The sequence below is a fragment of the Scardinius erythrophthalmus genome (assembly GCF_964197995.2).
Source record: "Scardinius erythrophthalmus genome assembly, chromosome: 17".
Taxonomy (NCBI): Eukaryota; Metazoa; Chordata; class Actinopteri; order Cypriniformes; family Leuciscidae; genus Scardinius; species Scardinius erythrophthalmus.
The window spans coordinates 20,369,611-20,440,167 of record NC_138237.1 but is presented as its reverse complement, the minus strand read 5'-3'; the positions used below and the strand labels follow the sequence as shown (position 1 = coordinate 20,440,167).

At 37.8% G+C, this 70,557-nt stretch overlaps 6 protein-coding genes across 8 annotated transcripts in view; 3 read left to right on the top strand and 3 right to left on the bottom strand.

The window, feature by feature from the left end:
• Positions 1 to 5,804, top strand: part of tlcd1 (TLC domain containing 1) — a 6,483-nt gene extending 679 nt beyond the window's left edge. The window contains exons 2-4 of the mRNA XM_081391160.1: positions 830 to 912; positions 2,750 to 2,832; positions 4,434 to 5,804. Of these exons, the coding sequence (XP_081247286.1) occupies positions 830 to 912; positions 2,750 to 2,832; positions 4,434 to 4,817 (550 nt within the window). The 3' untranslated portion in view covers positions 4,818 to 5,804. The remainder of the gene's footprint in view (positions 1 to 829; positions 913 to 2,749; positions 2,833 to 4,433) is intronic.
• Positions 5,805 to 6,365: 561 nt separating this feature from the next.
• rpl23a (ribosomal protein L23a) lies at positions 6,366 to 8,521 on the bottom strand. The gene is made up of 5 exons (XM_081391161.1): positions 8,480 to 8,521; positions 7,606 to 7,786; positions 7,151 to 7,327; positions 6,630 to 6,699; positions 6,366 to 6,427 (listed from the first exon to the last, which is right to left on the bottom strand). The coding sequence occupies exons 1-5, from the start codon at positions 8,502 to 8,504 to the stop codon at positions 6,413 to 6,415; spliced, it is 468 nt and encodes a 155-aa protein (XP_081247287.1). The 5' UTR covers positions 8,505 to 8,521; the 3' UTR covers positions 6,366 to 6,412.
• A 100-nt stretch (positions 8,522 to 8,621) lies between these two features.
• On the top strand, positions 8,622 to 13,482 carry rab34b (RAB34, member RAS oncogene family b). 2 transcript variants are annotated; one of them, XM_081391158.1, is made up of 11 exons: positions 8,622 to 8,876; positions 8,952 to 9,059; positions 9,329 to 9,411; positions 9,656 to 9,721; positions 9,877 to 9,978; positions 10,059 to 10,123; positions 10,883 to 10,934; positions 11,023 to 11,104; positions 11,291 to 11,381; positions 12,426 to 12,533; positions 13,031 to 13,482. In XM_081391158.1, the coding sequence occupies exons 2-11, from the start codon at positions 9,003 to 9,005 to the stop codon at positions 13,087 to 13,089; spliced, it is 765 nt and encodes a 254-aa protein (XP_081247284.1). In that variant the 5' UTR covers positions 8,622 to 8,876; positions 8,952 to 9,002; the 3' UTR covers positions 13,090 to 13,482. The 2 variants fall into 2 exon arrangements, with proteins under 2 accessions (XP_081247284.1, XP_081247285.1); XM_081391159.1 differs by having other exon boundaries at positions 8,649 to 8,876; positions 8,996 to 9,059.
• A 232-nt stretch (positions 13,483 to 13,714) lies between these two features.
• On the bottom strand, positions 13,715 to 31,347 carry supt6h (SPT6 homolog, histone chaperone and transcription elongation factor). Of its 2 annotated transcripts, none has more exons than XM_081391573.1 (37): positions 31,192 to 31,347; positions 30,342 to 30,452; positions 30,078 to 30,242; positions 28,561 to 28,634; positions 28,267 to 28,447; positions 28,086 to 28,167; positions 27,700 to 27,955; positions 27,510 to 27,611; positions 27,308 to 27,421; positions 26,033 to 26,122; positions 25,792 to 25,934; positions 25,566 to 25,714; positions 25,374 to 25,484; positions 24,972 to 25,101; positions 24,676 to 24,826; positions 24,166 to 24,320; positions 23,849 to 24,041; positions 23,610 to 23,749; positions 23,301 to 23,418; positions 23,115 to 23,191; positions 22,893 to 23,028; positions 22,657 to 22,794; positions 20,531 to 20,698; positions 20,301 to 20,428; positions 19,234 to 19,441; positions 18,916 to 19,063; positions 18,628 to 18,770; positions 18,388 to 18,528; positions 18,075 to 18,270; positions 17,752 to 17,990; positions 16,995 to 17,108; positions 16,757 to 16,881; positions 16,566 to 16,678; positions 16,409 to 16,483; positions 16,126 to 16,304; positions 15,832 to 16,028; positions 13,715 to 15,113 (listed from the first exon to the last, which is right to left on the bottom strand). In XM_081391573.1, exons 2-37 carry the CDS (start codon positions 30,439 to 30,441, stop codon positions 14,924 to 14,926), a joined length of 5,169 nt encoding a protein of 1,722 aa, XP_081247699.1. In that variant the 5' UTR covers positions 30,442 to 30,452; positions 31,192 to 31,347; the 3' UTR covers positions 13,715 to 14,923. The 2 variants fall into 2 exon arrangements, with proteins under 2 accessions (XP_081247699.1, XP_081247700.1); XM_081391574.1 differs by having other exon boundaries at positions 30,078 to 30,239; positions 31,192 to 31,315.
• Positions 31,348 to 31,362: 15 nt separating this feature from the next.
• sdf2 (stromal cell-derived factor 2) lies at positions 31,363 to 34,727 on the top strand. The gene is made up of 3 exons (XM_081391572.1): positions 31,363 to 31,806; positions 32,422 to 32,618; positions 32,706 to 34,727. Exons 1-3 carry the CDS (start codon positions 31,632 to 31,634, stop codon positions 33,000 to 33,002), a joined length of 669 nt encoding a protein of 222 aa, XP_081247698.1. The 5' UTR covers positions 31,363 to 31,631; the 3' UTR covers positions 33,003 to 34,727.
• A 4,247-nt stretch (positions 34,728 to 38,974) lies between these two features.
• On the bottom strand, positions 38,975 to 70,306 carry caln2 (calneuron 2). Its single transcript, XM_081390682.1, has 6 exons — positions 69,711 to 70,306; positions 63,847 to 63,968; positions 60,028 to 60,171; positions 57,021 to 57,133; positions 41,567 to 41,723; positions 38,975 to 40,188 (listed from the first exon to the last, which is right to left on the bottom strand). The coding sequence occupies exons 2-6, from the start codon at positions 63,959 to 63,961 to the stop codon at positions 40,061 to 40,063; spliced, it is 657 nt and encodes a 218-aa protein (XP_081246808.1). The 5' UTR covers positions 63,962 to 63,968; positions 69,711 to 70,306; the 3' UTR covers positions 38,975 to 40,060.
• Between the last annotated feature and the right edge of the window lie 251 nt (positions 70,307 to 70,557).

Here is a 70,557-nt window from a genome sequence, read left to right as displayed (position 1 = left end):
AAGACAACACATCTTCACTTTCAATATATATATATATTGATATATTCTTCAAAACAAGTTTTATTATTTAGAATCTAGAATTTTGAACAATTTAATGAATTTTTTTTTTATATCTAATTGTCGTAGTACGTTTAGTGTATTTTAAGGATGTTTAAATATTTTTACAAGGCAAAATATTGAATAAGACGCGGCACAGGTTCAGCACAGTACATACAGAATCAAAGCATATATTGTTAGACATTTTTGTCTAGTTTGTACTAATAGCACTGTGTAAGAATAAACATAAGTTTTTAAATGTTTATGAACAGCACTTAACCTTTAGTTACAGATCTTTCGGTTTAGAAACAGGAAGAACCTGCTGGACCGGCATGGATTGAGAGAATGAGTGACTGACAATAATGGTGTTGAAATTTTGTACAGAGTATGAATCACTTCATACCACAACCCAAGCAAGAGTTTCTATTAGCAATGGATTTTTTCACTCTTTTTTATGATGTTTTATTAACAATGTTCAGGAGAAACAAGTTCAAATGATCTATCCAATCATATACGTACATAGCCGACTCACCTATGTTCCTCGACAGTTTTTTGCATCCCTCTGCCATTCCGACTCCTCTCTATTGGCTGGTTCCTATCCCAGCCAGGGAAACGGGGGAGTACTCTGGGTTCGAGCCAAATTCTGAGCTCGGGGCCCTCCCCTCGGAGAGCACGCCACATACTCTTTTACTCTATCTGATTATATGTGTGAACTCATGTGAACTGTGTCTGTTACTGAGCACATGTCTGTTGTATCTTGATCCTGCATGAATCTGTGTGTGTGTGCCGACAGTATTATTCAGCATCCTGTGATGGTGCATGAAATCCACTCAACCTACACCCCTTCAGCCTACATGCTAGTCATCGTCTCATCTGGTCAGTAAACACGTCATCATATCAGGAACACATGGCACTAACATACAGTAAAATGCAGCTCACATCTTATTTATGTGATGCTCATGTTCTCCTGTGTGTTCAAGCATATAGAAATTATGTCCTGCCTCTGATCTAATGAGAAGAGTTTAAGCTGTTCTGCGACTCATGTCTTTGGAATAATGGTGTAAAAAATTATGAACACCTTAAAGCTGTGCATATATACAGTCTACAGTGTATATTATATATACTGTACATGAATGTGAGAATAGATGTGTATGTATGCATATATTATACATAACCATTCAAACATTTGGGGTCAGGTTTTTGTTTTTTTGTTTTTTTTTGAAAGACATATCTCATGTTCACCAACGCTATTTCAGTAAGCCACAAACAGTAATATTGTGAAATATGTGACCCTGGATCACAAAATCAGTCACAAGTCGCACGTGTATATTGTTGCAATAGCTAGCCAACAATACATATGGATCAAAATTTTCGATTTTTCTATTATGCCAAAAATCATTAGGATATTAAGTAAAGATTATGTTCCAAGAAGATATTTCGTAAATTTCCTACCGTAAATATATAAAACATTTATTTTTGTGAGTGAATGCAGCACAATCTCGAACATATATGGACAACTTTAAAGGAGATTTTCTCCATGTTTCGATTTTTTTGTACCCTCAGATTCCAGATTTTCAAATATTTGTATCTCGGCCAAATATTGTCCTATCCTAACAAACCATATCAATGGAAAGCTTATATATTCAGCTTTAATGTATGAATCTCAATTTTAAAAAAATTACCCATGCGACTGGTTTTGTGGTCCTGGGTCACATATTAAAAATAATGTATTCCTGTGATGGCAAAGCTGAATTTTCAGCATCATTACTCCAGTCTTCAGTGTCACATGATCCTTCAGAAATCATTCTAATATGCTGATTTGGTGCTCAAGAAACATTTTATATATTTACAGTTAATGATTAATATTTTTGTGGAAACTGTGAAACAACCCCCCCCCCCCCCATATTTTTTAGTGAATAGAAAGTTTAAAAGAACAGGTCTTTACTAACACTGTTGATCTGTTTGATGTATCCTTGCTGAATCAAAGTATTATAAAACGGTTAGTTCCGGTCCTTGATTCTGATTGGTTGAGCCGCGTTCGAACCCGTTGTAAATTACTTAACATACAAACATATTACACAACAAACATACCTGTGACCGCATTACATTAGTATTAGGCTACTGTGCAACTGCCGTTTGTGATTCTTTGTTTCTGCACGTGTTTCTTGGCAACCTCTTTGGAACTACATTGCTTGGCGGAGGAATACATGTGTAACCTTTACAGTCTATGGTTATAACGCTAATTTTTTGTTGCTGGTGTTTATATTATGAATAAAATAAATATTAAAATGAATATTTTTTATGGAGTTACCGTTTTATAGAAGCATAAATATATATTTTTATAAAAGCCGCTCCGCGTCGTGCCTAACAATCCCCCTTAGCTGTTCTAAATTCACTGTAAATCACGGCTTCAAGGGGCTTAACGTGATTGCTTTAATTTCTTTCAAACTGACCCCAAACTTTTATTAATTAAAATATAATTATAGTCAAAGAAATGTTTTGTACAGACAATGTTGAAAGGACTGAAACCCCAGAGATTTATCTGAGAATAGAAACTGCCAAACGTTGACACTGATTGAGGGACACTACAGTGAACCTGATTCACACAAATTGTACAATTCAATTGAAATGTAAAATGGAGCCCTCTTACAACAAGAAAAAAAAATATTTTAAGGGTTTTGTCAATTAATTCGGCATTCATCTCTTTCAACAGGGTACTTCATTCAGGATGCTGGTGACATTATTTTTAGTGGGTACGCAAAAGCATCTTGGGAGTTTTTACTTCACCACGTTATGGTAAGTCAATACAGCGGTACAATACAAGGCCATGAAAAATGTTTTAAAGGAACACTCCGCCGTTTTTTTAAATAGGGCTTATTCACCTTCTTTCCTACATTTAGATAGGTGGGCAAATGCATTTTTGTCTCAGTGCATGCATTGTTTTAGTTTAACAGGCTAGCTTAGCTTAGCATAATGAATGGAATCCTTTGTTGCCAGCTAGCATGTCCTGAGTAAAAGTAATATATATATATATATATATATATATATATATATATATATATATATATATATATATATATATATATATATATATAGTTACAAATAGCGATGCAGATTAACACTAGGCAATTTCCTAGGCAGATATTGACTTGGGACTATATTAGGGGGAAGCACAGGCAAAGCACTGCTACTTGGGCGCAGAGATATCACGCCCAAGTAGCAGTGCTTCGCCTGTGCTTCCCCCTAATATAGTCCTTAATACATGTCAATATCTGCCTAGGAAATCGCCTAGTGTTAATCTGCATCGCTATTTGTACTCGTTGTGAATACGCAGGCCACAAGAAGTAATTAGGTGTTTATTTTTTATTTTTTTTATATTACTTTTACTCAGGACATGCTAGCTGGCAACAAAGGATTCCATTCATTATGCTAAGCTCAGCTAGCGCCGACCCTGTCAAACTAAAACAATGCATGCACTGAGACAAAAATGCATTTGCCCACCTATCTAAATGTAGGAAAGAAAGTGAATAAGCCCTATTTCAAAAAACGGTGGAGTGTTCCTTTAAGTGCTATAGGCAAAGTTATAAAAAGTCTATTATTTAGACCCGGATAATCTCACAACTTGTTCCAGATGAGAAACTTGAGATTCAGAACAAAGCAGAGTTATTGATTTTGAACACAGATTAGAGGGGGCTCAAACTTAATCCTGAAGTTGTGTGTGTGTGTACAGACACAATGATTGATTACACATCATTCCCAGTATACTCCAAGGAAATTGGCCTTTTGTACTTTGAACATACATTATTGTGTGTGGGTTTCTTTTACTTTTCGTACTTGATTCCTTATTTGGCAAGGCCTCATCCTGAAGAAATAAATCCATGCAATTGTAGCAAGTTGAAACAATCCTGCCAGAAAGACACCATAAGCAACAAATAAGAGTTTAAAACACTTTGAAAGTGTTACTCAGTTATTACTGAGATTGGCTTAATTCATACATGTAGCTATATATTTACTACAGCAAACTAGGTTGAAAGACACTACAGGCAAAAACATTGTTTTTCATGTACTTGTACATTTTGGCCTAATGGCTTTCCACAACGTGTTGTTTCAGACTAGGGGAATAGAAAACACCTAAAATACACTCCCTCTACATAAATACCACAAAATACTACATTAAATACATTCCCTCATATATATATATGGCTTTATCCAATGTTCAGATTTCTGTTGTGGAAATATATTCAAATGAGTATTTAATTCGATAATTGCATATTTAAACATTTCCATTAACGTATAAAATGTTTACAATTCTTAATGTAATCAAGCAACTGGGGAAATCTATTAGTTTGATTTTTACCCCTATTCACCTGGGGTGTCTCTTGTATCTTTTCCTGTAGGTGATCTGGTGTTTCCTGTACGCCGTGTTCACACATCAGTATGTGGCGGGTGCAGTGGTGGCTTTATTTGTGGAGGTGAACAGCGTGTTCCTGCACACACGTTTACTGCTCAAACTGGCCAAGGTGGCCCAAAACTCTTTCATCTACACCGTCAACAAACTGTTGAATGTGGTGACCTACGTGACCTTCCGGCTTGGAGCACAGTTTTACCTCACCTGGTACCTCATATATCACTTCTCGTCGTTGGATCATGCTCTCTACTTCCTGATGACCATGATGCTCATGAACATTATGATTCTCATCTATTTCTACCGCCTCCTCCGAACAGACTTCTTCAACAAGAGGCGTCCTCACAACAGCGCTCCTAAATTTGCTGAGGACTAAACTAACAGATGCTGATGTCTATCGGTCCATAAACCAAAGGCTGCATTCAACATTTATCCATAGGATATCTGTACTGAACAGACAGACCTCACCAGACACAGTCTGTGGCCAATCAGGGACATTTAAAACATGTTAGAATAAAACATATATTTAGAATAAAAAATGTTTAAAACACTCAATAAACACATTTAAACTCAAGATTCATGGTAGCCAATTGTTAAAGTATCTGTTAAAAAATGGGTTTTACACTGCAAAATGTGATTATCTTAGCATTTTTGCCTTTTCCAGTACAAATATTGCAAAAGAAGCATTTCCTTGAGAAACAAAATGACGTTAAGACAAGTCTGATATTTTCTTACAAAATAAAATAAAATTTGTGTTTAAGCAAAAAACAAGAAAAAAATTCTGCCAATGGGTTAAGAAAAATAAACTTTTCTTTCCCCACTGCCAGATTTTTTTCAGAAAACAGGACTATATTATATATGAATATATAATGTAATAAGCTTGATTTATGATTGTTGAGATGTTTATACTGGGAAACTAAACAATACTAAGAAAATAAATTTTTGTACTGTATCCAAGGCAAGGGTCATTCAATTCAAACTGGCTAATTCAAATCATTTGTCGTTTAACAGTTTAAAGCATTTTCCCAAAATGGTAGCTGTAGCTGCCAGATTCTAATCTGAAGTAATACTGACATCAAGCTTTGCACCCAAATGCAGAAATTTAAACCAGCTTTTTAAATTCCTTCTGAGAGAGCACTGAAGGGGAATTCAACCTTCAAAGAAATTGATAAAATGACAAAGTATTTTTCCTATTAAATTATGTATTAGGCATGAAGCGCTCTCAGCAAACACGGCAAACTCAGTTCTGCAGAAATCGCAATAATGGAGCACCATTTCATATTTCTCTGAACACATGGTGGTAGGAATGTTCATTCAGTCAAATAATAGATATTCATTTTTTTCTATCAAGAATTTAACATGCAAAAACAAAATGTTGAAAATGCTTTACATTAAAACAGAATAGCGAACCTTTCCCAGGCTGTTATGAATATATTTAAGAAAATGCAAATAAATGTTCAACAATAAAAGAGTTTGGAATGGGACAGCGAATTACTATTTGCAAAAATCATTTGAGTTTGCATTTCATATTTAATTCAGGAGTTAACCATTTTCAGGCTTGTTGCATTGAAATAACTGAAATATTTTGTAACCTCTCCATTTCTCCTCACATCAAGGAAAACTTAAGGTAAGTCACTGTGCCATTTTTAATTTCCCCCCTAAAGATCAACCTAAAAACATTGCCCTGCACTCAATAGGCTGCACTAATAATTCTGAACCTAACTGGGTAGGATGAATCGAACAGTAATTCTGGCATTTAATACATCTTGAATGATTAAATTATAGCAGATTAACCTGCTGATGCTCTATCTTACATAAACGGACATTTTTGGGTAAAAAAAAAAAAAAAAAAGGAAACCTATTCTCAAACCACAGATTCTAATCTCGTTTTAAATGCAAACAAATGAAGCCACGACAACAAAAATAGTTTTTACAAACATTTATTCTTCTGTACATCTGCCCAAGAGCACTTTAGATGATGCCGATCTGTAAGAAAAGATGACAATCAGCACAGTTCAGAGCACAAACATTTCACAAAAGAAAGACGACAAAGCATCAGTGGTTCCTTTGAATGCATCAGAATCATTCAGGCAAAAACAAAGTTTACATCATTTGCTAAGACTGACAGTCTAGCTACATGAAACTGACAATACATCTATTGTTTGATACACCACATTTACAAATTCACCTTGTTTGCAACATCCAAAGCATCGTAATCTGGCGCAAGACGAACGTATGCCTTCTTTTCGCCATCAGGCCTGCAGGGAGCAATAAAGCATTTAGAACATTTCATCGCATCTTCACAAATCTGACAATGCTCTTCCTGTGCATCAGAGGTTCCTTTGATAACATCAAATTTCAGAGTAATGATTATCTTTACATCATTGCACAGCAGGGCTTCTCCCACAATGGCTATCATTCTAGCAGACTTCATTGGCCAGAAAAGCATTGATTTAAAACAGTGGTTCTCAAACTTTTTGACTCAAAGCCCCTCTCTATTAGCAACACTATTCAAAGGCTTTCAGATATTGGCTATTTCCTGCATTTCTGCTGTAAGTGACCAAACTCTTTCATTTTTTAAAACTTTATGCCCAGAAATTGGGAGCATTGTTATTTTAACCCCTGGTTTCACAGCCTTGGAAGTTCACAGAGGTCCCCGGACCCCTGATTGAGAACCACTGCTTTAAAAGACTTGAAAAACAAACCTACCTGATCAGTGTGTTGACTTTAGCCACATCGATGTCGTACAGTTTCTTGACGGCGTGTTTAATCTGATGCTTGTTAGCTTTGACGTCAACAATGAACACCAGAGTGTTGTTGTCCTCAATCTTCTTCATGGCGGACTCGGTGGTCAGGGGGAACTTGATGATGGCATAATGGTCGAGCCTGGCAGAATGAGAGAGATGTCAAACTCATGCAAACTCTGCACTGTATTTATGCTTTAATTTCAACTTTTTCAATGTTGAAATGAGGATGCATCAGTGTTTTAAAAATTTGTAATCACATAATTTCATGCTTTGATCGCAATTCCCATCATTTGCATCCTAAAACATCTGGTTTTAAGACAATCTGACATTCGTCAACTATAATTCAACACAGTAAAGTAACAAATGCACTCTGGACTTAAGGGAGTCACAAAGCAGAAAATAGCTTGCAGGTCTCACTTGTTTCTGCGTGGAGCGCTCTTCCTAGGGTACTTAGGCTGCCTCCTCAGACGCAGGGTCTTGGGCCGGCGGAAGGTTGGGGTGGTCCTGATCTTCTTCTTCCTCTGGCTGTGGACACCCTTCAGCACAGCTTTCTTGGCTTTAAGGGCCTTGGACTTGGCCTCAGTCTTGGCCGGGACAGCTGTAGAAAGAATTACAAATTATGACCATACAATATTACCAAAGCAGTCAATATGAAGCACCTTAAATTAGTACAATATTCCAACCTGCGTTCACATCCCTTATAAACATTACATTACTTTATTATTAAAGGTAATGGTCTTTCAGAGTCACATCAGTATAACGTTAACGTTACATGAATAAAGGTAGCAGCTATAAAATGCATCAATACATAAAATTGCTGATATTTAACAATGATTTCGTGTTCGAGGCTGAGTGAATGACTCTTTAAATCACTAAACTGGCTGATAATGACTAAGTAATGGATGTATATGGGTAGCCACGTGTGTTTACTAGCTAACGATGACAAGCTAATGAGATGTCATACTTGTGTTTTACTCCGTTCAATTCAAATGGTAGGTAAATAACCAGTTTATGCCAACTGGATAATAGTTTTAACACGCGGCCAGTCAGACAAAATGACGCACTGAGAGCGCATGCAACTCAATTATGTTAGCTTGCTAACCGCCAACCCGACTAAGGACGTCTCACTCCGGCACTTATTGAATTAAAACCAATGTTATTTCACTCCATTCGCCCAATAAAACCACTAGACACAAACATAACTATTTCAACTACATCTAGGCGAAAATGTAGATGTATATATAAGAATAAACTTTATTTTTATAATGTAAAACCTATAAAACGAACGCACCTTCCTTCTTCGCCTTCGGGGCCATGTTGGGAAAGGAAGAACGAGAAGGGTTTCCTTCAGTATATCACAGGGGTTCGCGTTATCAGATGCAGTCATCGCGAGAACACCGCTAGGCATTATGGGTTCTGTAGTTCAAATGTTCACTGTAAATATCGAGCGCCGCCACAGCATACAGGGGTGCTTGTGTTGAGCACAGTCACGCAGTAAAACTTTAATAGGACTAGCCAGCCTACTTGTTTATATATTTCATGCATTTGCCGCAAAATAACCTAATAGCTTACAAAATAATAGTTGCCTTAACAACAAAAATGTGTCGACTAAATAATAGCCTAATGCGAATTTAGAAAAGTCTAAAATAGGCTACTTGTAGAATGTAAAAAAAGCCTTCTGCCTTTAGGTAAGTTGTAATAATTTTTTTATTTTATTTGTATTTATTAATATGTTTATGTTTTATGTTTGTTTATCCCACTAGTCACAGGACAGAATGGTTCAGTGTTTGTATTGGTGTTGTTAAAGCTCTCACATGATGAGCTCTCTACCCCCTGTGAAAGGAGACAGGATCATCTGTGAACTCCCTTTGGTAACACTTTCTGTATTTTTAGTTAGTTTTAAATGTTGTCTCAATGCACATACTTTCACATCTTTATACTTCTCCCTAGTTTTCTCTCTCTCCGAATTACACCACTTAACAAGTAGAGGATTATTGTGTTGAATTACACACAGAGTGTAATTCTATTAACCAGACTCAACTGGACCAGATTATTATGTAAAACGATATTTTTTGCTGTTTTGTTTTGTTTACATTTTTAAAGCCTAACCTAACTAATTTATATCGGTTTATTTATTCAGTACTTTACAAGGGACGCTGCAGTGCACACCAAAGATGGCTTTAATATTACTGTTAGAGAGGCATGTCAAGGACAGAAATCAGGGTAAGTTACTCTTTTTCTCTTTCACACACACATGCAATTATGTTTTGCTATTATGGTGGAGGCTTTCCATTAACCCAGTTGTTTTGATATATTCCATTAACATTTATTAAGCCCCTTTCCCCACAATGTAGGCAAAACCTCACACACAAATCCTCTAGATTGGTTTAGATTGTATATGTGATACAAATGCGTAGTGCAGCATGAATGAACATTATTTTATTGTAAATGTTCACTATATTTTCAGACTGAATGTAGCCAAGGTCATTGTAGTTGGTGATGTAGCAGTTGGGAAGACCTGTTTAATAAATAGGTAAGAGCCTGTAATGTTAATTTTCTATTCTCTATTCAGATCTCATAGTGCTTTTACTGATACATTTAAATTTTACTAAATGAATCCCAATAGTGCGTAAAAATAAATGACAAACAGCTTGATTAACTATGATTATTAATATTTCTGACCTGAAGATTCTGCAAAGACACGTTTGACAAGACGTACAAGGCGACTATTGGAGTGGATTTTGAGATGGAGAGATTTGAGGTCCTCGGGGTGCCCTTCAGTTTGCAGTTGTGAGTTTTGTGTTTTTTATAGGTTTAACAGTCATTCGTATGGTTGCGTCATTCGATCATGGACCTCTTTCCCTTTGCAGGTGGGACACAGCAGGTCAAGAAAGATTTAGATGTATTGCATCCACATACTACAGAGGAGCTCAAGGTAATAAAACAGACTATATTAAAGGGGTGGTATAGTGCCCTTTTCACAAGATCTTAAATAAATCTTTGATGTCCCCAGAGTGTGTATGTGAAGTTTCAGCTCAAAATACCCCACAGATATTTTTATATAGCATGTTAAAATGGTCACTTTTTGAGGGTGAGCAAAAACGCACCGTTTTTGTGTCTGTCCCTTTAAAAGCAAATGAGCTGCTGCTCCCGGCACAGAGGGCGGGGCTTCAACAGCTTGTGTCCTTTTACCTCACACAGACATGCACTGAAAATTTCAAAAACTTTTAGCCTTTTATGTTCAAACCGGAGTCGGACAAAGATGGGGAGACTCTAGAAGAAGTGGCAATATGTAGACAACATTTCTGAATGGTTAGTTGATGAATTTAGGTAGCTTATGTGTAGTTATCTTCTAGTCATTGATTAGCATATTCGGTCATGAATCATGATAATCTATAAGTCGCGTTCCCGGGGGCGGGGTTTATGTAAATGTTAGGGTTGGTGATGTCACTAACCCGGGAGGAATGTCGTGTGGTCCCTACCAGCCGTTTGTTGTAGTCCTTAAAAAATTTTTTTAAGCAAATATCTCCCTTTGCTTTTAACTTTTAGCGTCGTATCTTTGCAGATGTTGTTTATGTTCAGACAGCAACATTACACACTAACTAAAGTTAGAAAAGTGAAATCATAATCAACCCCCCCTTTAAGTATGCGCTTGCTGTGGATTGTGCAAAAACCATTTGTCTTTTGTTTCCAGCCATCATCGTTGTGTTTGACCTGAGCAATTATAACTCTTTGGATAATGCGAGGTACAGTATGATCACTTATTTGGTTTGAAACACATGTCTAATTAGTCATGAATCATGTCTGTTTTCTCTCACCTGTCTGTTTATTCAGAGAGTGGCTTGAAGATGCCATGAGAGACAATGACCCTTCTAGTGTTCTCCTCTTCCTCGTGGGAACCAAGAAGGATCTTAGTGTGAGTTATCAAATGATCACCTGTAAGATATTAAATAGCCATGGCCACACTGCGACTTTCACACGATGTTGGCATAGAGGGGTCTCATTAACCTTTTAAAGAAAAACTGGATGTGGATGCATGAAATTGTACTGATAATCCCAAAATAGTGTTCCCTTGAGTCTAGGTGAGTATTTCTCTCCATAGCACCCAGATCAGTTGGCCCAAATGGAGCAAGAGGCTGTTAGACTCTCTGAAGAGATCAGAGCAGAATATTGGGCCGTCTCTGCCCTGTCAGGTACAGTAAAGTGTTAAAGACTTTTAACAGCAGGGGTTTTGAATGCCATCAAACTAGTTGGTATGTCTGAGCTGATGGCAGAAATATGTGAGGTTGCAATACTATCTAGATGAAGTGTTGTAATAAATGCAATAATCTCACTAAACATCTTTGTCTGTATAAAACCACCACTGCAGTGCTCAATCCAAGAGAGGATTTGTAGCACCATAACCTACTGAATATATTATCATATCACTTATTATGTTTTCTGTTTTAATATATTTTAAAATGTACTTTATTCCTGTGATGGCAAAGCTGCATTTTTACTCCAGTCTTTTCTCATTACATCATTATTCCAGTCTTCAGTGTCTTCAGAAATCATTCTAATATGCTGAATTGCTGCTCTAGAAACATTTCTGATTATTATCAAAAAAAATTATATATATATATATATATATATGTAATATTTTTGGGAAATCGTGTTCCCTACCATTCAAAGGTTTGAGTTAGATTTTTTTTGTATGTATGTGTGTAAAATAAATGAATACCTTTATTCAGCAAGGATGCATTAAATTGTTCAAAAGTAACAGTAACAACATTTATGATGTTGTAATATAACATTTCTGTTTCAAATAAATGCTTTATTTTTATTTACAGTATATAAGATTTTTTTTTATCATGGTTTCCAGCAAAACTGTAATCGTCATTGATAATAACAAGGACCATTATTAATAACTGAGCACCAATAATTGATAATTGAGCAGCAAATCAGCATATTAGAATGATTTCTGAAGGATCATGTGACACTGAAGACTGGAGTATTGATGCTGAAAATTCAGCTTTGCCATCACAGGAATATGGCATTATACATTTATTTATATATTTATTATATTATACACAAATTTTAAATTATAATAATATTTCACAATATTGCTGTTTTTAATGTATTTTGATCAAATAAATGCAGTCTTGGTGAACATAAGAGATTTCTTTTTCTTTCAACAATTCCAAATGATTCCATACTTTTGATGACATCAGATGTATAATTTCTGTCGTCCTCCATAGGGGAAAGTGTGAGAGACTTCTTCCTCCGGGTTGCATCACTTACGTTTGAGGCGACTGTATTATCTGAGCTGGAGAGGAACAATTCTAGACAAGTTGGCGATATTGTCAGTAAGTTCTTTTTCAATAAAGTCCAAGTAATGTATCACAAATGTCTTAAAATGCTTTCCCCCCTCCCAAAAAAAGAAAATTCTGTCAGCATTTACTCACCCCAGGCCTCATGTCATTCCAAACATTTATGACTTTTTTCTGATATATATTTCTGAGATGATATTTTGAATAATGTTGGTAACCAAACAATTTCGGTTCCCATTGACTTCCATTTTATTTTTTGACCATATAATGGACTTCAATTGGAACCAAAACTGTTTGCTTGCCAACATTCTTCAAAATATGATCTATTATTTTCCCCAGAAGTGAGAAAGTCATACATGTTTGTTTGGAAAGGCTGAGGGTTAATAATGGCAGAATTTTCATTTTTTGAGTGGACTATTCCTTGAACAACTTTAACATTCACCCTTTGGGCTTATTTCAAACATTTTAGTATAAGAAAATATTTGGTCCATGGTCATATTGTCTTAGTTGGAAATATTTTGTTCACTCCACAGAAATTTCTAATAATTGTGATGGAAATTTTAAGAAGAGGCAATCAAACTGCTGTCATTGACTGAACATATGCAACATGTTTCAATGGATCCGATCAAATGGGAATTGAAGTGATCCTTGAATACAGAATGCAGTGTAGTTAAGAGGTCACTAAACGCCCTCCTGGTGGTTCTGAATGGATTTTTGTGTAAATGCAGCCCTTGTTTTCATTGCATCATGCGTTTCTTTGGCTAATATGATACATATGCCAAGACTCATGACCACAGGCTCTGCTGCCGTCTGCTCGGACACAAGACTCCCACTGTGAGCTAAATGGAAGGATTGTTGGACGTAAATGGAGAAGTATCGCTCAAGCAAAAATTGCGAAGCAAAAATGAGCAACTCGACAAACATGTATACAGTGTTGTATTCTGTTCTGAAGTGTTGATTCATGAGACAATAAAGGCTAACATTTAAAAAAAGCATTATTTTAAGTATGGATTTTGTCAAAATAAATGAGAAATTGTTGGTAGTCTCTTAAGCATCAGAGGCATTAAAATTCCAACAAATGTCACATGGAAAAGGGAATAACGCCACCTCTTAAAATCACAGATGCCTGAAATGAATTAAGTTCTGAAGCTTGAATACAAACACTCAAACCTCTTCTTTACTAACTGAAATAAGTATAGACGGATAAGAAACCGACTACTTAAATAAAAACACTTGAATCAGAAGTTTAATTTTGACAACTTTATCAAAGAAAGAAATGAAATTGATGTCAGCAGTGGAATTACACTGAACAGAACAGACACATGGAGCTCACTTCCTGACCTAAAGGCATTGTGCAGCCTCGGTGCTAAAAGAACACATGATCAGGTCAGACACTCTTCCCAGAGCTCGGAAGATTCACTAAATGGGTTGTGGGGGTTGGGAAGTCATAATACGAATAACTGTTTGGTGTGTGAAAATATCGTCACAGTATAAGGAGCCTGTTCATAAAGTTCTCTTTGCTTAAATGTCACACTTTTTGTCTATAGTGATACATAGGATTGTACATAAAGGAAAGAAGACAAAGCAAACAGCATGTGTGCAAACACCTTCAGGAGGTCTGGCCAGCAAAGATGCATTTACATACACACAAACAGCATCCAAACTGAAAAAGCTCAATACCTTATAGCACAATAGTTCAGTTTACTTGTGTAAGCACATTATTAGCAGTGACATCTGGTTTTGTAGCTTCAAAAATGAACAGCAAAATTAATGGGTTCAACAAACCTTAAAAACATCATTTTTCAAAGTTTAGAATTTAAAATGCATACGTTTTGATCACTGTAATGGTCCACAAAAACATGGCATTTACAAGATGTCTTTTGAAGTCACATACTTCATTTTAGAGTAGCTAAACAGCTTTACAAATCTCTTGAGTGCTTTATTCTCAGAGTTTTGGGTAACAGCTCAACAGAACACAGATTTTAAATCATTACAGTGCTCTGGTTCATACTGAAACAGGGTTTTATTTAGATGTTTAAGCCAGATACAAAAAGAAAAGCTCTCTGAGTGGGCCTGAACTAATGATCTTACGATGAATTGAATACCAACTCCCATGGGCACAATCATGCAGCGTCTCATGCTTTAAGCCTTTCCTTTTAAATTTAGTTAAAAAACAAAATGAAAAAGGGGGTGCATTCTGCACACACTTAAAGAAAAGAAAACCCTTGTGACAAACTTATATTGTAGGTCCATTTTCTAAATCTGTTTGTCATCATGTTTCAAGTGTTTGTCATTGTATCAGTAGCTCTGAATGACTCAAAGAAATACTTCTAGCAGCGAAAGAGCAAGACGTAGGGTGAGAGATGGGACGTGGATGGATTGGGTTTTATATTTAGATGTCTGAGCACCCTCCTCCTCCTCTCCTCCTATCGGTCCATCTCGTCCAAGAGGGGAGTGGCGTCTCCGGCGATGGACATGGGTGTGCTTTCGATCATGGGACTGGGCGAAGGTCGGGGTGTCATGCGGGGTGTCTTTTGCTTTCGCCGCTCAGCTTCTTTCTCCTGCAGCCACTGTTCAGCCATCTTACCCCAATCCACGGCAGTGTGGGAACTTGTCCTGCAGGGAACACAGATGAGTTTTACTACATCGTACCCCATATTAATTTAATTACACACAAAAAAAGAAGTGAAAAAAAAATCTTGTGAAATGCCCATTGTCAATTGCATAGCAATGTATGAAGCGCTTCTCACACAGAAGTCTCTTTCAAACCAAGCAGCTTTCTATTGGTCAGCACAGCAAATTGACGTGACAAACTTAAACATTAAACATGTGGATTCCTATTGAAATTAAATTTCCAATGCGTAAAAAATGTCACAGGCTTAAAGAAATGCAAATTCATACTCTGAAAGTAGATGGTGCTTATGGAAATGCAGAAATATAGTTAATCTGGTACACAAAGCATTGCGTAACTTTGATTCAAAACGGAAGTCAAACAATATTTACGCTTTCAAATGCCATTCGGTTTTTTGTATTTGATATGGTGTTTATCAAACCACATCAAATACATGAGTGCGGAGACAAGAGAGCCGGTTCCAGATTCTTTCTCTGTCATTCACTATCACTTAACCAAATACTCATGAGCGCCACAAACTTCTAGTTGCAAGTAACAGCTCTGGTCATGCGACAAAACCTGAATCTTATTGGTTGGCCAATTTTCTTTAAAGTGCGATGGAAGAGAGATTGGAACACCTCTCCATAAAAGAAACTTTGTGTGAGAAACTTGAGCGATGTGGCTAACAAGGTTCTGTGTATTGAAGAAAGCAGTAGCACTCACTTGGGCTGTGGCGTCCGCACTCTGGATGACGAGGACGATGGAGTGGAGGACGAATGCTGATGGTGTCCGTGTGAGGACTGTGGTGTACTGCTGGGATACTGGGGCGTGGTCATGGCCTGCTGTTGGCCAGGTGTGGTGTAAGAGTAGCTGGGCGTCATCAAGGGTGTGGCCATTGGCTGCTGGGGCGTTGCGAATACCTTGAAAATATGGAAAGGCAGGGATAGAATATTAAATATTAGCATGCTCTGTTTTGACACAGTAGGATAAAGAAGCAAATAGGTGCAGGTCTCGTACATAAGCGCTGCTGCTGCCGCCTCCTCCTGCACTGCTGCCGCCACTGTAACCATACTGACTGGAGGCCCACTGGGCCGGCGTTGTGTTGGGATTCTGGCCCTGCCCTGTAACCGCCGCTATGGCGTTGAACATCTGGGATGTCATGTTTCGTGGAAGAGCGTTGACGGCTCGAGTCAAGTCTGAGAGTGAGGGGACAGGTGTGCGTTTTAAAATACATTCATGAGAAGAATCATTTGAGAAGCTTCAGATGTTTTCAGGTGAGAAGTCAGCATGTCTGACATACCTGCAATGTTAATGTTGGCAGGTGTGGCGTTCACTGATGCTGGTGTTCGCGTTCTGCTGCTGGTTGGTGTAACACCTTTAGAAAGACAACAACGCTGCATTAAAAGGAATAATAATGATGCTAGGCCAGAGCTGGGGTTTACATAGAGAATCCTAACCTGGCACAGGATCCTGGTAGTGGTCCTTGAACCAGCGGAAGAGACCATTGACCGTAGAGAATACCTGAGACCGATACCTAAAGCCATCTGGAGTGATGGTTACATATTCTATCCTGCAAAACAAAAGCAAAGCGCTATTAAAAAAAATTGACGTGTCTAGTGCTCTGTTCTGGTTGGGTAGTGAGCGTTACCTCGGCTTCCCTCTAGGCTGGTAACCCAGGAGAAATTTGCCCGGTAGGTCTCTACAAGCTGAAACGTAGTAGGGGATGAATGTCGGCTTCTCTTTCTTGGACCTTATGAGAAGCTCCTCCATTTTCTGTACAAACGCAAATAAACAACTCCTCATCTACAATTTGCAGAGGCCATTTCATAGTATATATCTAGATGAAGAGAACAGAAAAATGGTAGTTCCTCAGAATTATAACATACCTTCCTATCACCTCCATTGCAGTCGTGAAAGTACTTGTGGCCGAGCAGATCTCGTGCAAACGCAGCCATGGGCTGGACATATCTGGCTGTTATTTCATCCAGATCCTCAAATTCCTGCAGATAACCACGACTACCATTAGATTTCAGATATACTGCATGAACGAATTGTGCTTCTCCACTATAGTTCAAAAGTTCGGGGTCAAGATAAAAAAAAAAAAAAAAGTTTGCTCTTATTTAGCAAGAATGCAGAATAATTATCAAAAGTGGCAGTAATGACGTTTATAATATTACAAATGTTTTCTGTTCTTTTGAACTTTCAATGTATCAAATAATTCTGAAACCAATGTATCAGTTTCCACAAAAAAAGTTACTCTTTCACATCTTCCTGAGCTTGAACAGACATATATACACAAAATTATTCACATCGAGTAATATCGTAAACATAGTCGATTATGTCATAAATTAATATAAATACATGATAAATAAAATGCATGTTTAACAGTGTATTGGATCCATGCAACTCTTAAAGTGACAGCAGCATAATAATCCTGCTGCTGTCTGTTTTTATATTTTAATCAAACAACAGACAGGGAGAAAAAAAAAAACCTCACTGCTCTTGACTGAATAACTTTAATAAGGGTTAATCTATATTTATACAGATATTATACATTTGTTTACTATTTCTGCACCTGAAAATCTAGTTTAGACCCCAAACCTTTCAATGGTGATGTATGTGCAAGATGTAGCAACAGCTCACCTCATTGTTGATCCAGAGAGTATGTCCAAGGCTGAAGGCATTCTCTTTGCCCTCCTCACGCACATCCACATGCTGATAGATCCCATCAGCCACCTTCCACGTGACCGTCAGGTGGTTCTCCCCTTTACTGCTGGGTCGAATAACTACGTCACCCTGGTCCATGGATTCCATCATCTTCTCCGCTTGTTTGAAGTTGATGTTGTGGAAGGACGGGTGAGCGATCACACGCTTAATGTAAGCTAGTGAAAAGAAAACGAAAATCATACCTGCATCACTTGAAAATATGGTAAATGCTCTCAAAAAGAGGTTGTGTCAATACTGACTGGTTCTCTGCTGTTTCTTCTTAAGCTCCTCTTCCTGTTTGACATCATCTGTCTCAGCATCAAAGTCATAGTAGGTGTCTTTGGGAAGCTTCCATTCATTGTTCTTGTCGCTCAGATCAGATGTTCTACAAGTGAGGTCCACATTGAACTTTTCGATGTCAATCTTCATGATGCGGCAGTGCACAGTCATGCCAACCTATAAGTGGAGATCCAGGCATAAGTATGTCAAAAGGAGATTCAGACTTATTTAATGTATATTGCATATAAATGAATGACAGATAAAGTAAAGAAAGGAAATTTGAGATTAGCTCACCTTGACCCTCTCCTCAGGGTGTTTGACCACCTTGTCACTAAGAAACTTGGTTGGGATAAAGCCCATGACGGCGTTATCTAACCTGGTTCTCACTCCGATGGCTTGACCAGGACAGGAGCCGCTGTCAAAGTGATTCCACACCTGAGAAAAACAACATCATGATATGAGTATTTGGCAAAATGTGCAAAAGCTAAAATTTCCATGATCTCAATCCACTGAAAGGTAACAAAAGATTCCCACCTCACTGAGCTCAGGAAAGTTGTCCTGCTGGCAAAAAGGACACTGCCAGAGTCCCGTCTCATCATTACGAATGGCCTGGTCGTAACTCTCACCCTGTGGCCTTCTGTGAGCGATGCCAGTCACCACACAGGTGATAAGTTTACCTATATGTGCAATAAGATTCAAACATATTTTTTTTGTGCCAACAGTATCAGGACAGAGAACATCACAGAACACTATAAAATATGCAAATCTGTAGGTTTATAATTATATTTTACTCTATGATCAAAACGTTCAGGTAGTATTTACCAATATAGAAGGTCTCAGGCGTCTCCTTGGTAAGCATGTTATAGACCTCTTCAGTGTTGGGAGGTCTGTAAGGGGCTCTCAAATCTTTATATCTACAACTAAGCTCCGCTCGGATGTCATACAGCGTAATTCCCTTATTGCCATAACCCTGAAAGAAAGAAAAAAATGATATGGTTACAGAAAAAAAGGTTTAGTTCAGTCAAGTATATGGTTGAACAGCTTATGCTGTATTCCTCGATTGTTGCTTAGGATAAATGCGCCTTCAAACACAACAAACATAAGCATTCTATCCAAAATGAAGACCAAAACAAAGCTCACCTGTCTCTCCAGCTCCTCAGCAAAAGCATCCAGATCCAGGTCCTTTAGTCTCTCTGGGTTCTCAAGGATCTCCTCTAGCGCTCCGGCTGGGTTGGCATCTTCTGCCGACTCGTCGTACTCTAGAGCATCCACTGCCATTTTACGCGCCCACTCATACGTTTCAGGGTGCACTCGGGAACCGTCCAGAACCTCAATGTAGGAGTCAGTGCTGCAGAGTGAAAGAAGACATTTTTCATCTCGCCTGTCAGTATGCAGCATAATTCAGAGTGAGCTGGTGGTCATTCACACACATTGGCCCTCATTTATCAATCTTGCGTAGAAACGGGCGTATATATTGGCGTAAGATTATGCTTACACTCTTCTCATCGCCTGATTTATGAAGCTGTGCGTACGTTTGAAATTCTGGTGTACGCAATACCTGCCCTTGATAAATGCCGCGGCTGAAATCGATCGTCATTAGAATAACACGCCCCTATATATTCAAGTCTCCGCTCCCCCCACGCCCTCATTTTACGCCATGGACACACGGAAGACGGCAAAGAAGAGAAACTTCTTTGAGAAAGAGAAAGCGAAACCAGGGAAGTGGAAAGAAACAAAATTGATTTCTAGATTTTTATTATAATATTTATTATTAATGACGCTTATTGTTATTTAGAAGAAGAATGTCGTTATTATTATTATTTGTATTATTATTATTATTATTATTGTTTAAAATAAGAAGAATGGCATTTTTATTATTTTGTCAGTCTGAATTATTTTTTTGGGCCTTTCATTACTAAACCCAGTCCGTGCACACCTGCCGGCCCTAACCCTGGCCTAACCATCGTTTCAAAGAATAGTAGGCTACAACGGCGAGCGCGTCGAGTATAAACGCCTCGTCCGTTTGGGGAGGTGCGCGCGCCCTCTGCGGAGACTCGCGCTGCGGAGCCAGGCGAAAGTATAAACAAGGCTTGAATCGTCAGGTAAAGCGCACAGGCTCGCAACTGAAGGAATACATATGCCTACAATTCAAATGCTTTGGTAAATTCACTTTTGATAAATGAGGGCCATTATGTTTAGCATCTTACCTGTCACCAAGAGAGGCAGTGTCGATCTTGATAAAGCCAGCACAGTTTATAAAAACTTTGGGTCCCATATGACACATGGTGACCAACTGGGTACGGTTCTCTAACCTAGTGTTGTTCTGTTTAAGAATCTGAGGAACATTGGGAAGGTGCAGAAGATAATTTCAACATTTAGTTCTAGCAAAATATTTTACAAATAGAGAACAGCAAACACCAAAAGTGAGTGTTCTCACCTTGAGCAGGTGTGAGCCTTTCCTAGATCCAAGGCCACAGATGTACTGGACTAGGCTCTGGGTGTAAGGGTGAGCAATGGCACGGTTCACATCAACACCAACCTCGTTCACCCGGTTTATAAACTCACAGTAGAGAGCGCTCAGCAGCTCCTCTTTCACTACATGCTCCTGTATAACATTTAAATGAGAATACATGAGAATTGATTCACAAATAGCCTTCATTTCAAACCTGAAAGAAAAATTCTGTGTCAATTCAACCAGAAGCCCCAAAATCAATTTTTTTATTTTGTTAAAAAAAAAAAAATCTGAAGAAAGACTTCCATAAATAGTGATGAAAGCCAAAATATTAAATGCCATGGATAAAGACTGAGTAATCCACTATTTTTTAGAGGGGGTTCAAAACGGCAATTTTCACACAAAATCTAAATCCAAATTACAGGAGAAAATGACATTATAGTATTGCAGTATCATTTCATTTTTACACAGAGATTGATAAGTCTATTAGTAAAATCTGTTGACTTAAGCAATCTTTGTTGCATTATATGCCAATGGACACTTTTCATGCTCATCAGATTCAGTAAAAATAAACAAAATCCTTTCTTCCAATTTTCCCTAAGAATGATTCAATTATAGAATCTTATGAATAAACTATTGAGAGCAAATTAATGTGCCTCAACTTGACCATTTCAGTTTGGCACTGAAATATTGTTAAAATTGGTATGTTCTATGCAGTTGTTTTGATAGAAGACATTTCTAGTTTTAACATTCTCTGTTCTTCAGACATTCCTCCTTAAATACAGTAAGCATCAGCTGTTTGAAAAGTTACCCATATTTGGTTTTCAACCATTGAAAATGGGTAAAGTTCAACAATTTGCACATGGAGTCGCATTAAAGGGACACTTCACCCATTTGCATTAAGCTTTGCATTGTTAGAAACCCAGTCATACTATTGAATGGTCGTGCAACACTCTCTCATTTTCCCCTGAGACGGGAGAAATCTGTTATTTACCTCTTACACTTCCTCCTACAATGACGCAAAAATCGTCATTTTGCGTCATTGTAGGAGGAAGTGTTTAGAGGGGGGGATTTCTGTTAAGACTACAGACACTAGTTTCTCATCTTTCCCAGGGTGGGGCGCGCTCACGCTACAGACCTATTACAGATCAGTGGGTGGGACTTTACTCTCTGAAACTGAAAGCAATATCCTCCATCTTGTTTGAAGCTAAGCTAACAGGCGCTGTGGAGACAGATGTAAAGTTATGACAATAGCGGAGGAGAGTGCTCAATATGATATAGAAGAAGAGGATTTTTTCTCCTGGACGAAATCTCTGAATCAGACGAGGACACGGACGTTTGTGTTGAGAACTATCCTAGTTTCGCACCGCATATGTTCTGACTGAACATCCAGGTACCATGCAATAATTCACCTTTTCGAAAGAAATACAAACGAGGAGTAATGCACTATATGAGTTCGCCAACTAACTAGACATTTTGTGTGAATGTGAAATGAATTACAAGCTCTGGTAGTAGCTAGCCTTGTAGACGGAAGAGTGATTTCTCTTATAGGCAGATATGCGCTTTCTGGATTAGTGGGAGTGGCTTGCGGAGCTGTGCAATGTGGTGCATTGTGGGAGTTGTTGTCTTTCATACAAATGCGTTCTGAAATTATTTTTTGTCTTTTCTCGCTCACGAAGGCACCAAATTCAAAAATTATTTTACATTTCGACTACATATATGACCCACTTTAAATAAAAAACAATGTTCAAATGGGTGAAATGACCCTTTAAGATCCCAATATCTCTGAGAATGAACCATATATGGGACCTTAAAAATGAACAGAAAAATAAATGTTTGATAAGAACCAGAATCTAAAAGAAGTTAAGTACTAAAATTAAACAAATAAAAATACATTAAAAACTACATAGAAATGTAAAAAAAACAATATAATAAGACTAATAATTTAATAACACTGACATACATTGCAAGGTTTTACACAAATACAGAAGTAATTAATAGGGCTGGAAGTGGAACGACACGTTGACATAATTTATCGGTTTAATCCCCTGTCATGTTTTTAAACATAAATGGCAGAAAGTAAGTCATTAGATGAAAGAATGGGCTGGTACCTGTAGGGGATGCAGTTTCAAACACAGGATGTCTTCATCGGTGCTGCAGACTTGGGCAAACTCCACTAGGGGGTCCTGAATCTTGCGAGCCACAGACACAGCCTGCCGAAGCAGAGGTGGGTAGTCTCTGAAGTCCGCCTATGAGAAGAGCAGAATGTGAAAGAAACATTAGGAAAGGTATAGCCTGGAGCCTTCAACAACGGTTTATTTGTCAAGTTTAATCGCACTACACTGACCTCAGACTTCTTGCTGTTCATATAAAGCATAGCCAGCTCGTTGTCCACCAGCTCCACTCCCACCGCAGGCAGAGAGGAGTCCTGCTCCAACTCACTGATGGTGCGCTTGATGTCCTCCAACACCATATGAGCATCACTACACACGTACAGAAACAGGATTAACATGTGGCCCAATAAAAGTTTATGGCATTTTTAAAACAAAAGGAGCAACAATAAACATACCGATTCTCCCCAGCAACTGCAACAACATGTGGCTTCTTACTAAGGAGGAATTTCTTGAGGTTTTCAATGTCTTGAAGCTATGGAAACACAACATATGTTTTAAAAGCCACAACACTGAACTCAACTCGAGTTAATAAATGGTAAATGGTAATTAGTAAATGGCTTTCAGGGCTTCTGTTTCTTCACCTTTTTCTCTCTTTCATCCTCTCTCCATGCATTTCTCCTCTTAAGGAAATAAGGTAGCCTGAGGAAGTCCACAACCTCTCCTTCACCATTGATGAGGGAGCAGAAAACTGGTGTGTCTCTATTTAAACAAGAACATAGCAACAAATTATTAAACGATTAGTGTTATTCACTGAAGTGTGATTCACTTTAAGCTGGAATTAGTGAACCTTAACGCAAATTAAATACCAAATTGCCAATAACCGATATGGTGCTGATGCATCCCTATTTAAAATCAAGTGAAGTATTCTCTCACTTAGTACAAATATGTACCTGCCAGTAGCAAAGGCCACCCCGAGTACACGGATACCCTTTCCTTGTGACTCATCCATTAGGTCATCGTCCTCCTCTACCTGCTGATCAGGCCGATAAGGAGCCACCTTCAGGCAGTTATACAGCTTCTTGCAGCAAGACTGCACCACAGACACAAGAAACACAAATCAATATGTTTTAGGCCACAATTCGGCATAGAAACTGTTGGGTAGCTTTTAAAGGAAATGTCAATGTGGCACCTTAACAATATTGTCCTTGGCTTCAGCAATAAGCTTATTTTTCAGTTCCTTGGCCATCTGTGGATACAGGAACTGCTGAAGGGAACGTTCAATAGCAAGTGTTCTCTGCTTGTTCCATTCCTGCACCTGGTGACTGAACTCATCCCTGTAGTAGAACTGCTTAATCTCATCAAAGTATGTCTGATCTCCATACCTGTAGAGATGACCAAAAAACAACAACTTCTTAGTACCTCTTGTATATAATCCTTAACAACGCACGAATTGTTTCCAGGTTTTTAATCAAGCTAAAATTTTCAGGACACATCTATCACATATACCCTTTGACTCCCACAAGGTCAATGCAGATGTCTATGGCGAGCAGGCCTTCCTCCTCAGCCAGGCACATCTTCAAGAACTGATCTCCACTGAGCTCTTTCACAGGCTTGTTCTTCAGGTACTTGAAGGAATAAGCATAGTGCGCTTCATCCACATCCTGGGAAACATGACAGACATTAGCTGATGTGGAATTACTGACAAAAGAGCAAACAATGCAGTCACTGGCACATCAGTTCAGTCTGGGTTTGAATAGGAGTTCACTACGGTAACACTGTAGCAAAGCAATAACAATACCTACAGGCATCAACAGAATTCATTCTAGCTAAAGCTCTACCACAACAGAACTCTGCTGGGATGGGAAAGTTGCTATTTTGCTAATACCCTTTCCTTGATGAATATGGTTAAGCAATAGAGTAGAAGATAAACAAAAATACAACAGTTAATAAAATGATGGTAGAAAACTGACACTTTCTGCATAATATAAGGTAGGTCAGTAAATCCTAAGAACCAACCTTCTTTCCCTTCTTAGTTGGCTTGATGTTAATCTTGGCCCTCTCCTGGAAGGTCTGTCTGAGCACGTGCCTGACCAGCGGTTCACGGGCAATCTGCATGGCCACCATGTAGCGAGCGCCTTCCAGAACAGCCTCCGGGGTGCTAAATTGGCTATGAAAACATGAATAAATGTATGATTTATGAATAAATATGCAAATTGCAAACTTATTATTCAGAAAGCAGTGGGTAAAATACTTGAGTATCACAGGATTTTTTTTTAATAAGATACAATTTCAAGTTTTCATTGATCCATTACCTGCACACATAGTCCTTGGCCAGCTCCAAAGGCTCTGCAGGGAACTGCTCAGTTTCGTGCCTCTGATAACTGTCTCGCAAGTTTTCTCCAAACTGCTCTGGGGTCAGACCAAACTTCTTGGCAAGACCATCTAATAAAAAAAAAGTGTATATGAATTCATAACTTTCAAGGAGTTGCATTGTCATTATATATTCTGCATATAATTACATACAATATTAAAATAATACCTTAAAAAATTTTCCCCAATTTACATAATTCTATCATATTATAGAACATATTTCTGACATATAAAATATGTCGCTAATTATATAGACGCTTATTTTTGCAGTAGGTCAGGGACATTTTTTTGTCCAAAAATACATATATTGTTAAGTCTCATTTATATTTGCAGGATGTACACACCAAGGCCTGCGCTCTGGCAGATGCTGTACATATCTCTACGAGAGGCTTGTTTCAGATCTGGCCCTTTCTGCTCCTCTTCTTCCTCTTCCTCTTCCACCTCTGCTTCTTCCCCTAGCAGAAAAAAAAACAGGTGTTAGTCTAATGAATGGTTGGACATCATAATTGGCTCATTCAATGAAAACACAGCTATACCATCTTCCTCTGACACTTCCTTGATCTTCTTCAGTTTCTTTTTGTTGACCTTGGTTGCATTCTGCATCTTAGGAATGTCTCGGCCATAGTAGAGCAGGAAGTGGTTGTAGACGTCTCCCAGCTCATCGAGAGACTGGACATCTTTCAGTCTGTCAAAGCAGAAGAAACAAGTGATTGCTGTGGACAGCATAATATGTTAGAACGTTTGTTAGGTAGGTACTCATACCTCTCCATATCAGCAGTGTCTAGGGGACGAGTCGAGTCAGCCAGTGGCTTGTCAGGGTCAGCTGAGATCTGCTCAAATTGATAAGACTGCATTCGCTGGAAAAGACGTGTCAGGTTCTGCTTTCTGGTCTTCAGCTGGGTCCACTGAAGAGGACAACATAAACAGACACATTTAACTGTTAAATTAAAACAAAAAGCAGCAACCACAATGCATTCTGAGAACATTTTGATTGGGCCCTTACCTTCTCATCCCACTGCCACACCTTCCACAGATCATTAATGTTCAGCTCTGGCTCCACATACTCCTTCCTGTAGAATGCAATGAAGGGAACCTGTAGGATGGAAGAGAGAAGGGACAAGTTAATGCCAGATGATCTGTCTATCAAGTAAGTTTAAAGGCAGTGACACACCAAGCCGAAGCCAAAGAACTAGCGGCGACTAAAGCCGACTGTTATCGCCTTGCATCGGCTGCATCTGGAATAAAAATCTGAGCTTGAACCAAGCGGCTTGAGGCTGGCTGCAAAAGTGAGTCAAATCTGCATCTCCCCCATGTTGAAATGCCCAACTTTACAGCAGAAAAAAAAACATGTTTACAGCCTGAACAAAAAGTGGCTTTGGTCTATACAGCTAATTTTGCCCTTCATGACAACTGTGAGGGGGGTGAATTTTTTTTATAACTCATCCGTTTAAATTATATTAAGCCTTAAATTTCTGCATAATTAAGGGTGTGTCCACTTTTGAGTGACGGGTGAATTCCCGCTGCTGTGGTCATTAGTCATCATTAGCCGTTTGTCTGCTGTCTGTCAGCCGTCACGTTACCTCAGCTCATTGTCTGACTGTAAAAATAAATAAATTCGGGAGTGACGCGCTGCCAAGATGGCGACGGTCGGCTACGCCCACTTTAGGCTTCAAAAACAGTCTTCAGAAACCTACGGGTGACGTCACGGACACTACGTCCATTTTTTTAGTCTATGGCTTGAACACAGCAAAAGGACTACAGGCAACTGTCAACTAGCATGTGCATTCTGCACCTGCGTGCGGGTAAGGAAATAACAGCTATATCAGCAGGTATCAAGTGTGTATATTTGTCATTCAAACAGAGAAACCAAAACTAGGACTGCAGCCATCCAAACCGTAAACAAAGCAGCGCCAGCTTATTTTGAATAACAATCATTGATCACTTTCTTTATTCCAGATGGCTCATGTTGTTGAGTTGAAAACTCAGGTATGATGACGTAAAATTAGAACAGGCTTCTGTCAGTGCCGTCTTGACGTCTTTGCTCCCTTTCATCACTTTTGCTTTTATTTTCGTGCACTGACTAGCTAAACTGAACAGCCAATCAGAGTGATCTGTCTCAAAGATGGTCCGACGCCAATTCAACATGCTGAATGGGGCAAACTGCAGCTGACGTGAGAAAAACACAGCAAAAATTATCTGGACAGATGTTCACAGATGGCCGACCGACGGCTTGGTGTGTCACGGCTCTAATACACCCTATTTTCCCCCATGACTATACCTCAAAGTGTTGATTCCTCATAAAGTTCAGGGCTTCTTTGATTTTAGCAATAGTACTGGGGCCCTTTCTGCTGAAATTAGTGGCTGTCCCACGATCCAGATAGTCTGTGCTCTCCTACAGTGCAAACCAAAACAAAATAAGCATAGAAGTTAGCTTAGTGCCATGATATAAAAATTATGATATACAAACATTCAATTCCTACCTGCATGGAGATGGTTGGTGTGGAGAAGGCATTCCTGTAAATCCATTCAGCTTCTTCCTCCAGCTCATCATCCTCAGCAGGCTTTACAGGGATGGCCCTCAACTGCAAATGACAATAGGTTATAAAATATCCTTATTCCCAACCATTAAAGTAAACACACTTTTATCCACAGCCTAACGCAGATCCATACCTGGAATCTTTCTGGCATGTCTGTAGAGCGGATCTCATTGTCCTGATCAGTCATGTGGCTGCTCTCCAGCTCACTGGGCTCATAGATCTCAAAGATGCTACGACGGCCAACTCTTCTCTTGGTCTGCTTCTTCGGTCGATCCCATGACTCATCATCCTGATCCTCCTCTTCCTCTTCCGCATGATCATACGCCTCAGTGTCGAACTCAGCAAAGTCAAAATCACCCCCGAAAATCTCTTGAGCTTCTTGCAAAGCACTAGAATGTCAGAAAAGAGAGTAACGCTAGGGATAAGGAAGTCATATGGTTGAATGCCAGGGATTTAGTCCATCATACCAAGGAGGGAAGTCTAAATTTACATAATCAAAACATGGTTTACAGAACTTACGCATCAGTATAGCCAGAGAATTTCTTTCCCTTCTTTTTAGTGATGGGCTGTCCATCATCATCCACAATGAAATCATCAATGTCTGCAAAGATTTAAAAAAAAAAAAAACATCACTAAAATTCCACAGAATAGTAGCATAAGTATTATAATCCATGATGAATAGAGTAAATGTCTTTTCTACCAGATTCCTCATCGTCTTCCTCCTCTTCATCATCTCTTGGGTGAAGTGTGTCCACAGCCTCTCCTTCCTCCACCTCTCCATCTCCGTCTCCATCCCCAGTGAAGATCTCATCAGCGATCATGTCTTTCTCATCATCTTCCCCCTCATCATCCATGGTTTTTACACGAGAGTACTTCTTTTTCTGAACACACACGTTTTATGAATTCAAAATTAAACTCAAAAGTGGTGAACTGGTATCAGTTAAATGAGTGAAAAACTTGCAATCTAGAACAAGCAGAAACTTTGGTGACTCACCCTCCTCTTCACTTTCACTCCTAAATTCTCCTCAATGAGGTCCAGATCATCATCATCCAGATAGTCATCATAACCTGACAGATACACAAACTCTTTAATGAGAACTGAGCAAAATGAAAAAAAAAAAAACAATATAGAAAACAATATTTAATTTTCCCTTTTTTTTTTTCACGGTTTACGCTACTGAAATATAAATCAAAGACACCGTAACTGTTTTATTGCGCTCATACTCACAAGTCTTGAAACAAGGAATCATCACAACTAGGGTTGGGTATCGTTTGAATTTTAGTGATTCCAATTCCAATTCCGCTTATCAATTCCGATTCTTTTCGATTCCCAGTTTAGATTCCAGTCAAGCAAAAACATTTAGTCAAGCATTTATCTCAACCATATTTATTGTGTGTCTTTTGGCAAATTGTTTTGTTGCAGCTGATTTCCATGAACAAAAATCAGCAGCCTAAAGAACACTAATTTTTTAACAAAAAATACCACAGCAATAAACAACTGGACAAACTGATATAAATTTTAAACATTATTAAAGACAAGAGTCAAAGAGTAATAAAATAAGTACAAATAAACAAATTAGCAATGGCACAAATAAATACAAATTGTAATCAAATGTAAAATAACTGCAGTTTTTTTTTATAAATAAAATAGATTATTTAAAAGTTAGACAATGTATTCAGGCAAGATCAGTGAGTAGTTTTCTTTTTCTTTTGTTCTTTATTTAACATTGATGACAGACTGCGGCAGGTTTATTAGGCTGCTGTCACTTTAAGTCCCCATGCAGGATCCAATATGCATTTTCTTTCTCAACTGTTTAAGTTTACATAATAGCCTACATAACCGACTGCATCTATAAGTATGTTTTGACATAATTGTATGTGTATTTGTGCGTTCAAGCACAAGATGTGTACAGTATCATGCACTAAATGAGGGGCGGCTCTCTGTGCACGTGCAAAGAAAACAGCGCATGGTGCGAGAGCCGAATTGAGTTCTCTTTCGCATCATCTTGTTCTTGAAAATGGTTTGAAAACAGGAATTGATAAATATCCACTTGTTAACCCTAAAGGGTCGGTTCATGCAAAAATTAAAATTCTGTCATTAATTACTCACCCTCGTGTCATTCCAAACCTGTAAGAACCTTCGTTCATCTTCGGAACACAAATTAAAATATTCTAATATTCAAAAATATTATTAATTATATATATAATTCATTTTTGGGTGAACTAACCCTTTAAGTATCCGATTCCACAATTGGAATTGATTTTCGATCCCCAACCGTAATCACAACAGTATTATAATGACATGTTCTTTAGGAAACTTACTGTACAATTAGAAGAAACGCAATATTCACAACATTGCTTAATTCGTTATCTTCAGCAAAATAGCAGTGATCATATAGAGAATATTTGATTTCACTCAGCCCTAACGAGAACAACATTATTCACTAGTGAACTGACAAAACACAAAGATACAGAAGGATTTACTAATGTGGCTTTATCAGAGTAACCTACTTCGTTTCCTGCGGCGATGACGGACCTCTTCACCAGAGTCACTGTCCTCTTTCCCACTTGGCGCTTCTGGCACTTCTTCCTCTTCCACGTCACCATCATCGATGAGTCCTCTCAGGTTTCCATGCTCATCCTGATCTTCAGTATTCTCTTCTTCCTCTTCCTCTTCTGGAGCAATGAAGCAATTAATTAAACAGCAGAACACTAAAATGTGGTTTCTGGTAGTATTCCTGCCCTGGATGTGGCTTTAAGTAGGAAACATCTTACCATCATCTTCCATAAATCTCTGCGTCTTCTTGGGCTTCAGGTCTTTCTCCTCGAACTCCTCCTCCGACTCCTCAGCCTCGCTCTCGATGAAGTCAGACATGTTTGCAAGGCCTATGTGAAAATCCAAACAGAATTTTTTTTACAAGGGACCTGAGACAAATATGGTATGGGTATGATAAATATGGTATAGCATTCAATGGGTTTGGGGTATTGATAGTATTACAGTATGAAATGTTAAATTGAAACAATATTATATGATAAGACCTCTGTCATAACCAGTAAACTTCAATTTAAAACTAATAAAACCATTTAAAGGTCATACATCTAATCTGACAAATCACTTGCAGCAGTAAACAAAAGACTGACTGGATCGCATGACAAATAATCTTCACTAGTGGCTTAAATTGATTATTCTTGCACTAATAATTCAAAACAGCACTTTGCTTTATATGGTAATCTAATGTTTATGTTAAATATGTTAAGACATAACATTTGAATATAAATTAAGTAAATCCAGGCCAAAACACATATCGAAATGAACTTGATGTCCATGCAACTAACGTTAACTAGATAGATAATTTAGCTTAGCCAAGGAATATAGGACGCATAATTACCAAGTTTATACCTATTAAGAAATACCCTGAAAGATAGCGATGAATCAAGCGTAAACGGTATGCGACATGCTCTTTTTTTCTTTCTTTATTTAAAAATAATCACGTAACGACTGTCCGCGATGCTGTGGGAAGATCAAGGCCCACATGCTAACAGCTAACCTGTGCGAGAAGAAAAACAACCCCAGGAATTATTCGCCGCTTTTAAAAACACCTGACTGAAACTATCGAGCACTTACTTTCCCTTGCGAGGAAGCTCGATTAAAGACTTGAAAATATGCGACGAGGTGAAGAACGAGGCGTCACTTTAGGAGAAGCTTGATAGTGACAACAAAAACGGCTGAGGGTTACAGTCGGGATTCTCGTTCCGGTAAACACAAATTTAACTTCCGGTCGGGAGAAATTCATTTGCTGAAATTTTATAGATATCGTTGTGACCGTTTATGACATGAGCCAAATGTTATTGTCATTTTTTTAAGTTATAATTTAAATATTAACCATTTTGAATTCAAGTTTACCACATAATCTATTATCATAAACGAACTAAATCTCGTTTCTAGCCGACAATATTGTTTCTCCGAACCTGAAGACGGCGCGCTAACTTTTAGTGATTCACGCGCTCCATGTTACGTCAGTTAGGGGTTTTAAAGATTAGTTTTTCCATAGGGCTCAATAAGCCATGGAGAGTTTGGGGTTCTTGCGGGTACAGTTGTTCATATCAGTGTTATTGTCATGTATGTTTACGCTGTCCACTGGCAGTGAAATGAGTTTTGTAACGTGCGGGTCGGTGGTGAAGCTGCTCAATGTGAAACACAACGTCAGATTACACTCTCATGATGTCCGCTATGGATCTGGTGAGTGACTCATTCATAAACGCGGTTCGTCTCTCATCTATATGGAAGTGATTTAAACTTTGATGTAGAATATTATTTAACAACCGTCACTTATATTAATTTGAAGTGCATTTTTATTGTTTAGTACATTTATAATGCCTTCAGAAAGCTAACAGTGTTGAAATTTGACATTAGAAAACTTACATTCAATGTCTGTTTCTTTCTCTTTCTCATGAAAACATAAACATAAGTTTGTAGATGTTCTGGGTGGTTTAAAAGCATACTCTAGTTGTGTCCAACTGACACACTATGCAGTGTGTACTTATACTATGCACTATGTTCTCAACCGTGTAGTGTATTAATATGATAAGGTTATTTCATAATCCAACATCAGAGTCTGAGAGCCCTAGGCTACGCAATTAAAGCTAAGACAGTTGAATGGATGAACTGTCCAACATTCCTCACTTCATTTTTTTAGTGCATCATCGAAGTGCACTTCCTCTTTTTGGAATTTTCAGTGCGAACACAGTCATACTACTAAATTCATACTACTAAACGGCATAGAATAGTGCATAAGTACACAAATAGGGATGCACCTTCTCTCTATGATTTGTTAACGTGATTATTTAATTCCAGGTAGTGGGCAGCAGTCAGTGACCGGTGTGACCGCAGTGGAGGACAGTAACAGTTACTGGAGTGTGCGGGGCACCAGTGACGCCGCATGTCATCGAGGGAATCCGGTACAGTGTGGACAGAACATTCGACTGACCCATGTGAACACAGGCCGCAATCTACACAGCCACTACTTTACTTCCCCGCTTTCTTCAAACCAGGTTTTAATTTTCATCTTTTTAAAGGTGCTGTATGTAGAGTTTGATGTTACAACAGTGCAAGTTTACTTAAAAACTCTTCCCGTTTAGGAGGTCAGTGCCTTTGGCGAGAACGGCGAGGGTGACCATCTGGACGAGTGGACCGTTCTGTGTGCAGGCTCCGTGTGGCAGCGCGATGAGTCCGTTCGGTTCCGTCACACGGCCACTGACGCTCTGCTGTCTGTGACGGGCGAGCAGTACGGCAGGCCCATCCACGGCCAGAGAGAAGTGCACGGCATGATGATCAGCGGCTCGCACAGCTACTGGAGAACGATGGAGGGCATCTTCATGAAACCCAGTGAGACTGGATCCAGGGATTTCAGCAGTCCGTTACACACTGAGTTTTAGAGAAATGCTTCATACAAGCTGACCTGTATTTACCAACTGGCCCAGAAAAGGAACCTTGAGCTGTTCTGAAAAACAGTTTGATAAATTAAATTGTGCCTCATGCTCATTTTTAACACTTGAAGCATATCATTTTATTTTGCACAGCGTACACCACTGTTCAAAAGTTTGGGGTCAGTTTTTGTCCTTTAAGAAATCAATGCCTTTTTTTATTTCAGAGTAAGGACACATTCAATTGTAAGATTAATTAATCAAAAAATCCTGAAAAAAATTTTTTCACAAAAATTCTAAGCAGCACAACTATTTTCAACTGTTTCTTGTGCAGCAAATCAGCATATTAGAATGGTTTCTAAAGGATCATGTGACTGAAGGCTGGAGTAATGATGCTGAAAATTCAGCTTTTTTTGTATTTTTTTGAAGTATAGCCTTGATGAGCATAAGAGACTTTCAAAAACATAAATCTTACTGACCCTCCGGCCTAAACTTTTGAAAGGTAGTGTATAATAAGGCAATCAGAAATTTTGGAAGGCGGAAAGAAGCCACATTTATCTTTTCAAACAAATGTTCAAAATTAATGCCACTATTTTACAGATTTCATAATTATAAGGCAAAATTACATTCAGTGTTTTAACACAAGTTTTAACTTGAGTCATTAATGTTTTGTGCTCACTTTTGAGAATATTTAATGGCCGTTAATATATAAAAATCATGGCCATCTGTTTGCATCATAAAATTGGCCCACAACTGTTCTCAAAAAACAACAACAACCTATCAAATATAAATGAATTGCACACAAAACAAACTTGAACTGCTTGATGCTGACCTCGTAGTGAAAACACTACAGCAGCAGTGCTACATTATACTGCCACAGTATTAACATTAATCTCATTGAGAAACTTGCAGTTATGTGGTGCTGTGTAATGATGTTTAAGGTTATTTTCCTAAAGGAAGCCATAACTCACTTCTGATAAAAGCTCCTGTACAACCATTAGTATCAAACTTGCACATTTGAATATTACCACTCTGGGAAAGCAAGTATCTTTCTCCTAATAAGGCAATTTCCTAAGTTTACATCAAGTAGGTAACATCATTTTTTAAAGTGCCATCTAAAATCCTTAATTTCATTCTAATGTACATTTGAAACAAGTGCCTTTGTACTTTTTATTCATTTACATTGATTACATATAGATGCTGTAAGATTTAAGTTACATTTTAAACAATTGAGAATGTTAACTTGAGGTGATCTGTAAATGTTTTTTTGTTTGTTTGTTTACATGGTTGGGGTCACAGCTGTATATCTGAGTATATCTCAGAACACATTTTGAAGTATTCCTCATTAAACATACTCTAGAGTTTAATACCTCAGACTATCACATTCTACGTCAGACCTCGGAAAACAGTATTATTGTTCTTTTTTTTTTATAAATATGTCTGTGCTTTGATGGTTGTTAGATTCTTTAAATTAAAGAAATCAAGACTGGCTTATTCATTCATGGTCCTTCTTGTATCATATGTAGATATGTACAGCTTGAGAAGAGAAGCGCATCATTTTTTTAAATTTATTATTTAATTCATTTATTTTAGTCTTATTTGTAGGAACATCCAATTGTGCCCCCTATTGGCCAACACAACAATAACAAAAAATCATGATGATGATAACAATAAATGGATGCAAAGATATGTTTATTGTCATGTTCAATAAATAATTTTCTTTTATTCATATTCTTTATATGTAATGATACCTTTTTGTTTAGAAACCATATTGCTGTAATCTGACTGTCAATCCACATCCTGCATGCAATATGTATATGTATTTGCATATTAATAATCCTTCTTTTGATATAATCCGTAAAAATACATACATATAAAATTTGGCATGCTTCAAATTCAGAGGAAGTTAGGATCTGGATTGAGAGTAAATTAATTAAAAAATTCCATCAACCTTTGCAAGATTAAAAAATAAATAAAATACCAATATAAAACATAAATATTATTAATCAACAAAATATAAAATACAGTGTCAAATAAAACCTGGACCGATTTACATTTTCAAAATGTCCATAAACTAGTTTTTTTGTATATTCTAACAACAAAATGGCAACAAGCAGAGCAATACACAGAATAATGTCTAGTAAAAATGACTCAGGACATTTTTAAACTTTAGTCCAACAATCTGCCTTTGTGATAATTGAAAGAAATAGCAAATACTCTTATAACATAATAAAATAACAAGGTGCAACACTTTAAATTGATACCGTACCTGTCAATTCTTTAACGTTTAAAAAGAAGACACTTACGCTCATCAAGCTGCATTTGTTTAAACGAAAATAAACACGATTTATTCCAGTAAAAATTATTTATTATTTATGTAATTTATTCCTGTGATGGCAAAGCTGAATTTTAGGCAGCCATTTCTCCAGTCTTCAGTGTCACATGATCCTTCAGAACTCATTCAAATATGCTGATGTAGTGCTCAGGAAACATTTTTTATTATTATTATCAATAAAACAATTTTTGCTGCTTATTAATTTTTGTGGGAATGGTGATACTTTTTTCAGGAAAAGTTCAATGAACAGCATTTATAAAATTTATTAAAGCATTTATTAAATTGTATTTCATAACACTATGTCTTTACTGTCACTTCTGATCAATTTAATGCATCCTGGATGAATACAAGTTTTTTTTTTTTTTTTTTTTAACCACAAATGTTTGAATGGTGTCATTGTTTCCGTAAAAATGTTAAGCAGCAAAAACTGTTTTCAACATTGATAATAATAATGATAATAAGTGTTTATTGAGCAGGAAGTCAGTAGTATATCAAAATGATTTTTGAAGATCATGTGACACTGAAGATTCAGCTTTGTCATAAATTACATTTTTAAATATATTAAAATAGAAAACAATTATTTTAAATGGTACAATTTTCTTTTACAATATTACTGTTTTTACTGTGTTTTTGATTAAATAAATGCAGTCTTGGTGAGCAGAAAATACTTCTTTCGATTTAAAGGGGTGGTTGATTATGATTTCACTTTTCTAACTTTAGTTAGTGTGTAATGTTGCTGTTTGAGCATAAACAACATCTGCAAAGTTATGACGCTCAAAGTTTAAAGCAAAGGGAGATATTTTCTTCTACAGAAATTGTTTTTTTTTAAGGACTACAACAAACGGCTGGTAGGGACTAAACCACATTAAAAGGCTAAAAGTTTTTGAAATTTTCAGTGCATGTCTGTGTGAGGTAAAAGGACAGGAGCTCTTGAAGCTCCACCCCCTGTGCCGGGAGCAGCAGCTCATTTGCATTTAAAGGGACAGACACAAAAACAGTGCGTTTTTGCTCACCCTCAAAAAGTGTCAATTTTAACATGCTATATAAAAATATTTGTGGGGTATTTTGAGCTGAAACTTCACATACACACTCTGGGGACATCAAAGACTTATTTTACATCTTGTGAAAAGGGCATTATACCACCCCTTTTAAAAATTTGTTTCCAAACTTTTGACAGGTACTGTAGGGAATTTACACTGAATTACACTCCTGTTTCCAACTTATTTTTGGTAAAAGTTACTTTTTGTCACTTCACAATGCTAAAAGTAACTTTCCTTCTTTACCACTGTCCCATCACAAGGATTTCAAATCTTGAAGCCCACTAGATGGAGCCATTGATTCAAAAGCTTCCTCATTCCAAAGCAAATACTGACAGAATACAAAGCACCAGTCTTTAATCAAGCACGCCGTTCAGTGAAATTCTGGAAAACTGACAGGAACTTTGTCCAGTAAACTGTTCCCAATAATCCGCTTTTCCTTTGCAGTGTATTTTGGCACAGAATGCTGGTACTGTTTCAGATAAATTTTGCTCACAAGAATGAAACAATGGGAGTTCAGATATTTAGAATGATGCTCTCCGCAAATGCCTATAAGCAGTACAGACCTTGAAAAAGCACTGTATTAGTGTTCTGAACATGCAAACATGACACAGTCAAACAGACGACTCTTTTGTGTGGCACTATATGCATAAATACACATGCAATATAGGAGGAGTGTGACAAACAGCTGTAAGTATACACAATAATAAGGAACACAAGGAAGGAGACTGATGTGCTCACACATTATAAATATATAGACAAACAGGTATAGACAAATACTTATATTACACACATAGACTCTAACTGTAAAAGAAAAAGTGCTATTTTAGAGATTGACCAGTTTACTTCTGGTTGATTCAGAGCAATTTATGTTGCATTCACTGACTCTCTGAACCTGAGAGTGAATAAAAACTCAAAATGGACCAAAAAGTCCAACTGTGTAGCAGACACTTCCGCAGAAGTTCAGTGTCATATAGTTAAACCAGACAATAGTATGCAAACATTGAGAAGACTTTGATACTATATCAAAGAGAGTATTATACTCTCTTCTTCCGTAGACACACAAAACGAGAGATTATATGAAATGAATGAAACAGACTTCTAAAAAGACAATTCTGTTTACACATAATGCACAAGGGCACCACATAATGGAGTAGTGTGGAATTTAATTAATCCCACTTGCTTTGCAGAATATGAACCCTGTTAATGTACAGCCACAAAGCATAACTCATAATTTGTAACTCACATTATGAAGCAAACAATGAGAAATCAGGCTGCTTCTACTCACTCTAAGTAAACTACCATTCAAAAGTTTGGGGTCGAAGAAGTTTTTGAAAGAAGTCTCTTCTGTTCACCAAGTCTGCATTTATTTGTTCAAAAATAAAGTAAAACAGCAATATTGTGATATATTATAATAATTTAAAATAACTGTTTTATTATATTTTAATATATTTTAGAGTGTAATTTATTTCTGAATTTTCATCAGCCATTGCTCCAGCCTTCTTTAGTGTCATCCTGATCCTTCTAATTTGCTGATTCACAAAACATTTCCAATTATTATCAATGTTAAAAACAGTTGTGCTGCTTAATATTTTTGTGAAAATTGTGATAGATTTCTTTCAGGATTCCTTGACAACAGAAAGTTCAACAGAACAGCATTTATTTGAACAAGAAATGTTTAGTAGCAAATGTTTTTACTGTCACTTTTGATCATGACGGTATGACTTGATTTCTGAAAAACGCTGTTGAAAGTGGATCGGACAGTAGCACCTCAATGCAGTACACGAGATCCAGGGGGCGGAGTTGGATCCAGATATAAGGGGTGGAGATTGGTAGGTTTAGGGGTGGGTTTAGGGATCAGGAGGTGGAGATGGGTAGATTTAGGTATATGTAAGGTGGGAGGAGTTGGATCTGGATCCGACTCCTCCCCCTGGATTTCATGTTCTGCAGTGAGGACCATCTCGGATTGGACTGAGCAGTGAGCACCACAACAAACTTGTAGCCAATCAGCAGTAGGGGGCGTGTCCACTCGTGATGGGGAAGGAGAGAGAGTGAGCAAAAGGGAGATTTGAAGAAAGACTGTAGAAAGAGAGACAGAAAAGCTCACAGGAAAATAACTGGAAAAAGAAGGGTTATGATCAGGGAGCTTTAGGACCCGCGTTAATATTAGAAAAGCTTTCAAGCAATGAAGAGATGTAAGCGGGAAGGCCTGAAAATGGAGGTTGCGTTGTTTCTGCTTCATACGCGAGTAACATTTGTTTGGAGTGTCATTAGCCCCTTTATCGATCCTGGTAAATTACCGTAAAATTTCCAGAATGACTTTCCTGGTAAATTCACAAATATGCTGTTCACACAAGCAATGGCGTTTTGGCTTTTTACCGGTAAGAGACCATTCACACACCAGCACCAAAATACCAGTAAATTCTGTGATGTCAGTCATCCGAAATGATATTTAAATGCTGCGCCCGCATGAAGAGAGGCACTTCAATTTCACTATCTGTTCCATTTGACAACATTTTGACGTCTAAATGTAAAAGGCATATGGGATGATCAAACAGAATGCGCTGTTGCTCTTTAAGCACGAGGCATGCATAACAGTATCCAACTACAGAGCCACAAAGTATTAATTTCTTTCCAAAAAAACACTTATTGACCCCAAACTTTTGAGCAGTTGTGTACTTCTTACTATTTTTTGATGCTGTTATCATTTAATTTTACCAAACTACATGTTTAGTTCAGCGACTGCTATCCAATTATTTGTTTCTTTCTTTCATTACTCAAAATAAATATTTAGTTTTACTTGTTTTAAATGTCTCCTCTCCCCCTCTCTTAATTATGCTAATGTAAAACACTTTAAATTATCATTAGTTGCAATACAAATAAACTTCCCTCACCTTGGAAATAAGGTGTATAGTTATTTTGCATTTTTTTATCCAATATAAAATGTCTTTATAGTATTGACAGTCCAACCAAAGCAGGAGATGTTAAAGATCAGCTGAAATAGCTTCTGGCTCATTCGTCATATCAGATTCATCAGATGCATTGTGGGATACAGTATTCCATGCAGGTTGTATCTTGCATATTTTGGTAATAGGGGTTTTCTTTGCATACTGTACACAGTATACTGCATACGGTAAAAGTTATAGTATGGTCGTATGCTATTCCGAAATACCCAACAGTCCCTTCAACAATAAACAATACCTTCAAAGATTTCCAGAAATGAGCTTCAACACAGTAAGGCTCAAAACAAATCAGACAGTGCATTTGAGATGAACATGCACACACTCTTCATGCCAGACATCCTGCAGTGGCTCTGTTGGACAGGCTGCCAGTCACTCCTCATCGTTCCCATCTGACATAGCTTGAAATGAGATAAAGTAAAAAGTTGTCGCCTTTTAAAGACACGGAATGAGAAAAACACAGTGCAGAGGGACACTGGATGTTATTGCATTCAATGGTATTCAGTGAGGAGCCCTTGCATGTCCCTGTCAAGCTGCTGATGGAGGACATTCCTCACTGTTGTTTCACAGTCAGTCACAATCACAATCGACATAAATATAAAAGAAAAAACTCGCTTGGGATTCACATCCTCTGCACTGTGGGCTCCCCAACACTCTTCAAAACTAAAAGAAAGTGGAGTTTTTAATGCATGTTTCTCAAGCAGAGGTCAGATCAATGGGGGTTCACAGTGGGCGGGGCTACTCCATGCCATTCCGCAACATCTGATTGGCTGCGATGAGCATGACGCTGATGATGAAGGCCATTGCAAAAGCACAGATGAGGCTCTTGCGGACACACGTCTGACGATTCTTCTTTTTCGAATGCACTAATGGAGTAGAACAGAGCATATATGAAAGACACATAGAGGAGATGCTAGCGGTTACTGCTATGGAGCATTAGACATCAATGAGAAGAGATGACAGCACACAATGAGCATAAGCCATCCGAACAATAATCCAGCAGTTCTGTTGATCTCTGTGCATAATGAGGCTTTGAATATGCACAATAGTGAAACAAAACGAGTGGCTTCGCTGAGCTGCCTAACTGGACTCAACACACTAATGATCGCACACAAACACACACGCACAAATAGCATAACATATTCGGGTGGAACTGTTGCACAGTGTGGGCCAATAAAGGATATATTTTAAAACAATGTGACAAACGAATTGGATTTTGAAGCATGAAATTGTTCTATTTTATTCACCATTTTCTCGGCCCAGCAGATTCAATTCCATTCAATTTGTGTTGTTATTCTGTGCTGCATATTGAGATTAAATATTGAACTGCTAAAACATAATTAGATACAAACCGTAAAATAATTTCCCTGTTTCTGAATTCCATTCATTCCGTTTACTTTTGTTGGCCGATGAAAACATCTGGTTCAATAATGTTTCAAGAGGGAGTGAAATTTACCTGTGAAGAATGGTTTGAATGCGAATGTCTTACTGGTAGTAAAGAAAATATTAAAAACTTATAAGGCACTGATAGCACAGAACTCTCATCTCATTAAATAGGCAGTTTCTAGGCAAACACAGCAGCATATAGGTCTCAATAGTCTGGCTCCGGAAGTAAAAATCCATAAAGAAATGGATTTTTAATGATAACATATTATTCTTTGAAGACCTGCAATGAACTCTGAGATTGTGAAGCGATGATATATGCTCCAGCAGAAGCCAAAAATCAATGTGGTTTCAGCTTAATTTAAAACAACAAGCTTCTAGTTGGATACACTAATCAGAGAAGTTGTTGTTACCATGACTAAATGACTAATCAATAATCAAGTCAATCATTTTATATTGTACCATCATTTTTGATCCAATTCATTCTGAATGTGTCATAGGAGGAGTATTTCATTGCCTAATACATTAGTATACAGTTTTGTACTTTAATTTGAATTACAGAAGTATTTGATAAAGTTTCTATGTTGGCTTAAAACTCTTTATTGAAATGTCTGATTAAAAAAATAACCAAAAAAAATAATGCATCTAGGCTTCTGAAACCCGGCCATTCACTGCTGCGCTCTACTGTCACGTGAAGGTGGAAATATAGTATTTTCATTGGCATTCATACAGATCTGAATTCTTGAGTACCGTCAGAGTTTTAAGCAACACCTCACTGAAGCTTCGCAAAATTTCCAGTGTCTGTGAACAACTGTTGCATGATCCGTCAATTCATATGAAATTGTTCTCTTTGCTATTTACCTCCCTGATATTCGGCCTGGCAGTTTCCTGAGTTCTCCTTCAAGCTCTCTTCCTCTGTGACGATAATATTCTCGATGTCCTTCATGGTGAGATGGTCTCTGAAGGCGTGGAACAGGACGTGTTTGAGCTCCTCCAAGGACATCTGTTGCATGTCAAACTGCAGGGTGGAAACACAAGAGGCCTGTCATCAAATCTCAGCACGTCTGGGTTGTCAATGCTTCTCTGTGGGGCACTCAAATCCTAGAGTGATTTTTTATTGAGAATTTCCTTCGACAGAACGTTTAGAGAAGTGAAGCTAGTAGGAAGAGGGGAAAATGAGATGAGCTGTTCACTATCCAGAGACTATACGCTAATCAATTTACTTGCTCAATCAATCTTGTCCTTGCTCTATCTGATACAAATTGAAAAGAAGCACAGCACACATAAAAATTGATCTGGACAATCTTTCTGACGCAAACTGAGACGTGAATCAACATTGATGTTGAAGTGTGTAATAGTTCTCAACATCTTTACTCATTCAACCAAAAAAAAACCTCAATAGAAACATACTTCAGCTAAGAAATGTTGTTTCAGACATCCAATTAGCGCAGCAGCTCTGTCCTCATTGAACTGCAATGCTTGTAGTGACAGCATTAAACTTGACCTCAAGCTGAAGAAAAAGAAAAGAAGAAAAAGAAGAGGCAAATTTGGGCTGGTTCAATAATTCAGAATCACTGAGAGACAGATTTGAACTTTTCCAATTTCCCAGCAAACTCCGTGTCAAGGGTTTTCTCAGAGACCTTGAATGAGCTTTGGTGGTGGGGGTGTTATCCTGTCTTGGCAGAGTCAATAAATTATTAAACTGTATGAGAAAATATGTCTTACATCTCTGAGAGTGCCCTTTTCCATGATTCCATCCACTCAAACACTTTTTTTCTGGACTCTTGAAATTGTAGTAGGGCGTTCCAAAGTGTTTTCATTGATGCTGTTCAAGCATATAAAATGTGCATCACGTAAATGCAGTGATTACATAACCGCTTATAATTAACTAATCAAACCAAAAAAGATGGTCAAAAATTATGCACATTACTTACTACAGTTTCACTTTATTTTGATAGTCCACTTCATTCTACTAACTTTAAGTAACGTTTTTTCAACAACATGTCAATTAACTCTCATTAGAGTATTACTGGACTGTTAGGTTAGGGTTAGTAGAATAAGTAGACGTACCTGCAAACTTACTTATAATCAGTAGAATATCTGCTAATACTCTAATGATGGTAATTGACAAGCAGTTTAAAAGTTACTTACTTAGTGTAATTACTAACCGTTACTACTTCAACAGTGGTCCATGAGGGGCTGCCGCTTTATTTTAGTTTTTTTACATTAAAGTTAAGTTGGTAATTTGCCGGGTTAAGCCTCCTTCTTCCCTGAGCCTTTAAACCTTGTTACATACTGTAATATAATTAAATTATATTTATTTTCATCAGAATACACAGCAACCTTTGAACTGACATTCAAGAAGCTTTTCGCCCTCAGATGGTGTGGTTATGGCACCAGTAGTAGTAACTGGACCATGCTAACCAGCCAAGCCTTGACCCCTTGCAAACACACATGGTTTTTGTGCCCTTTAGAAGCTCCTTTGGATTCAGATGCAGGTTATCACTGAGGCCTGTCAGAGAATGTCACTTAAACAAAGCCATGCGTAAAGCCTCAATGAGACATTATCAGCTGGGATTGTCTCTTCTGAGGATCAAGATGACAGCACTGAGCGTGTATCTCTGTCATTCAGCTATTCACACCCACCCAGACATATACTCTCATGGGATCCCTTCTACTCCAAATTCAGTTATTTTCCAGCACTGTCTGTTCTCTCACTCTGAAAGAATACTATATGAACGAGACATATTGATGTCTTGATGACATTCATAGCATTCCTTGTATTTTACAAAAACAATTTTTCTCTTATTCTCTGAGAGTAAGCTACCCCGCTTTCTACTGCCTATAAGCAGCTAGGCCAAAAAAGATGGTGCAATAAAACAAGGGATTGAATCCTTGTTGTGCTAACAAGGGATGTTGATGTAGTGCCTCAAGGATCAGTTATAATGTTCTAGCCCTTCAAATGACCAAAACCTGCATGGCATTAAGTGAGGCAATTTACTGCAAGTTGTTTCATAGGTGTTGAAGCTCTCTATAAACACAATTGCACTTACTTAGTGTCTGCTTGAAAACAAATTTTGTATATTAGAAATATATATATATATATATACTGTATATATATATTAAAATATAATTTATTCCTGTGATGACAAAGCTGATTTTTTTAAAGCAGCCATTACTCCAGCCTTCAGTGTCACATGATCCTTCAGCAATGATTTTAATATGCTGATTTAGTGATCAAGAAACACTTTTCATTATTATTTATTATTTAATTTTTCTAATATTTTGTAATATTAATGTAATATAATATGACCATGCTGAATAAAAGTATTATTTCTATTTTTTTATTGAAAGCACTCAAGTAATTGAAACGTTAATCACCTTCTCTGAACGGTACTTCAGGATTGATGATCAACGATGGGAATCAATACAGGCTTTCAAAAAATCATTGTATATATAATCATTATATATATATATATATATATATTTCATAAGTATTCATATTTGTATGATTTTATATCTTTATCGTTTAACTAAATAACAGATGAGGTATTTCTTGCCAAACTTGCAAAGCTAGCACAGCTCTAACTAAAACATTCGGCTACCATACAGCATGGAAATTAAATTATTTTTAGAAAATTGCACTCTTTCACACAGAAAAAATATTGTCATGTGATTTTCTTTTTTTTGCACATTCCGTTTGACTTTATTGATGACATCAATAAAGGAGCGATCTTGTAGGAGGTCTGCAGTGCGTGAGTAAATGCTAATGTTTGTGTGTGTGACTGCTGGCTGTAATCCACGCAGTCTGTTTGATTTGACAGGCATTTGAGAGGCCTCTGATTATTCCAGATTTACACTTACTGTGTTGCTTATTTTTGCAGTGGCGGCAGTGAAAGCCTGTATTGATTCCCATCGTTGACCATCAATCTGAAGTACCGCTCAGAGAAGGTGATTAACGTTTCAATTACTTGAACACTCTCATTTACATGGCAGGTACATGATTAATGTGAGAATGAAAATACCTCTGTGAAATGATTTGGGAGAGCTCTCATAAAGAAAGACAGAACAAACAAATTCATAATAATAAACTAATTCAGAGAGGTAAAATGCCCGTTAACTATTGCCAAATTGTTGTGAATTTACACATTGATCATCTTGCATACAATTGCCTAAGAAGATTTAAAATGCTGTCTCTGTAGGCAGCTCATTAGGTTGTGCAACACCGAAATATTGTGCCTTAATATTTCAAGCTCACTGTTTGCTATTTCCTTCCCCTCCAAAACCAGACTTGGTGTTAAAAGTGTCTGGTTTATGGCCAGCTCTCATGTCACACGGCTAAGCGGATCTGCACGTTGGGGGAGATGGGCTATGGAGAAATCTGTCAGAGGCTGATGTCTTTGGTTGACCCACTGAGCAAGGGATGAGGCGGTAAATGTCGTGTTGAAGGTATCCAGACACATTTGTCACAATGAAATAGGAGCTCTCTTTTTCCTTTTCATTCCTGTCTGCCTGCTCCCCTCTATAACTCACAGCCATATTAATGCTTATATGGAGAGATAAGCTACACTGATGTGAGGAGAGAAGGGTGAAGGACCTTATCAGCTGACTACAGTTGCAGCATCTAAGTGAAATTTGTACTAAATGAGATTTTATAAACAAAGTTCAGGAGGAGCATGTTCAGTCAATTAACCAAATTAACAAGTGAGAAGCGCATTCAGTTAACCAACTCAATTAGCAAGATAAGATATATCTCTCACTTCTCCTCACTTCTAACTATTCCTATCCCAACCTGGGAGTACTCTGGGTTCGGGCCAATTCCAAGCTCGGAACCCTCCCATAGGACAGCACACCAAATATACATAACCTTTATCAGATTATATGTAAATTGTGAACTCGTGAATTAGCCCTGCTTAAGTTATTTGCAATGGTCAAATCAATATTTTCATATACTTTTATTATATGGCTTTCATTCTATTAAAAATATATAAAATTAACTATATGCAGCGCTGACTGATTAATAAAATTTAATACCAATAATCGCATGCCCTTAATACTAATACTAAAAAAAAAAGACAATGCTGTGGCAGATGAGTAAATTACAAACAATGGGTCTCATTCTCTAAGCATGCATATGCACAAATTTATGCGTGACAAACATTTTCACAAACAAATTGTGATACACCAAAAACTTCATACAACTGAAACCACATGTACGCAAAAAGCGATTTCTCTGTCCTGCCTTATAATTGTGTTAAGAAGTTATATTTTATCTTAATATGACTATTATATTACATTACATTATATTACTATGGACTACTATGAAATACATACAGGAGGAGAAGGGGAGGAGGAGGGATGCCGAAAGAACTGACGCCAGGAAGAAGAGGCTGCTTTTATATCCTGGAGTTATTTAGAAGAATAGATGGGCATACTCCTCCCAAAATTATATTTAATAACCTCACTTCACGAGTTTGTGTGCCCATATAATCTTGGCGTATATGGTGAACAGTTTTGGCTTGCCATCCACTATTAAGGGGCTTGAAGAGGATATTCTACTCGAGCTCCAATTTGCCCCCCAAAATTCAGAAAGGTATTCTCATCGAAATGCTAATAGCTGAAATTGGCACATGCAATTGGCTCAGCAGTCTGAGAGCCCTGTCCAAAACACTAGGTCAGGGGTCGGCAACCCAAAATGTTGAAAGAGCCATATTGGACCGAAAAAAACAAAAACAAATCTGTCTGGAGCCGCAAAAAATTAAAAGCCTTATAAGCCTTATAATGAAGGCAACACATGCTGTAAGTGTCTATATTAGCTTTATTAGCCCCCTAGTATCAAAATGATAAGTAGGCTACAAATACATAATGAGCATTCATTATTAAATGTTTATTTTCCCTGCAGCACATCCTGGAGAGAATGACGCACCACGTGACTAATCTGCTGTACAATCGTGCTTTAAGTTTAACTTCCATTATCATTTTAATGTATTATGTTTCGATTTATTTATTCGTGTATTATGTTTACAACGTTGAAAAACTTTAACCCTTTCACACGTAAGTTTAAAATATTCTGACTGACAGTATTCAGTATTCTACTGATTCCCCCCTGCATGAGTTTTTCAAGGCGACCATTATTTAGAATGTCACTTTATGGTTTCCATGGTGACGCGTCATTGCGTGTCACGTGACACACCGCAGCAGCAACAGAGCTGAATGAATGATGATCTGCTTTTATGTCATTTTTCCTTTTTTATTCAAAATATTCACAAATTTGTTAGATATGGCATGAAATATCTGATATTCCGATTGTCAAATATATGCAAGTGGAAGCGTTTTGTTGTTTAAACACCTTTATAACGATCGCGTTAGTTGAGCTGTCGGATCTGTTGGATTTACAACACGTGAATTCATCCACTTCTCCCGAAATACATAAAAGTAAGTGGCTGGTGAAATGGGAGAAGAATAGAGTAAACTTTAAAGTTACTTACACAATGTGTATCTAATATGAATAAAACGTGTCTAATTATAATGGAAATGGTTATTATTGACTCTTCCTTTAACATCAGTATGTATTTTACAAACTCTAAATGTATTTTTTTTTTTTTAGTATTATATGTCTGAAACCTAAAATAAACATTATGTGGTTGAAAACACTGAAAAGTTGTGATATATGACAGCTCTGAGCGCGCCTGTCTCTGGCTCAGCGCCAGCCAACGCGCGAGAGCACATTTGAATTTAGCAGTTGATCACGTGATGCACTGACCGTTCTAATCACACCGACCGATGTGATCGTACGTGCGAAAGGGTTAAGAATGTTTGTCATGTTTTTCCTCCTACAGAAATTATATTAAAACAAAAAATATTTTTTCCATTTTCATATTTTTGAAAAAGCTCCAGGGAGCCACTAGGGCGGCGCTTAAGAGCCGCATGCGGCTCTAGAGCCGCGGGTTGCCGACCCCTGCACTAGGTGAACAAATTAAATTGGAAGGTATGCTATTAATGGGAGCCATTGCGGGGCACTGTAGTGGTAGTATCTAGCTCTTGCGGGAGTTGTCTGCGGACTGGAGGTTTGCCGCTGAGGTTGTAGAGATTCCCGCCACTGCATCCATAACATGGAGTCTAGGAATTACAGAATGTGAGGCTCACCAATCTCGCAGAGGGGGCAGGTGCTTCTGACCTGGGAAGAACAGCCCAGCCAAATTGGGCCCCTGAAGATAGCAGAAAAGGAAACCATAAAATAACTCACATGGTATTCCCATTCCCTCCTGACGTGAAGGTCTGAACTATGAGACTGCGAGGGCCCACCCCCTGCAGGCGGGGAGATTCTGGCATTTGCAGTTGCGAAACACTCGGATGGAAGGCTCACACTGTAATCCGTAAGGAAAGCCCCCATGATAAGAAATATGAGAGATCACAATGCAATTTGGAAGGGGGGAGCCTGTACTGCATCCGAACAGAAGGCTCTCACTGCTTTAGAACGGGAGGGCCCACACTGCGATTTGAAGGAGAGCCCATTGTATATAATGCAAATCTCACACTACATTAGAATGGGAGGCCTGTGTGGCATCGGGATGGGAGAGCTCACACTGCAATTTAGGGTAAATTTGGGTTAATATGAGGCGACAACTATATCTTTGGACGGCGTGTAAGTAGCTTAAAGAGAGGCATGGGTTAGATGGGCTTGTTTGAGGCCAATCAAAAATAGCCAGAAAATAGCCCAGTGATATCCCACATTTGAAAACTCAAATTTCAAGACTGTGGACTTGGCAAACCTGTTGATGAGGGCGAGAATCACAGTTGGGGCGGCCTGCGACCACGGTAGACTGCTAGCTGGGATGAGTGGTGGACGAGGAAACAGTGGTCACGGATAAAGGCTAAGGCTGTGGAGGGTTGAAGGTGAGACGTCCTGGTTCGTGTGATGATTTGCTTCTGAGCAAGTTTATCTCGTCGGAGGAAAAAAGCAAAATTTCCTGATAGTCGGACATGATACCGGATTGGGGCGGGCCAAATGCCGAAAGAACTGATGGCAGGAAGGCTGGATCCCAAATGGTACACTTCATGTGGACTTGCAGTCTCGTGGCCTTAAATTGTGGGTGCTCGCCTAGCGTACGAGACCGGGTGTCCTGCCATTTTAGCACTCAGAAGTGTGCTCACGAGTGCCGCCTTTGTGCCCTCGATGCAGACTTTGGCGAAGCCCGCACTTTCGCACCCTCCACGCAAGTTATCTACCTAGGAATCATTGCAAACGCCCAATCAGACAAGTGAGGGGAGGAGTTTCGAGGCTGTTTGACTTACGGTGGCAGGATGTCATCAAGCCTGTCCCAAAATACACTCTCACATGGACTCGAGGCCTGCGCCCCTTAGGTCTGCACTTCCTGATGTCACCAAGTGTGAACTCAAAGGAGGTCCACAAGGCCGGAGTGTGCCATTTGGGATCCAGCTGAAGTAGTACGAAGCTGCTTTTATATCCTGGTATTAATTAGAAAATAAGATGGGTGTATTCTTCCCAAAATTGTTTAATAACTTCACTTCTGCTTGTACTTCAGCGCAAATTGCTCAATCTGGAATATAGATCAAATATGTTCATTTTTAAAATAACTAACTGTATTAAACTAATTATTAACACACATTTGATAGGTCTATTTTTTTTTATCTGCTGCTTTTATCTGGGTATTTTTTTCAATGGCCCCTCAAAGCCACAGATGTATCCAAGTTAGCTGATCCTTAATCAAGACAAGATGATTCAGAATATCTCATACAGTCTGCCAATCGATACTATATCACTCCGTCAAGACATCAGCGGGGACTGTCTGTGGTGTCTTATCAGAAACTCCAACATCTTATTACTGTGTGCCAAAAAAGCACTGAAAAATTGTTTGAGGAACTGCAGTGATATGCCTCTACTATAACTTGATGTACACCCTTGAACTACTAGTACATATAACGGCCTTCTATGAAATAATTTCCACGGCACTAACAGTCTGTAATTCAGCTGCCAGTTCTGCAACTGTCTCTTTGGGAAGTGTGAACTGAACAGATGGCATTTGGGCGTGAATAGTGTGTTTGGGAGCAGGGTGATTGTAACAGAGGGTCTGGGGTTCATCAGCCATCCATTACTTCACATGAACTCATTTTCATTCAGCTCCACAAACCCTGGGCGAATATTATCTCTACTTACTCTATTAGCAGCTATAGTAGATTAACTACTTACACCATTACCTGGCTAAATATTGGTTTAAATGTCACTGCTCAGAGTCTAGTAAGATCATAGCACACACACACACACACACACACACACACACACACACACACACACACACACACACACACACACACACACACACACACACACACACACACACACACACACACACACACACACACACACACACACACACACACACACACATCTAGATTTACATGTATGCAAACACTACTCATCAGTCATAAACCAAAAACACTCGCACAGTCAAAACCGACAAGGGTGACGAGCTGATTACAAGGTCTAAGACATAACTAATGCAGTGTCTCTGTCACAGTCTCCACATGTGACATTTGACATAGTTAGGACCCATCTGCTCGTGGGCCTGATTGTTATCGCATCATGTTAATGACTGCCAGTGTGAACGAAGCAATGCATCTGTCCTACTTTCATCCTCTTCCCATTAGCCGAAGTGTCCTAGAGGATGGACGGCAATCAACAGGATAATTGCAGACCAGCAGCCGAGAGTTACAAGCAGAAAAGAGGTGACATAAACCAATGTATATTGACATTACTCTTCTCAAAGAGTTGTGTCTTAACATACAGCCATATGCAGTGATACATTAATCAGAACTTTATGATTTATGGTGACTGAAGCAATCATGGGCATGTCCAGCAATGCAACAAAGTTGAGAAAAGTTTCACTTTATGCAAATGAGCAACGACTGCCAAATGGGACTGAAGAAATGGAAGCACATGTGTGAGTTGCTGTAGTTAAGTGAATGCAAGATGGAGAAGATAACACTGCCATGAGCGATTTCTGTCCACATGCAGCTATATAATAGAAAAATTATTCTTGTAAAACTGTGTCAGAAATTGTCTGCATTCTGAGTGATCCACGCATTGACAGTCATTCATCTTGTTCATGTAATGATATATTATGCCCTGCTGCACTTTATATTCAAATGCTTTCCCCTCCAGAATGTTCATTTTTAGCCACAAAAAAGCAGATTCCTTGTTGAATTAAAATTTTGTATTTTACCAGCAATGCATTTCTTCTGTAATCAGATTTTGAAAAGCTATGACCAGTTGTCCAGATTCATCCAGCTTTAGAAACAACACCCACTATGACTACAAATAATCACTATAGCAAACTATAGCAATACTACATGTGTGTCTATCTATCTATCTATCTATCTATCTATCTATCTATCTATCTATCTATCTATCTATCTATCTATCTATCTATCTATCTATCTATCTATCTATCTATCTATCTATCTATCTATCTATCTATCTATCTATCTATCTATCTATCTATAAAACAATATAGTTTATAAAATATACACTTACCAGTCACTTTATTAGGTACACTTTGCTAGTACCAGGTTGGACCCCCTTTTGCCTTTAGAACTGCCTTAATTATTTTTGACATAGATTCAACAAGGAGCTGGAAAAATTCCTCAGATATTGTGGTCCATATTACCATGATAGCATCATGCAGTTGCTGCAGATTTGTTGGCTGCACATCCATAATGTGAATATCCCATTCCACCACATCCCAAAGGTGCTCTATTGGATTGAGATCTGGTGACTGTGAAGGCCATTTGAGTATAGTGAAGTCATTACCATGCTTAAGAAACCAGTTTCAGGTGATTTGAGCTTTTTCCTGCTGAATGTATTCATCAGAAGACGGGTACACTGTGATCATAAAGGGATGGATATGGTCAGCAACAGTACTCGGGTAGACTGTTTAAACGATGCTCAATTGGTCCTAAGGGGCCCCAAGTGTGCCAAGAAAATATCCCCCACACCATTAAACCACCAGCCTAAAACCGTTGATAGATGGCAGGATTGATCCATGCTTTCATGTTTTTTTACGCCAAGTTCTGAACCTACCATATTAATGTTGCAGTAGAAATAGAGATTCATCAGACCAGGCAATGTTTTTTCAGTCTTCTATTGTCAAATTTTAGTGAGCCTGTATGAATTGTAGCATCAGCTCCTTAGCTTACAGGAGTTCTGGTGGTGTTCTGCTGCTGTAGCCCATCTGCTTCAAGGTTCGACATGTTGTGTGTTCAGAGATGCTCTTCAGCAGAACTCGGTTGTAACGAGTGATTATATGACTTACTGTTGCCTTTCTATCAGCTGGAACCAGTCTGGCCATTCTCTGACCTCTGGCATCAACAAGGCATTTTCGCCCACAGAACTGCTGCTCACTGGCTGTTTTCTCTTTTTCAGACCATTCTCTGTAAACCCTAGAGATGGTTGTGTGAGAAAATCCCATGTCACGTTCAAAAAGTACATTCACGTAATTCGTAATATGAGATTTCAACTTGTTAAAAGTGTTCACGTCCTAGTAGAGCTCATAATTAAAACTTGTAAGCTGACAGCTGTACCACCTGACCACTGCAGATTAATTTAGGTGTTGATAGTGTTTCCATAAAAATGCATAATTCCCAGTCCGAGCTCGTAAACAGCTCAGAGTACATCACGTGTTGTCATCTTGAAATTATGGTAATTACGACATGGCGTGAACGCAGCAAAGATCATTTAAATCACCTTTCTTCCCCATTCTGATGCTCAGTTTGAACTTCAGCAGATCGTTACTTGCCCACCGCAGCACCACCCCCACCGTCGTTTTTTTTATAGTGATAGAAATAATTTAGTTCTGTTAGAGAACAGACAATACAATTAAAAACTCAATATGCCTGCTCAATTCAGCGTGAGCTGAACAAAAGTCGCAGCACGAGTCAGATTGTACCTCACTTCGCCCATTTCACCTCACTCTTGACGGACAAAACGACGGCGAAACATTTGGTTTCAAAGTGCAATATAAAAGTGCCTATTTAAGCGAGTTTGTCATTGTAATGTTTAGTTGAGTTTTTCATTAAGAATAATAATGAACCCACCAATTAAGCAACTGCCACCTCTGAATTGCGCTAATTCAAAAGCAAAAGTAAAATGCACACGGGCATTCACAATAGTGCGTGTCCACTGGCACGAAGCGAGTGTGAGTTCGCGCTCAACTTCCATAGGAATTAACAGTCATTTTAATTTCTAATAAAACTGTTTACTGTATTTTTTTTATCAATAAATGCAGTTTTGGTCAGCATAAGAGACTTTCTTCAAAAACATTTAAAAAAATCATATACAGTGCATCCGGAAAGTATTCACAGCGCTTCAAGTACTTTCCGGATGCACTGTATATTATCTATAAATTGGTGGTTACAGCTAATGTGTGTCATTAACAGCTTGCAGTATTTTAAATTCACTGCCTATAGTGGTAATCTCCCTTGTACACTTGTCAGCACATATGGCTCTGAAAAGTGAATACTTTTGATTCCAGTCCTGCTGAGCTTGTCATGCTGCCTTGTCTAAATGCCTCTACAGAGGGTTTTAGTTTACTATCAGACAACTCTGGTTTGATAGCATTAATGCCGCTGGCTATACAAGCAGACAATGGTAGAGTGGTGACATTCATCTGAGCTGGACATGAAGGAGGACAGTGCCGGGCTGATTTACGGCTTAATTGAGTTGTCAGCTGTGGCGAGTTGGAAAGAAAAGACACACTTCCTAACGCTGTGGTGACTGTTGGGGATACTCTCGAAAGCTCCTTTAATTTTGTCTCACTGTATTTTTCATATTTCTCTTAGTTTCTCTCTCTCTCGATCTCTTTCCGTTCTGTCACTGTTTATACACCCACTCCTTCAACTTTCTGTCATCTTATCTGTCTAAAAAATATCTCTCAGATTTTAGAACAGAACAGAGACAGGAGTATTGTCCATTGCTCACATGAATACTACACAGAGGGCAAAATAACACTGGCTGATTCTAAACAATCCATTTAATCCTTGAGGACACCATGCTTTCAGGACATTATAGCCCAATCATTTTTTTTGACATGTTTACATGTTGTTTGTAATCTATTTGGCCAGCTCAAAGTCTAGGGAGAAAAGACCATGAATAATAATTAGCTTGGTCTGAAATTACCTAATTCATATTCATGAGCCATAGAAGTTCCATGATTTTTGGGCATTACATACAACATCAAGTACGTTTTACATTTGCTTTGATATTTTTATCTTCTGCTCAGATAATTTTGTTATCAGATATTAATGAATCGAGAACTGAATTATACAAGATAGAATTGGAAACCATATGTGATTGGAAATGTGATTTGCGTGACACTTGATTGAATCACAATTGAACAAAAATAATTAAACAATTTATTTGCCACCAAAGCAAATTAATTAATTAATAAAGGAATATAAATATTGTAATCGTTTTTCACAATATTAATGTTTTTACTGTATTTTTGATCAAATAAATGCAGCCTTGATGAAAATAAGATTTCTTTCAAAAACTTTAAAATAATAGGCTATTACTATCCTCAAACTTTTGAATGGGAGTGTATATAGAAAAGACACCTATACATGTTAAAATTCTATAGATTATACATTCTATATATTAAAATGTGCTTGTAATGTAATGCAAGACAATAGAGGTAAACTACATAATTTAAAGCAGCTGATGTTGATGCAGGCGCCAAACACTGACCAGCATCCATGCAGCAGGGTTGTTTGGAAATAATAGTAAAACAATAGACAAATATACTTGTGAATTATACATCACAGACAGCTAGAATGCGTTGCTAGTGAGACTGGTTAATGCTGACTGTGTTTGTCTAAAATAATTTCCACTGTCAAAATTGGGCTGTTGGCAGCAACTCTACAAACACTCCTCGGGGTGGGGAAAACAAATGCCAATGTGTTCCTAATAATCCATGATTGCCTGTAGTTCTTGTCTCTGACGTCCCCATTGACAATCTTGTTAAGAACATTTTTAAACGCCCCCTTTGTACTTGTTTGTACAAATACTTGTTTGTTATTATTGTTATCACTACAATTAGTAGACATAATTATTCATTTTGTTTTAATATATTTTAAATACATTTTATTTTAAAAAAAATTGTAATTGTAATGGGTAGCTGTAGGAAAAGTTCAAAAGTTTTAGGACAGTAACATTTTAAAAATGTTTTCGTAAGGAGTCACTTATGTACACCAAGGCTGACTTTATCTGATAAAAATACAGTAAAAACTGTACTGTACTGTAATGTTTTTCCATCTGTAAATATTTTAAAGTGTAATTTATTCCTGTGATGGCAAAGCTGATTTTTTTCAGCATCATTACTCCAGTCTTCAGTGTCACATGATTCTTCAAGGGTTAGTTCTCCCAAAAATTACTCACCCTCATGTCATTCCAAACCCATAAGACCTTCGTTCATCTTCAGAACACAAATTAAGATACTTTTGTTGAAATCCGAGAGGTTTCTGACCCCCCATAGGCAGCAAAGTTATTACCACTTTCAAGGTCCAGAAAGGTAGTAAAGACGCCGTTAAAATAGTCCAAGTGACTACAGTGGTTCAACCTTAATGTTATGAAGCAATGAGAATACTTTTTACTTTTTAAAATAACGACTTTATTAAACAATTTCTTCTCTTCCGTGTCAGTCTCTGATGCTGTTCACATGAGCACCACAACACATGCATGTGATACTGACACAGGAGTCGGCCAATACTGAGCCGGCGTTCTGACGCAGAACCCAGAAGCGCTACACTAGCCCTGTTTCCATCACCCAGTTTTTATGTGCATTTTGAAATATCGCATCATGGAAACGCCAAATTATTTAAAAAAATCTCTTCATTCGCAAAAAAGTTGACGCGCTCACTTGATGTGGTGCAAAAAAAAGAGTTAATGCGAATAATGGGAGATGGAAACGCATTTGCCGAATAAATTCTGACGTGTGTCAGAATCCACCAGACTGATCGGCTGCTTCCTCATGATGGGAATTCCGACTCTTTTTAGGGAACCGGATCATTTAGCTCAGCTCAGTAATGAGAGGTAAAAAACGTATAGGCTAATGTAAAGCCATAAAACACTATTACAGATGTACTGAACGTTTTATTTAAATTGAACCACTCCAAGCAAATCACACTTATAACTGCAGAACACATATATAAGGTTGTTAAAGGTTGTTAGTCCCTGCTCAATATGAGAGTTTTACTTTGCAAATTAAAGTTAGAAAGCCCTCAGTCTTAATTTGTGTTCTGAAGATGAAAGAAGGTTTTGCGAGAAAATCATTCTGAATCATTCATTTCAGAAATCATTCTAATATGTTGATTTATTTATCAAGAAACATTTCTTATTATTATCAAAGTTGTTCGGCATAATATTTCTTGGAAATTTCATGATAAATAACTTTAATCATTCTTTGGTGAATAGAAAGTTTAAAATGACAGACTTTTTTTGATTTTTTTTTAACAATGCAAAAGACTTGCATCTTGCAGACTTGCATGATCTCAATAAGAGCTGCTCTGTCAAAACACAATATTTCCCAGGAGGTTTTGTCATTGTGCCATTATTAGACTTGTATTGGCCTCATAATAACATCAGAGAGGGAGAGGGTGTTTGGTATGCTGGTGTGATGACATGGATTATCGTTGCAGTTATGAGTCACTGTATCCCACTAAAGGTGTGTTGAGATGTGCATTTAAATCACCTTCTAGACAACCAGTGTCTGTGACCTTGCTGTTACTTACTCCTACACACACCGTACAGATTCCTCTGTGAGGGAAAGACGCTACACATAAACATGCAAATATAAACTCAACACTGCTCCTTAAAGACAGGAAGTCAGCTATTTTGTAGGTCTAAATTCTTATTTAATAAAAGCAGAGATGAAGACCTAAAGAGAGAGAAAGTAAAAAAAAAGATGCCCAAATGCCTGTGATGACTAATTCAGATCTATACTTCTCTTTTAAGTGGCAAATCTTTCAATTAATATGCCTTCCTCGACGCTCACAGAAATCTCTTGGAAGTTAAACTGGGATTTCCTCACTATATGAACGAAAGTTCACTTTGAAATGGACAGATCTGCCTGCTCACTTTGAAGCCCGCAATCTGGGAAGAATCACATTTACCAGTCGTCACGGAGGAAGCAATCGGAGAGGGAAGAACGTGACCCGTAATCTTATCCATATGCTCAGAACACAAATGCACGCGCAAACAATGAAGAGAACACTGAAATATAGGAAGAAATGTTTTCCATACCTGCCAGAATATGCTGTCTATAGTGCTGCCTAAGAAGCCTTCTCTGGTTTCAGAAGAAACAAGTTTAGGTCCCAATATTGTCATAAATTCATCAAAGTCCACCTGTCCATCACCTGCATCAAGAAGAGAACATTCGGATTAGAATTAGAGAGAATAAAAAAAAAAAAAAAACTCAATAAGTCTAAGTAAAACAAAGGGATCTTACATATCTTTACCATGATGCTTATCAGTTGAAATGAGATTCGTCCATATTGAAAAAATATCTTCAGATGCAGGACATTCAATTGTGCATTATCATTCCCTTTATTTTTACAACTGTATTGCTTTTGCTGTCATCTTGCGCTCACTTAAAGGTCATCTTTAAAACACTAATAATTTAATAACACGGCTTTAAATGTCATCTTTATTAGCAGATCTTAGAATGAATATCCATTTTCCATACTGTACATTATAATGTTGTGATGCCTAAATTCATTTTAGAATTTAAAATGACTGATTTTAGTTTTAGCATTATAGGTTTATCTGTATATAGATACATTGCTAGATCACTGAAGCAGTTTTTAATGCAACACAAACAGAAACCGTAACATTGTGTCCTAACCAGATAACACTATAAAGCAACAAGTTATAAAATATCTCACATCCATTCTGAGTTTTCGTCCTAACCAGTCTTCTAGTCTTCTGACTAGTTGAAATTGTCACGTTGCACAGCAATTTTAAGTTCAGTCAAGACTAGACAAATTGCTTGTCGCTGGAAACGTTTTACATTGCGGCTGGTGAGGACAAAGTTCAAGAATAGAGTATAACAGAACAGAATAGTAATTTAATTGTAATCTAATAGGATCTACCCTTCTATGAGATTGATTTATCATGTGGTTTTTATTGGTGCTGCTCAGCTAAATTAAACCATGAAATCAGGGTCTTTGAACTAAGTAATAGGCTGCAGATCTGATATATTCGAGTTTGTTGATTACAATTTAAAACTGACAATGATATTTTCTATTCACTTTTCATCTCCCATTGGTTTCTTGTGCAGTTTACTTCAAAAAAGTGAATATGATGGGCCAGGCAAATTAAAATTCAGATCAACTTACAGCTTCTAATACCTTAACTATTTTTAATAAATACTCTTTTCATTAATAATTTAAAATTAAACTGAATTTAATGATCTCTTAAGGCGCATGCTCTTGACCTTACAATTGTCCTTAAAACCAGAAAATATCTATGGCATGTGAGCAAATGTGAGCATACATAACAGCTCACAAACTTCCTCTCTCAATCCTTCTTGAAAAAGAGAAAGAAAGTGACTGGTCTGAGATGTACAAAAGGAATTAAACACCAGCTGAGAGCAAAGGGAACTTAGAGTGATAAGTCAGAGAGAGCCGTTATCATCCTAGTGTAATCGCTTGCTTCAAAGCCTCGTCTCCACTTGGCTGCTGAATCTTAAATATTTATTACTAAAATACAATAAATATGAACATTCATATATGCATTCTGTACAGCACTGGATACTGCACAAAACTTTTTTGGTCTGGTTCTCAAGGGAGCACCTGGAGATGCTGCTTGGGACACGGTACATTATCCTACAAGCTGTCATCATCACTTTCCTCCTGACTGCTCCCCGCACTATCTTCTTTTCTCTCAAACATGGTAGATGATGATGATAATGTTTATTTTAATTTTATTAACATTAATGACACAGACAACAGCAGAAATATTAGGCTGCTGTCACTTTAAGACTGAATGCACAGACCGAATATACTGACACACATCTGGTTTCTTTCTCAACTGTTCACTTATGACATAATTAAGAGAACACTTGCCGAGACGGGTATTTTGACTTCATTTTGTGTGTATGTGTCCGTTCAAGTGCAAGAAAACGCGAAGAGGAATTCATTCATTGTTCGAGCACTGTCGTTGTTCGAGCCTCTTTTTCTCTCTCTCTCTCTGCGTGCGCGCGCTTCGGATGTGTGAGGCTGTGCGCACAGATAACAGCGTGTGAGTACCGATTTTCGCCTCTTCTTCCACGTTTTAAATTGTTTAAATGTGTAAATTGTAAAACTTCCACTCTATGAAGGTTAAACTTAGCAGTTAATCTGCAAATGACAATCAACTGCAATCCGTTGCACCCCTAATAATTATTGAACAGTGAACACACATCATAATTGCCATCTTACCAGAGATGGAAAAAAATCCTACTCCAGTAAGTAAACGTGTCCCTGTCCCCAAAAATGTTGGTACACTTCCCTCCACGTTTTCTGCTGCGCATCGTTTATTTTTACAACGCATGCGCACCAGTTAAGCGCACCCCTGACTATAGAACATATTTTCGATTAGGAGTCAAAAAGCTTAAATGTGCCCAACTAGTCATATAACTGTGCTTAAAGCTGACACAGCAAAGCTATGCAGAAGTCTTTAAGGTAAAATATATTTTGAAAAAGACATTTTATTTTACTTTATCTTAGAATGGTATTATAGATGTGACACGGACCTTAAACTAATAAAATTCATATTATGAGGTGTAAAAGATCTCCCCAGACCACATAGTGTGAGTTTCATTAAACACCATACTTGCACAAAAATGTGGGGATCAATAACAACCTCTCAGGCTGACTGATTAGCCATATCAATGCATGTTCTCTAACCATTCAGTCAACTGGTCTGACCTTGAAGGACTCCCGGAGTCGGACACACACACATGTGTGCAGACAAAGGTAAGACAAAGGTAAGACAACAGTAAGACAAAGGTTTCTCAGAATTCACCTCACAGAATTCATCTATTTACAGCCCCATGTGCTGGATAAATTCTTCAATTCTATGATTGCTTCAGCATGAACTGTTCAGAAGGTCATATATGTCTCCAGTGCAAGGATTGGAAGGGGTCTGTGACAGACTGTAAAGCTGTTTTTACAGATGATCAAAAGGCAGACGCTCTTTTGTTTGTGTGAATGGTGCTAGCTCAGAATGAACCATAGAATAAGATAGATGTAGAGAGAGAGTGACTCACCGTCCATATCCAGTCTCTGCATGATAATAGCCAGCTCCACCTCACTGGGCATGTACCCCAGAGAGCGCATGGCCATACCCAGCTCTTGCTTCGAGATGAATCCATTCCCATCCCTGTCTAGAACTCGGAATGCCTCACGAATCTCTGCAGAGAGAAACAGAAGAACGAGACAAAACCAAAATGTATTAACACGGTGCAGAACAGTAAGTAATCACAAATAACTCAATTGACATTCAGAATTCAAGTGAATCAGCTGAACGTGTGCATTTCATCAGTGAGCATTAGACTATGTATTATATAATGCATGTTTTTCTCAGCAGTAAGATCACAGAGTCCAATCACACAAACAGCAGACATACTAAATGCAGCTCATTCTGTTTTCAAAGGCGCATATTTAGTGTGCTGTGACTGAATGTTTATCCACCGTTTCAAAGGGCATCAGTGCTGGTTTTTCAGTTCAGCTCAGGTTAAGGAACCCACACCAAGTTGCAAATGGCAACAACAAAAATAACACACGTATCTCAGATCATTTCTGAGGAGTATTACACTTCTTTCTGCCATCTTAAAGACCCACCTTGGTGTTATTCTGGGATAAAGAGGCTGAGGTGCTATGCATCTTGTAATATGCTGAACTGAGCGCTTCCTGCATTTCACAAATCCTGAATGTTTTTTCACTGCTTTAGATAAAATATCCTTAACCCTCACAGTAGGGGCCCTTGCTATGTTTCATTCGTTTCACTTGAAACGGGCTTTGCAACAGAAGGGACCTCCGTCTGCTTGGACTCAAAAAAGAGCCCCACCCCCCGTCACGGAAATCAACATTCAGAAATCAACATTTGCGACATTCAGTCACAGCACACTAAATATGCGTCTTTAAAAAACCTTGGGGCAAAAATGCCACCAAAAATAATTAAAATGCCCCCCAAAAATCAAGATATATGGGGCAAAAATGTCTCTGTATGAGTTCTTGTTTGTAATACTTACAGAATATATTCTGCTGTTTTCCCGAATGTCAGCACAATTGCAAATGTGATAGCCTATTAATTTTTTACAACAGTTCAATAAACAAGAAGTTAATGTTAGGTGACTTTCATTTTAGACTTAGATCATTGTCTAGATTCGCTCAATTTCGCATTGTGCTTTTCCGATCAACGGAATGAGTCCACGTTTTGAAGGAATCGTTTGACTGAATGATTAAACGACTTACTCGTTAAGACAGGGATTTGCTGCCACCTACTGGCAGTTTAAGTTTCATTAAATTTTTTCCATAGTTTAATTTTCTATATTAATCTAGGGCTTAATCATGCGAGAACTGATTATAAACAAAATGTAATAATATGCTTCAAATGTCCACAATTAAAAATGTTACAGAAGCCCATTTCACACAACAATTCCGGAAAATACACTGATACTGTGTCCCAGGATCGTTTGCTCTTGAATCATTCACACTGCCAGTGCTTTTCTGGAATCTGTGCATGCGTTCACACACATCCCATACAGATCCCGTAAAGACAAATTACATCAGGATGTGACATGTTTGCAGAAATTTTTTATCCTTCCTTTGTTCTATTACGAACACAAACTTTTTCTTTGTTCCTTGACAAACACAAACTTTCTACTATAAGTTAATATGCAACGTGAACGTTGATCTGCATTTGAAACACCTGGTCAAAGAGTCACGATAACTACTTAATTGCGACGACACGTGCGTCATCACTTCGATACACCCCTTATGGCATTGGTCCTGCCTTTTGTTCACACAGGACTGTTCCAAGACTGATCCCAGCAATGTTACTATGTCCCCATCCCAGGATCAATCCCAATACGTGTTTGCGTTCATACAGAAGGCACTCTTCTGTGTTTTTCTTTTCGGGAGAACGACCACGATAAACTAAGGGTATGTTTACATGACAACGATGGAAAGGTTTTTCCTTTTGTGTTTTTTCGCATACAGACATGAACGTTGTCAAAACAATCCCAGTTCACACGGATCTGTGAAAAAACGATCTTAACGATTAAAAAAAGCTGTATTAGCCATGCCAGGCCAGTAGTAGTCACTTTGTAAAGAAACACTACACGCCTATAGACTGAACATGTAATACGCATGCGCATGACATCACTGTTTTCACAAATTCACGTTTTTGTAGTTTACACGGAGACAATAACGATATAGTTTCCAAAAACTTGCACTTTGTCGTGTAAATAAATGGCCAAAAGGCATAAAGTGTTTAACGTTTTTAGTTGAAAACAGTGTCGTGTAAACGGCCCCTAGATGACATGGAGTAATAAACAGAGGAAACTAAGGACGTAAATATACAGAGATAAAAAGGAAACTCGATGAACAACAGGTGAACGTAATCATTAACTAAGGGAACTAAGTAGCAAAACAGGAACAGGGAAAACGAAAACAAAACACATAACCCTAACAATGAAGTTTTTCCTGAATAATACATAATAAAAAAATGGGAATTAATAAATATTAATTTTGTTATTTTACAATTGGTATTTTTAAACATATACCATTGGGGGTCTCTGGGACCCCAAACACTGGAATGTAAAGTCAATCTCAATAGATCATGTGGGTTAATTCCTCTACCATTAGCAAAATCAAATCCTCTCCACTCTTTCCTTCTAACAAAGGCTATTTGTCTATGAATTCATTACTTGCAACTTAGTACAAGTTTTAGACAAATGCCAAAAGGTTCTAGATTTCATTCAATATAAGTTAACCAATAAGTTGATCCAGTCATTGGCTCATTATTTAACATGGTCATCTTTGTCTACCTTAAGAGTTTTTCTTTTTGCAAATGCAGACCTCCTCTGAACTGCCACTTACAGTTCTTAACCCTCATCTCATGAATATGCAAAATGCTGAACCTTCCATTGTAGACACGCCTCAGTTCATGGTCTGTCAAAACAATCATTTTAAAGAAGGTGCTGCAAGCTTTAAGCCCATCTGAGAGTTTCACAGCTCAAACATCTCTTCAAATCAACCACTGTACTGTTTCTACCCTCAAACCCACCATCAATTTTCTTCTTGTGTGCCCTAAGGCAGTGTCTTAACACATGACCAGCAAGACAAGATGAGGAAGTGAAACTTACAGTTGCATTGGACTGTATGGGTCAGAAACTGTAATGGGTTTGTAATGTTTATCAGAAGGCACAAGAGAGAGAGTAAACCCTGAGGTTCATTTGGTTAGCTTTATTAAGTAGCACTGAATGATCACATTAAAAACAGTGAGGAAGTAGTTTATCATAAAAAGTTTATAAAAGGGTATTATTCACCCTCTTGATGTTTCAGAATCAATAGGCAGTTAATAATTACCAGGGGCAGTCAAACTCCAAAAAAAAAAAGACAAAAAAATATATATTCCAAGTTTTCTGAAGCCATACTACAGATTTCTGTGTGGAACAAAGCAACGTTTAAGTGCTAATCTTCTTTAAGTTTTTCTCTTCCCCTATGCTGAAACTGAAATCTCATGTTCACATTCAGATTCAAAAATCTACTAGATGCCATGTGCCAAGAAATGACATCAGTGATGCCAAAATGGCATTTGGTTCTTCCATGTGTCATAACCAAAATTCAAACTAGAAATATGCAGAATGGAAAATAAGATTTGAGGTCAGCAGAGAAATAGATTTTTACAAAACAACCTACATTTTGGTGTTTTACACAAACTTACTGACACAATTTCCCTTGTGTTTAATAAAATAATAATAGCATGCATGTTTGGAATGAAACGGGAGAGAGTTCAGAATTTAACATTCAGAATTGATACATATAGCATCCATCCAAAGAAAACACACACACACACTCACCGCCAAGCTCTTCTGTGGAGATGTTGGCAAGCTGTTCTTCACTGGTTTCAGAGAGAGAGGTGCTCAGGAAGTTGTCTGTGTAGAGCAGCCCTGCTTTCACATGGTGAAAAGGCATCTTCACCCTTCAAAGGAACAACAAACAACTGAGATGAATCGATGAACACGCAACCCCTGTGCCTGCGGCCTCACCGAGCCCTCCAAAAGTGAGCAATGATCTCATGTCTGTTGCTGAAAGAAAATGACTAGACCTAGAAATAATGATAGAGCGCAGGCGAACAGGTTCCTCAGTGTATAATAAACACAGCGGTGTGAAAGGAGAGTACATTACAACTATGAGTATTTTCAATCAAGTTTATTTTTTTAAGATAGCATTCAAATACATAAATGCCTGTATGAACAAACACTGTGTATACACAATTTATATTAGCATTTACCTCAGCTTGTGGAAAAGCTACTTGTGATAAACTTTGATTCATTCAATTTTTTCTTTACCATCAGTGTTTTTAAGGTGGTTGTCAGTCTAATATAAAAGTAGAAAACAGATTACAGTGGTATATTGTACACTTATATTTCAGTTAATGAAATATGTTTTTAACTGTAAAATTATGTACAACCTGTAAATTGTAAAAGTGACACTACCATATGTTTTACGGTAAAGTTCTGCGAAAGTTGTAATGGTAAAGCTGCCTCTTTTAATGTAAAATTCACAGATGATTTTTAGTTTCAGATTATTTAGTATATCAGACAAACATTTTTTATGTGATTAATCGCAATTAAACACTTTTTAAATATATTTTATAATGTAATAATTTCACAGTTAATCTCCAAATTAATGTAGAGACTACATAAAGACAATATATTGTATATTTTATATTTTAAATTTTGTACTTGTTTAATGGCATCTTTTTATGAATGAAGGCCAGTATCACTGATACTAAAACAGCTACTGATGTCTCTATGAAAATGTAACACTAGCCAAAGGATGATAGAAAAAAACGGATGCTGCGTTAATTGCATATATATATATATATATATATATATATATATATATATATATATATATATATATATAGGGGTGGGGGAAAAATCTTGCTTGGTCAAATACACACACAATTGTAGATGTTAATTAAAAAAAATCACTCACTGTTTTTGACTGAATCACTTTTGTATCTTTAATATGAATCAGTTTATATTTAATTCATACAGTGATGACTATACAGTGTTTTAGTCAGCTTAAATGGGATTTGTTTTATAATATTGGAGTGACTAAAATAGGAAGAAAAACTAAATAGGCTACATTTCAAGGTTCACATTTCATTCAGGGGGATATTATTATTTTTCTTCTAGACCTATTAAACTGTCTACCACAGTCAAATAAGAAAAGTGACACAAAAAAGTAAACTAGAATCAAATCCACGCATATATTGAATCGAAATTTGATTCAAAATCGAGAATCGATTTTTAATCGAATTGTGACCTCAAGAATAGCTTTGAATAGAATCGTGAGGTACCAATAGAAATATATATATATATATATATATATATAAAATTAACTGAAATATAAGTATACAATATACCAGGCGTTCTCAACCCTGGTTCTCGAGGGCCACTTTCCTGCAAAGTTTAGCTCCAGCCCTAATCAAACACACCTGAACCAGCTAATTAAGCTCTTTGGGATTACTAGAGAGCTACAGGCAGGTGAGTTTGCTGAAGGTTGGAGCTAAACTCTGCTGGAAAAGTGGCCCTCGAGGACTAGGGTTGAGAACCCCTGCAATATCCCAAGGAGTTGAGAGAACTTAGCCCTAATTTACGTCAATATTTATATCAATATTTTTTCACTTCAATTATTATGTTGCTCAGTTTTAATCAATAAATATTTGTATTAAATTGAAGTGTTTTTTTTTTTTTAAAGTGGACTTATCTTTGGGCCCCACTGAAAATGTGTGTCTGAGGGCTAATTCGTGTGTCTGAGGGCTAATTCGTGTGTCTGAGGGCTAATTTGATTCCCTATGAGCACAACAGGGCTTTATTTTATGAAAACAATGACAGTGCCAACATAGATAAGTTATCCATATAATTTAGTTGAACTGTTTATGGACTGAAAACTGTGGATCTGGATCCTGCCAAAAGATGAGAAATTTCCACAGGATTTAGGTTTTTGTTTTCTTAAGTGTTTTGATTCACCGTCAGTGCATCAAGCCAAGGCTTCGATGTGTCTCGAGTGTCTGGTCTGTTTTAATAAATTTAGCCCCTGTGATGCTGTTAAAATGAAGCACTGACCTACCTGAGAGAGTTTTTGTAAATCTATAGACACATCTAAAACACCAGAAAGCACAAAGCTTACGCTTTTCTAAAATTATAATAGGGAATCCTCTGAGACACGCACAGAGCCTGTGTCAAGAGAGTTTCATGTAAATTAAGGGTAAGTTATGAGGAGTTGGCAGAGGGGTCGAAGCAGCTAATTTGTGTTGATGCTCACCAAGGACGAACCCTAGCTGTACAATTGGGTTCTGTGCTACTGTAATTACCATAGATATTAAAAGGGCTTTAGCTAAAGGCAGGTTTGGGTGCAGTTTGATTGATACTAGGCTCAACTAAGGGCAGCTACACATGAATATTTTAAAGAGCCATTGATGAGTCATTTAGTTCATTTTTTAAATTTGACCTGTGTGGTGTGGTGGATTCTAACATACACTACCATTCAAAAGTTGCATTAAATTATTCAAAATTGACAGTAACAACATTTACATTGTTACAAACAAGTCTATTTAATAATGCTGTTCTTTTGAACTTTCTATTCATCAAAGAATCCTGGAAAACAGACTCTGTCTGCATCATGGTTTCCACAAAAATATTAAACAGCACAACCATATTTCAACATTGACAATAAGAAATGTCACTTGAGCACCAAATCAACATAAAAAAATTATTTCTGAAGGACCATGTGACACTGAAGACTAGAAAAGTAGCCTAATGATGCTGAAAATTCAGCATATTTATTTTAAAATATATAAAAATAGAAAACATAAATTGCACAAAAAAGAATTCACAACATTACTGTAATTTATTTTACAAATGTACTGTATTTTTGTGTAATGCAAAATGTACTGTATTTTATACTTTATATCTAACAGACCCCAAAATATTGAACAGTACATTAAGCTAAATAGAAATGCAAAATAGAAGTAAATGGAATATTTTAACAATGCGTTTTTAAAAGGCAACATAAAGTCATTTGGAAAATGTTGTCAGTCAAAATGAACCTCAATTTCTTGGCATTTACTTGCTAAAACATGCAAATTACAAATAACCAAGGCCAAATTGTACTGTATGTTGTTGCTTTGGTAACGGATTCTGAAGTATGTTATTCTGAGGTTGCAAGAGTAACCCTGACAAACATTCTATTCTAAACTTCTTTAAATCCTAATCTGACCTATATCTAATTCACAGGCACGCTGTGTGAATGCTGATGCAAATTGATATTGAGCGAAACTGCCGTCACATTAAGTCTTTAGTCATTGCAGTCACATTAAGCCTTTAGACTGGTCATTTAATAGTTTTAAAAAGAAAGGAGAAAGAGAAAGAGTGAGATACTGAAAGGAAGTGACAGCCATTGTTGGCATGACAAATAACATATGATGCTATATTAATGGATTCTTCCAAGACACCTTTTAGCTGGTCTGACTCGTGGGACCGACACATCGGCCGGTATCGGAAAAGGTGTGAGGCTTTCTCATGTCGTGAGTGGCAGGTGTTATCTTGGCTTTTTGGTTTTTCACATCTGCTCCTGGCACTGTTCCAGGACCTCTTAAAGAGGATTCATTGACATTTCGGTGACAGACACCGCACCAACCTAGGACGCATGTTAGCCAGTTCCTTAAACGACCGCAAACAGAAACACATGGGACAGTGACGATAATGAGCCTCAACAAGAATGCACCTTCACAAGGTCAACTGTTGTACTCGTCCTCAAAGCAATAAAAGAGATTCAGTCTAACAAATAGTTCAGGGAGTGAAAATCTAACAAAGACACAATGGCATCTAAGACACAATTATACGACCTTCACAAGGTCACTGAGAATGCAGATGGAAGCTGATTTTGACGGAAATGTGAAAACCTTATGAATGGTCTTTAAAAGATGTAGAAAGAGATAGAGAGAGGGAAAGATCTGACACATTGTGGTTGCATCAGAGAAATATCAGAGCTGCTCCAGGGACCCTTTGCACTTAACACGTTGTGTCCACAACAGCCACATCAAAAATACAGTTTAACCCTTCCGTCATGGTTCAAATTCCTTTTTTCAACATAAAACATGTGCATGTGAAGTCAAGCATAAGAAACACCAGCTTTAAGAGACAATGAAAATTACTAAAACAAAAAATCTCATGCACTGTAAAAAAAAAAAAAAAAAAAAAGTGGAAATGTGCAGTTTGTGACCTGTTAGTTGTTATCTGTTTGAATGAAACCTAATAGTCTGGTTGATTCAATCATACAAAATAATATGTTTTAATATATTTAATATTTATATTTTCATAAATGCACCAATGTTACCACAGTGAAGCATTTTAGGTAGGCTATAGCCTACTTGAGTTGACAAAATACGTCAGTTCAATGTTGATTCAGTTGATTCAGGTGATTCAGTGTCAAGCTCCGAGAAAGAAAAAAAAAGAAATATTATTGCAATAGCCTATAAACTCAGCTATCTTTCAACAGATATCAAAAAGCTACAGGTTCAGCTCCTTATGGCTTCTTTTGTGTCTGTGAAAACTAAACTCTCACTGACACTCAATCATGATTCAAATACACCAGAGATTGACTGAGCTTTCACACTCAGTGCCAGTTCACCATCTGCAGAGAAAACTTCACTTGCCTCAATACCAGCCAAAAAGCTTCTGATCAAGAACAAGCCCCTTGTTTTCAAGAATACATCGTAGCCTACCCGAGACTTTCAGTCTGTTATGAACGCAAAACGCCTCGCAGTTGCCTCCACGGATCGCACTCAGCCTTTGGGTGAGTGACCCTCTACAGCTCCGTTTCTTCTTCTGCTCCGTTGGTTGGAGACGGACCGGACACATCCGCCGTGCTCAAAGGCATTTCTAAACCATACTTTTCCGGACCCATTATCGTTTATTATAGTATCGGTAGGTTAGAAAAAAAGTATAGCCTATCAGGGCATTTTAGGCTGACGTCCCCGCAAAACTCCAGCCGCTTGCGTTCCCCGGACAGCCTGGCGAACAGCTCGGAGTGCGGGCTTGTAGCCTCCTATCTCTTGCCCCCAGGAGACTGGAGTGACAAGCCATAACTCACAGGGGCCATACATCACTAGTCATTCAAATATCACATTGCTCTTACCGTAAATGAACGCCTCGGGTCACCACAACCATTTAAACAGATTTAGCATTGCTGGGTGGCATGATTTCTAAACAATAAAAAAATGTAGGTTTAATGTGCAAGCCTTATGTAAGATAGGCCTACAATTAGCCGGTTATTTTCCCAAAATAGCCATAGACTCCTGAACGACTTTTGTTTAGCAATAACCGAATGCTGTCTTCGCGATCCCGCTTTTTACCGGTTACGTCTACAGATCGTTACATGTAACTAGCCAACTAGTGACACCGAGCTGAAACGGTTTTCCGGTTGTATTAAAGTTTAATAAAGTAGGTCAAACATCTACTAGCCAAACTTTTTAATTGTAAGATTCATTTAAATTCCACTCGATAAAGAACAGACCATGAATATTCATTTACGACATAGCTATCCTTTCACAACAGGTGCCATAGCTAACCGATTTTTCTTCGTCTTCTGAAGACGGCTACCTTCATAAGCATTTTAAAGACATTGCTATCCTATGAAATCCACTCACCTCCTCAAAGACTGATTTTGTTGTTGTTGTTGGTAATTTTAAAGTCTCGGGGCGCTTATAATGCCAATGTTGTGATTTTTTTTCGGTTGGAGTTGTGGTTGGTCTCATATGTAACGTTAGTATGCTGAGCACACTAATTCTTACGAAAAACAATGAGATTTTCAGTTGCCCCAGTTATCTCCTCTCGGTCCCGTAGGCATGTGACAGCCCCATTGCCACCGCAGCAGAGTTTCTTGAAGATCCATCAGGTGATATGCTCGTCCCAAAAGCCACTGTCGTATTTTTTATTAAGTTTAACAATTGAACCGATTTGTTCAGAAATGCCCCCGTCTCGCACTCGCCTCGTGCGTAACAGGCGTTCTCCGCCGCGCGCCCAAGGGTGTGTTGCATTTAAAGTCCTTTACGAATGCACCCGGGCAAATTTACAATCGTCTTAAAAATGGTGTCCCCCTTCACTCGAGTCTCTCTTGCCAAAACACACGGGAATTTTTTTTTTCGGTCGCAATAAATCGATCGAGATGGTATAGAGCTGAGATGGGCGCGCTGCCCTGCAGCCATCGAACGGTTGGACTGATACAGCCGATCTGCTCCAGAATGTTTTCCCTCCTTTAGAGATCTGGCAGGTGTGTCAGAGAGAGTGGTGTAGGGTGGAGTTAAAAATAGATCAGTAATGGATCACTAGCAGACAGAGACATAAAGCACACATTCCTGCTATTCATTTCTTGGTTTATAACCTGATAGAAATAACAGGTAAAATACGCCAGGAGTGTTTTTGTTTCAGCTGTGTGCATTTCGCTATTTTTGCAAATTCGATATAATTTCCCATATTAATCAGCCATAAATTGCA

What these genes read in the sequence shown, in the direction of transcription:
- sdf2 (XM_081391572.1), top strand. Translation starts at nt 31,632, where the DNA reads ATGGAGAGTTTGGGGTTCTTGCGGGTACAGTTGTTCATATCAGTGTTA. An exon ending in TGATGTCCGCTATGGATCTG is followed by an intron (nt 31,807 to 32,421) that starts GTGAGTGACTCA and finishes ATTTAATTCCAG; the next exon opens with GTAGTGGGCAGCAGTCAGTG. An exon ending in CCCCGCTTTCTTCAAACCAG is followed by an intron (nt 32,619 to 32,705) that starts GTTTTAATTTTC and finishes CTTCCCGTTTAG; the next exon opens with GAGGTCAGTGCCTTTGGCGA.
- rab34b (XM_081391158.1), top strand. Translation starts at nt 9,003, where the DNA reads ATGATGAGCTCTCTACCCCCTGTGAAAGGAGACAGGATCATCTGTGAA. An exon ending in AACTCTTTGGATAATGCGAG is followed by an intron (nt 10,935 to 11,022) that starts GTACAGTATGAT and finishes CTGTTTATTCAG; the next exon opens with AGAGTGGCTTGAAGATGCCA. An exon ending in GGCCGTCTCTGCCCTGTCAG is followed by an intron (nt 11,382 to 12,425) that starts GTACAGTAAAGT and finishes CGTCCTCCATAG; the next exon opens with GGGAAAGTGTGAGAGACTTC.
- caln2 (XM_081390682.1), bottom strand. Translation starts at nt 63,961, where the DNA reads ATGCCTTTTCACCATGTGAAAGCAGGGCTGCTCTACACAGACAACTTC. An exon ending in CTCCACAGAAGAGCTTGGCG is followed by an intron (nt 60,172 to 63,846) that starts GTGAGTGTGTGT and finishes TTCTCTCTGCAG; the next exon opens with AGATTCGTGAGGCATTCCGA. An exon ending in TAGACAGCATATTCTGGCAG is followed by an intron (nt 41,724 to 57,020) that starts GTATGGAAAACA and finishes TCCACCCTGCAG; the next exon opens with TTTGACATGCAACAGATGTC.
- rpl23a (XM_081391161.1), bottom strand. Translation starts at nt 8,504, where the DNA reads ATGGCCCCGAAGGCGAAGAAGGAAG. An exon ending in CCCGAAGGCGAAGAAGGAAG is followed by an intron (nt 7,787 to 8,479) that starts GTGCGTTCGTTT and finishes TTCTTTCTACAG; the next exon opens with CTGTCCCGGCCAAGACTGAG. An exon ending in AAAGTCAACACACTGATCAG is followed by an intron (nt 6,700 to 7,150) that starts GTAGGTTTGTTT and finishes TGCTCCCTGCAG; the next exon opens with GCCTGATGGCGAAAAGAAGG.
- supt6h (XM_081391573.1), bottom strand. Translation starts at nt 30,441, where the DNA reads ATGTCTGACTTCATCGAGAGCGAGGCTGAGGAGTCGGAGGAGGAGTTC. An exon ending in AAGGCTCACACCTGCTCAAG is followed by an intron (nt 20,429 to 20,530) that starts GTGAGAACACTC and finishes AATGTTCCTCAG; the next exon opens with ATTCTTAAACAGAACAACAC. An exon ending in GAAGAAACAGCAGAGAACCA is followed by an intron (nt 17,991 to 18,074) that starts GTCAGTATTGAC and finishes TCTTTTCACTAG; the next exon opens with CTTACATTAAGCGTGTGATC.